This window comes from Bombina bombina, chromosome 5, assembly GCF_027579735.1.
Source record: "Bombina bombina isolate aBomBom1 chromosome 5, aBomBom1.pri, whole genome shotgun sequence".
Taxonomy (NCBI): Eukaryota; Metazoa; Chordata; class Amphibia; order Anura; family Bombinatoridae; genus Bombina; species Bombina bombina.
Window position 1 is genome coordinate 106,702,402 of NC_069503.1, and position 72,089 is coordinate 106,774,490.

Consider the following 72,089-nt stretch of genomic DNA (forward strand, 5'->3'; position numbering starts at 1 on the left):
GCTCAGAGGATCAAACTAGAGCAGTGCTTACCAAGCAATCTGGCCACGAACTGAGGGAGCGAGCAGAGAATAGGAGCTGCTGCTAGGAGCGGTAATGTGAAGCTGGCGGATGACGTCACCGCATTCCCGTAGAACACTGCTGCGAGCTGACAGGCAGGGAGAGAGGAAGCAGGAACTGGAGTGCGGCAGAGGGGTAAAGCAGAGTCCTCTCAACTTTAAATATAGAACACAGGATAAACGATAAGTTGGCTTAAAGTGAACAAGTCAACAGGGATAGGAGGTACAATTGTTAGGTTTCTCAGGAGTTCAGAGGTTTGTGAACAGCGTTCACAAGATGGCATAGGTTCACAGAAGATCTAGGAAAGATTACTGCAATACTAAGCAATGAGATATCATGAGGAGGAGCCTTAAATAGGGAGAGGAGTGAGCCTGCTCTGGGTCTTAAAGGTACAGTGGTTATGTGATTCCTGACAGAATCCCCCCTTCAAGGAGCCACTCCGGGGCTCAAAGCTTCGGGCGATCTGGATGTCGCTGATGAAAAAGTGTAATTAAACGTGGAGCCGAAATGTTGCAAGCTGTTTCCCAGGAATCCTCATCGTGCGAGTATCCTTTCCAATGAATGAGGTATTCCAAGTGACCTCGTCTAATTCGTGAATCCAAAATAGTGCGTACCTCATACTCCACAGTAGGGTCTATAGTAACTGGTGGTTGCACTACCGAAGTAATGGGGTCTCTAACTTCTCTGTAGGGCTTGATAAGCGAGACGTGGAAAGTTGGATGAATTTTGAGGGTAGTTGGTAATTTGAGACGTATGGCATTAGCATTTATGGTACGTAATACTGGGTATGGACCGATGAATAGAGATGACATCTTTTTTGAAGGGGTATTGAGACGTAAATGTTTGGTGGAGAGCCAAACCAGGTCGCCTTCCTTATACTGAGGAGGAGGACGTCTACGGCGGTCATAATACCTTTTGTATACTTCTTTTGCGCTGTTTATAGCAGATTCGATAGTTTTGAAGTTAGCTGATATGTTGTCAGACAACTCAGAAATAGTGGGGGATGATGTGGTAGAGTTTTGAAATAAATGGAAGTTTGGGTGAAAGCCGTAATTTGCAAAAAATGGCGTGATACCAGTAGTGGAATGGATAGTATTGTTGTAACAAAACTCTGCATAGGGGAGGTAATCAGACCAAGAATTTTGGTTGTTGGAACAATATAATCTTAGGAATTGTTCTAACCATTGATTACATCTCTCGGTCTGTCCGTTGCATTGGGGGTGATAAGCAGTTGTCAGTTTCCTTTCAACTGAGAAGGTCTTGCAGAATTGGTGCCAAAGTTTACTAGAGAATTGGGTTCCTCTGCCTGATGAAACGGCCAGGAGGGCCGAGAAACGCGTAGCAATTTTAAACTTGTTTATATATGCCTGTCAACTCTGTGCAATAAAAGTTTTAAGTTTATTTTAACCAACTTGAGCCTGGAGATTGATTGTGAGCATACCACTACCAGACAGTTCATTTATCGGAGAGCCGCAGCAACTGAAGATTAGCCGGAGAGAGCAAGCTGGCCAGCTCTGATTGCCAGCACGTTTCCACAAGCACACTGGTGTGCTGTGTTAAAGTGTGAGTACCCTGTGTACAAATCCTCTGAAGTGTGTGCTTCCCTTATCTCTATCGATACACACATTGGTGCGCCTCTCTCTTTGTGTCTTCGTTTTTTAGATATCATGAGGAGGAGCCTTAAATAGGGAGAGGAGTGAGCCTGCTCTGGGTCTTAAAGGTACAGTGGTTATGTGATTCCTGACAACTATATTGTACATTATACAATATATAACAAACTCCAATCAACCAAATTGGAATAGCGTGCTGTCTAGTATTGACACAGTGTACCCCTGTCACTGTTAGAAATATTAGTTAAAGAGCAATCAATATTGCTTAAAAGGCGTTCTGCTATAATCAGTCTTTCTGATACATGAAAAAAATCACTTTAATACAGCTAAACCGTTCTTGAATAATAGCTGTATGCAGTTCTTATTGGTTTCTTTTGTAGAAAGCTTCTACAAAAAATATTTATTTTTTACATATGGGTATGGTATACAGTATATGTGTTTAAATACATATATATACTTCAAGCTCTATATTAGATAAGATAGTTATTTGCAGCTATATCCATATGGCTATCACTTGTAGTATATCACATCACGTGTATTTCGAGCACTACATACACTATTGTTCTTTATATAGTGTCTGTCTGATTATGATAATTTATAACCACATAGTATGTATTTTTATACAACATTCTATATGCGTACACTTATCACTGAATCTTAACACCACTACACATCCCATCACTCTACATCCCTTAGTATGATGTACATTATCACATATAGGTACTTTGAGGATCTATGTTTCATATTTTTACCACATATAGGTTAGTACTACACAGCGGTATCCCTCATTATCATATGATGGGTGTATCCTTCCCTACACTTTTATATTATACTTCCCTTGACACCATGATACTTTAGTATCACTTTTATAGGTTATTCCCACTTAGTAGTAGTCCATTAATTATTTATATTATTAATGCTTTTTACAAATACTCTCATCCTAACAGCATGCCATTTGGTTCCTACTAATTTTATTGTTTAGTGCGGTTAGTGTATATTGCACTATTCTTTTATTACATCAATACACTTGTTAGCTTTATTCTTTTAATTTGTTTACTGTTATTGCTAATGCTGGCTAGAACACATGTTCCAGTATCATTGTTGTTTACATATATCATTGGACCAATCAGATGTTATCTATCAACCGTGCCCTTCTCCATTCTGGTCATCCTATTGGCTGATTTTACAAAATATTTTCACCCTTTTCATATACACTCATATTTTAGTAGCTAGCCATTTGGTTCCTATTAATTTTATTTGTTTGGATAGTTAATGTATATCCCACCTTGTATTATTACAATAATATACTTGTTTAATTTATTGATCCATTGGTTTACCGCTATTGCTAACACATGTTCCGGTATTCACCTGATGAAACGGTCGGTGTAAGACCGAGAAATGTCGTATTTGTGTTTTAACATGGTTTTAATAAAAGTCTTATTATATATCTGAGACATTCCACGGACTATATTTGATTTTAAAGCCTGAGTACCAAATCAAACCTAAGTTTGTTGAAATCACTTGGTAACGGCTACCGTATTGGTGTGTTCTCATCCTGAAAGTATCCGCTTGTTATACCACACACTGGTTTGTGGAGGAAGATAACAGTACCATTAGAGGCATCCAGGATAACGATGATTAGTCTGCTGAGCGACTATAATAGCCCAGACTGTCGTTGTGGCACTTATCAAGTGCTTTAACTCTTGTGAGTACAATTGTTTGGAGTGGGGGAATGTGTATACACCATTGATGTTGCACTATTGTGGCGCCTTCTTTTCTTTCTATACATGTTCCGGTATCATTGTTGTTTACATATATTATTGGACCAATCAGATGTTATTTATTGACCGTGACCTTCTCTACTCCGGTCACCTTATTGGCTGATCATGCCAAATATTTTATTGGCGTTTAGGAGTGACTTTATCTCCCCCTTTGATATGCCACGCCCGTAGTCCAATTGGACATTAGCCTCCAGCTGTCTTTAACCGACTGACATTAGAAGCTAGCTAGGACTAGACCCTTCAGGGGTGTTCCTATAGCCTGTGCACGTAGCATTAGTGAAATCACAGAGCCCTGTAAGTCTAACATACAAAGAAAACACAAAAGCATAGCTGAAATTACCAAGCACCATAAATCTTTATATTTTAGATATTATATCACTTTGGTTTTAGACTTACAACAACATTGGTGATGTTCAATGAACATAAAAATTGACACGCACATTCAGTATTGGTAACCAACCTGATGGAGATGTTAATATTTACATATATCACCATACTAACAACTTATGGCATATATCATATATCCTACTATTAAGGACCTGCATATAAGACAATGTATACATCCTTGTAAACTTATCCTTATTTAGGAGAATTAAAAGTGACAATGGGGTGTGTTTGAGAAGATGGGTTTCTATTGGTCACTATTGTCAATGGGAAGGGGAGGGGTTATTGGAATGTTTGGTAGCTTAGCTCTATTTAAAGGACATTGTGAGAATTTAGGATATATGCCTGAGTAAAATGGGTTCTCCCGAGAAACGCGTCGCATTTGTTACTCTCACTGTGGAGATTTCATACACCTAGCAGGAGTTGTTTTAACTTTTGGTATTGTTTTATACCTTTTAATAAATCTATTTTTAAAGTATCTTTCCTGGAAGATGGTGTGTTTGATACTCCCACAAGCTACCTAAGGGCTATATTGCCCTACTCTCCTTAACCATTTACAGCTGCTGAGCTGTGGTTCCAGTGTTCCTGCACCTGTGTATCCTGGTAGTTACAAGATTCTGCCTGAGTCCAGCCAGCTGGTTTGCTGTTAAAAACCAGCCTGCTCCTACTGGCACAAGAGAGTGCCTTTACACTTGTGAGTACCCTGCATCTCCTTATAACCAAATATCCATTGTTAATATTGATCTACACATGTGGCGCCTCTCTCTCTATTGTTATTTTGTTGCAGTACCCTTAAATTATTCCTTCTTGCCCAGTCCTCCAATTCCTCAATTTTATTCTGCAGTACAGTGATCTTACTCTCATGATTTTTTTACTGTTTGTTGCTGAGAATTAGTTCTATCTTCCAAATTGGATATTCTATCCTCTACTTCTACCATTCTTGCTGCAAACTGTTTGACTTCTGTAGAAAGCCGGGAAAAACATAATTTATGTAAGAACTTACCTGATAAATTCATTTCTTTCATATTGGCAAGAGTCCATGAGCTAGTGACATATGGGATATACAATCCTACCAGGAGGGGCAAAGTTTCCCAAACCTCAAAATGCCTATAAATACACCCCTCACCACACCCACAATTCAGTTTAACGAATAGCCAAGCAGTGGGGTGATAAAGAAAGGAGTAGAAAGCATCAACAAAGGAAATTTGGAAATAATTGTGCTTTATACAAAAAATCATAACCACCATAAAAAGGGTGGGCCTCATGGACTCTTGCCAATATGAAAGAAATGAATTTATCAGGTAAGTTCTTACATAAATTATGTTTTATTTCATGTAATTGGCAAGAGTCCATGAGCTAGTGACATATGGGATATCAATACCCAAGATGTGGAGTCTTCCACTCATGAGTCACTAGAGAGGGAGGGAATAAAATAAAAACAGCCATATTCCGCTGAGAAAATAATCCACAACCCAAAAATAAGTTTATTTTCACTTTTGAATGAAAAAAATTTAAATAAAAAAGCAGAAGAATCAAACTGAAACAGCTGCCTGAAGAACTTTTCTACCAAAAACTGCTTCTGAAGAAGCAAATACATCAAAATGGTAGAATTTAGTAAATGTATGCAAAGAGGAACAAGTGGCTGCTTTGCAAATCTGATCAACTGAAGCTTCATTCTCAAAAGCCCATGAAGTAGAGACTGATCTAGTAGAATGAGCTATAATTCTCTGAGGCAGGGTTTGACCCGACTCCAAATAAGCTTGATGAATCAAAAGTTTCAACCAAGAAGCCAAGGAAATAGCAGAAGCTTTCTGACCTTTCCTAGGACCAGAAAATAAAACAAATAGACTAGAAGTCTTCCTGAAATTTTTAGTAGCTTCCACATAATATTTCAAAGCTCTTACCACATCCAAAGAATGTAAGGATCTCTCCAAAGAATTCTTAGGATTAGGACATAAAGAAGGGACAATTTCTCTACTAATGTTGTTAGAATTCACAACCTTAGGTAAAAATTGAAAAGAAGTCCGCAAAACTGCCTTATCCTGATGAAAAATCAGAAAAGGAGACTCACAAGAAAGAGCAGATAGCTCAGAATCTCTTCTAGCAGAAGAGATAGCCAAAAGGAACAACACTTTCCAAGAAAGTAGTTTAATGTCCAAAGAATGCATAGTTTCAAATGGAGGAGCCTGTAAAGCCCTCAGAACCAAATTAAGACTCCAAGGAGGAGAAATTGACTTAATGACAGGCTTAATACGAACTAAAGCCTGTACAAAACAGTGTATATCAGGAAGTATAGCAATTTTTCTGTGAAATAAAACAGAAAGAGCGGAGATTTGTCCTTTCAAGGAACTTGCAGACAAACCCTTATCCAAACCATCCTGAAGAAACTGCAAAATTCTAGGAATTCTAAAAGAATGCCAGGAGAATTTATGAGAAGAACACCATGAAATGTAAGTCTTCCAAACTCTATAATAAATCTTTCTAGAGACAGATTTACGAGCTTGTAACATAGTATTAATTACTGAATCAGAGAAACCTCTATGACTTAGAACTAAGCGTTCAATTTCCATACCTTCAAATTTAATGATTTGAGATCCTGATGGAAAAATGGACCTTGAGATAGTAGGTCCGGCCGTAACGGAAGTGGCCAAGGCGGGCAACTGGACATCCGAACCAGATCCGCATACCAAAACCTGTGTGGCCATGCTGGAGCCACCAGCAACACAAAAGACTGTTCCATGATGATTTTGGAAATCACTCTTGGAAGGAGAACTAGAGGTGGGAAGATGTAAGCCGGTTGATAACACCAAGGAAGTGTCAGCGCATCCACTGCTTCCGCCTGAACATCCCTGGACCTGGACAGGTATCTGGGAAGTTTCTTGTTTAGGTGAGAGGCCATGAGATCTATCTCCGGAAGCCCCCACATCTGAACAATCTGAGAAAACACATCTGGATGGAGAAACCACTCCCCTGGATGTAAAGTCTGGCGGCTGAGATAATCCGCCTCCCAATTGTTTACACCTGGGATATGCACCGCAGAGATTAGACAGGAGCTGGATTCCGCCCAAGCAAGTATCCGAGATACTTCTTTCATAGCTTGGGGAGTGTTAGTCCCACCCTGATGATTGACATAAGCTACAGTTGTGATATTGTCTGTCTGAAAACAAATGAACAGTTCTCTCTTTAGTAGAGGCCAGAATTGAAGAGCCCTGAGAATTGCACGAGTTCTAAAATATTTATTGGTAATCTCGCCTCTTGAGATTTCCAAACCCCTTGTGCTGTCAGAGACCCCCAAACAGCTCCCCAACCTGAAAGACTCGCATCTGTTGTGATCACAGTCCAGGTTGGGCGAACAAAAGAAGCCCCTTGAACCAAACGATGGTGATCTATCCACCATGTCAGAGAGTGTTGTACATTGGGATTCAAGGATATTAATTGTGATATCTTTGTATAATCCCTGCATCATTGATTCAGCATACAAAGCTGTAGAGGTCTCATGTGAAAACGAGCAAAGGGGATTACGTCCGATGCTGCAGTCATGAGACCTAAAACTTCCATGCACATAGCCACAGAAGGGAATGACTGAGACTGAAGGTGCCGGCAGGCTGCAACCAATTTTAAACGTCTTTTGTCTGTTAGATACAGAGTCATGGACACTGAATCTATCTGGAAGCCTAAAAAGGTGACCCTTGTCTGAGGAATCAAGAAACTTTTTGGTAAATTGATCCTCCAACCATGTTTCCGAAGAAACAACACTAGTTGATTTGTGTGAGATTCTGCCGTATGTAAAGACTGAGCTAGTACCAAGATATCGTCCAAATAAGGAAACACCGCAATACCCTGTTCTCTGATTACAGATAGTAGGGCACCCAGAACTTTTGAAAAGATTCTTGGAGCTGTTGCTAGGCCAAATGGAAGAGCAACAAATTGGCAATGCTTGTCTAGAAAAGAGAATCTCAGAAACTGATAGTGTTCTGGATGAATCGGAATATGAAGGTATGCATCCTGCAAGTCTATTGTGGACATATAATGTCCTTGCTGAACAAAAGGCAGAATAGTCCTTATAGTCACCATCTTGAAAGTTGGTACTCTTACATAACGATTCAAAATTTTCAGATCCAGAACTGGTCTGAACAAATTTTCTTTCTTTGGTACAATGAATAGGTTTGAATAAAACCCCAAACCTTGTTCCTGAAGAGGAACTGGCATGATTACCCCTGAAGACTCCAGGCCTGAAACACACTTCAGAAAAGCCTGAGCTTTTACTGGATTTACAGGAATGTGTGAGAGAAAAAATCTTCTCACAGGAGGTCTTACTTTGAATCCTATTCGATACCCTTGAGAGACAATGCTCTGAATCCAATGATTTTGGACAGATTTTATCCAAAAATCCTTGAAAAACCTTAATCTGCCCCCTACCAGCTGAGCTGGAATGAGGGCCGCACCTTCATGCGGACTTAGGGGCAGACTTTGGTTTCCTAAATGGCTTGGATTTATTCCAATTTGAGGAAGGTTTCCAACTGGAAGCAGATTCCTTGGGAGGAGGATTGAGTTTTTGTTCTTTATTCTGACGAAAGGAACGAAAACGGTTAGAAGCCTTAGATTTACCCTTAGGTTTTTTATCCTGAGGCAAAAAAACTCCTTTTCCTCCAGTGATAGTTGAAATAATAGAATCCAACTGAGAACCAAATAAATTATTACCTTGGAAAGAAAGAGATAGTAATCTAGATTTAGATGTCATATCAGCATTCCAAGATTTAAGCCACAAAGCTCTTCTAGCTAATACAGCTAAAGACATGGATCTAACATCAATTTTGATAATACCAAAAATGGCATCACAAATAAAATGATTAACATGTTGCAGTAAGCGAACAATGCTAGATATGTCAGAATCCAATTCATGTTGCGCTAAATTTTCCATCCAGAAAGTTGATGCAGCCGCAACATCACCCAAAGAAATAGCAGGTCTGAGAAGATGACCTGAATATAAATAGGCCTTCCTTAGATAAGATTCAAGCTTCCTATCTAAAGGATCCTTAAAGGAAGTGCTATCTTCCATAGGAATAGTGGTACGTTTAGCAAGAGTAGAAATAGCCCCATCAACTTTGGGGATCTTTTCCCAAAACTCTATAGATTTTGCTGGTAAAGGATACAATCTCTTAAACCTTGAAGAATGAATAAAGGAAGTACCTGGCTTATTCCATTCCCTAGAAATCATATCAGAAATAGCCTCAGGAATGGGAAAAACACCTGGGGAAACTACAGGAGGTTTAAAAACAGCATTTAAACGTTTATTAGACTGAGCGTCAATAGGACTGGTTACCTCAACATCCAAAGTAATTAACACTTCTTTTAATAAAGAACGCATATACTCTATTTTAAATAAATAAGTAGATTTGTCAGTGTCAATATCTGAGGAAGGATCTTCTGTTTCAGATAGATCCTCAGCAGAAGAGGATGAATTATTATGTTGTTGGTCATTTGAAATTTCATCAGCTAAATGAGAAGTTTTAAAAGACCTTTTACGTTTATTAGAAGGTGGAAATGCAGACAAAGCCTTCATAATAGATTCAGAAACAAATTCTTTAAAATTTACAGGTATATCATGCACATTAGAAGTTGAAGGAACTGCAACTGGCAATGTACTATTACTGATAGAAACACTATCTGCATGTAAAAGTTTATCATGACAACTATTACAAATGACATTCGGTGGAATAATTTCTACAATTTTACAACAAATGCACTTAGCTTTGGTAGAACCGATGTCAGGCAGCAATGTTCCAGCAGAAACTTCAGAGACAGGATCGGATTGGGACATCTTGCTCAGTGTAAAAGAAAAAACAACATATAAAGCAAAATTATCTATTTCCTTAAATGACAGTTTCAGGAATGGGAAAAAATGCAAAAGCATAGGCCTCTTGATAGAGAAGAAAGCAGGAGGCAAACCTGAATGGGGTATTGAAATAATGAAAAAAATTTGGCGCCAAGTATGACGCACAACGTAACGTAAACTTTTTTGGCGCCAAAAATGACCGGAAATGACACACTTGCGTCACTAATGACGCCGCCGTGTGAAAGGTCTCAGCGTCACGTATGACGCCGGAAATGACGAAGTTGCGTCATAAACGTATTTTTTCGCGCCAAAAATGACGCAATAAAGTCTTGCATTTGACGCACCCGTGGGCCTAACACCCGCAATTGCAAAAAGTAGTCAAATTGAAAAAAAGACTAAACCCCAGGTAAGAAATAAATTTCTTAAAGTGTTTACATTCCCAAATATGAAACTGACAGTCTGCAGAAGGAAATACATGAACCTGACTCATGGCAAATATAAGTACAATACATATATATAGAACTTTATATAATTGCATAAAGTGCCAAACCATAGCTGAGAGTGTCTTAAGTAATAAAAAACATACTTACCCAAAGACACCCATCCACACATAGCAGATAGCCAAACCAGTACTAAAACAGTTATTAGTAGAGGTAATGGTAAATTGAGAGTATATCGTTGATCTAAAAAAGGAGGTAGGAGATGAATCTCTACGACCGATAACAGAGAACCTATGAAATAGACCCCCGTTAGGGAAATCATCGTATTCAAATAAGTGATACTCCCTTCACGTCCCTCTGACATTCGCTGTACTCTGAGAGGAATCGGGCTTCAACAATGCTGAGAAGCGCATATCAACGTAGAAATCTTAGCACAAACTTACTTCACCACCTCCATAGGAGGCAAAGTTTGTAAAACTGAATTGTGGGTGTGGTGAGGGGTGTATTTATAGGCATTTTGAGGTTTGGGAAACTTTGCCCCTCCTGGTAAGATTGTATATCCCATATGTCACTAGCTCATGGACTCTTGCCAATTACATGAAAGAAACAACTGTTGCACTATCATGTCAGTTATCTGTATTGCTAATAATTGTGAGTCTGTTGATGCCATTGTATGTTCACTGTCAATAATATTGTCTAAGGAAGATTCTGCATTGATTTTACTCTTTTTCTCTTTCTGTTTGGGGGCCATCCACAGTGATTTAGTTTTCATGCTATATGTGAATTTCTCCATATAAAATAAATCTACTCAGTAAGAGCTAAATAAAACAAAAAACAAACAAAAAAAACCACACCCAATCGGATTGTGTATGTGCTTTATCGTGTGCACAACTCAACTATTAACAAACCCTGTTAAGACAATCAACAGGGATCAAAACGTGACCTTTTTAATTACTTAGTGAATCAGGTTCCACTTTTGGGATCCTGTGCCTGCAAACTTATGAGTGAACCCACGCAATTTGTGTTTGTTCAAGTGTTGAGTATATTCAACTAGAAATTTGCACTATCCTCCAACCTTTCTGGATCGGCACACTTATAGATATTATTGTAATTAGCCGCTATGACTTGCCTATTCTATACCCTGAGCCACGGGCTGATGATATGACATACTCTTACACTTGTAGTGTTATATTCCCTTTAGTGCCCCCTTTCTCAATATAGGTGGATATCTCAGCTGTGCCAAATATGGAGATGTTATCTACCTGATTCAATCCACATGTTGTCACGCTCAGCCCTTGGGAAGCTCTGGCAGTCCTCTCTGTGTGCTTGATTGACAGGTAGTCTGAGCCACCCCTTCCTGATGATGTCACGACCAGGCTTTTTATTCCGGGCTTCCTGTTTCTTCAGTGCCCGTTTGTTTGTTACTCTTTGTGGCTCCTGTGAGTACTTTGCTGTGGAATCTCTCTAACTGCCAAACTCTGCAAAGACTGACTATCCTGGTTAATCCTCTAACTTCCTGATAACCTGTTGACGAACATTGCAAGTACTATTTATTCTGTGAATCTCTCAATCTGCATGTTTACCTGTTGCCAAAACTCTGCAAATACTGTTAATTCAGTGTAAACCTTCAAACTGCTTGATATCCTGTTGCCAAACATTGCAAAGACTGTCTATTCTGTGAAACTCTCAAACTGCATGTTTACCTGGTGCCAAAACTCTGCAAATGCTGTTAATTCAGTATAAACCTTCAAACTGCTTGATATCCTGTTGCCAAACATTGCAAAGACTGTCTATTCTGTGAAACTCCCAAACTGCATGACAACCTGTTGCCAATCCCTGCAAGTACTGATTAATCTGTATTAACCCTCTAACTACCTGTTATCTAACTCTGCATGTATTGACTATTCAGTATAAACCTACAAACTGCCTGATAACATGTTGCCAAACTCCTCAAGGACTGACTACACAGTATTAACCCTCAAACTGCCTGATAACAAGTTACCTACTCCTGCATTATTAACTGTTTCTTGTTTACCCTTCCTCTGTCTGAGTATAAGTGACCATCCCTGCTCTCCTGATTCTGTGGAAGACTTTTCCTGAAACCAGTTCCTTACTCAGAAGTCTATTTGGCTGATATCTTGAATTACTTTGGACTCAGGCTAACCCTGCTCCATATTGTGAGTACATTGTTTTTTAGAGGTTGTCGTGGGGTCACGTCCTGGATTAAACTCAGAGTGCAAGGGTGTTGTTTAAGTTCGCCCTAGCATTTGGGTCTTCTTCTGGACATTTCCTAACCTGACACATGTGAACTATTTACATCCTAAATCCCCCCCACAAACCCTTTTGCTGTTTTCTGCAACATGACATGTTTATACCAAACAACCTGCACCTTAATACATAAGTTCTTATAGCAAAAGCAATGCAGAGTTAAGGTTCTATACAGATATTTTATAAGCAAACACAATGTATAGTGCTAGCTCCAGGTTATAAAAACTCTTATGGAATCACAGGATATCAGTTAGGCTGAAATTACAGTCCTCTTCCAGAAAAGAGTGTGCTGTAGATAGACAGCTTGTATTTGTTAACCCTTCTTAATGACAACTTCTTGCCCACCAGGTCAGCTTTTAGGAGCCAGAGTTACCAGGGGGAATAGTTCAGGGGAAAGAGCTATGCCACTGAAATGCAGACCAGTCTTCTCCTATTTCATAGAGACCCAAAAGTCCCAAGATATCCAGACTCCTCAGTCTCTATTGAATCGTAAGCAACTCTTAGCCCCTACTCAAATGGCCGACTTAGGTTCCTACCTGGGGCAAAAGTAACTGCTTCGTGTAATCACTCTATCCCCTTCTTCTTTCTGTATCCTCTTTTTCCTTCCTTGCTTCCTCCCTCTGCCATTTGACTTATTGTGTAGCTATGGAGCTTGCTCTTTGATTTCACATGGCCCACTAGCCACTCTGTGTACTTAAATGGGCCTGCACCTTATATTGTTGCCACTACCACCAGCTACTTATCTTTTCTGTAGCTTTTTACCCTTATTCCACACAAAGTGCTCCAAACAAGTTAGGGAGAGTTCTACTATAGATTCCCACTGAGTTAAAAACACTCGTCTATGCCCAAGTAGATAACACCTTCTAACAGTCTGGGGGGTTACGTTTGCCACAATTAAACTTCCATTGCAGATAAAGCAGCTAGAGATATATTTATAAAGAAACATTTATACTTAGCTTGGAATGCCCCTTTATAAAGCTTCTGTCTTCTCCTGTTTACTAGCCTTGATGCGGCCTTTGACAAAATGTCTACTGATAGGACTGCTCCAGTCGGCACTATAAGAGTTCCAGGTGTGTGATACACACTTCATTCCTACCGACTGCAGGGATTCTGGGAGCCACTACGCTTACTATGGCAAGTGGTGCTTTGCTCTCCTTGCTGGCAAACCGCCCGTCACTTTGACCCTGACGAATTGGTCCTGCGACTTTCCAGTCAGCTGTCCGGCATGTTCGCCCGCTCTCATTGGGCTTCCTCCTGGCTTGGCTGTATATGGCTCAGCCTATGGATCAATCAGCATGATAAGGGATGGTGCGCTCTCCAACACCTTTGAGCGCCAAGCTTGCAATCCCTGCCAAGCTCCTCCCTTTCCGGATCTCCTAATTCTCTGAGCTACACATTATATAATATTAACACTAGCACATAACAGCTACACAATATATATTATTGACACTAGCACATAACAGCTACACAATATATTATTAACACTGGCACATAACAGCTACACAATATATTATTAACACCAGCACATGACAGTTACACAATATATATTATTAACACTAGCACATAACAGCTACACAATATATATTATTAACACCAGCACATGACAGTTACACAATATATATTATTAACACTAGCACATAACAGCTACACAATATATTATTAACACTGGCACATAACAGCTACACAATATATTATTAACACCAGCACATGACAGTTACACAATATATATTATTAACACTAGCACATAACAGCTACACAATATATATTATTAACACCAGCACATGACAGTTACACAATATATATTATTAACACTGGCACATAACAGCTACACAATATATTATTAACACCAGCACATGACAGTTACACAATATATATTATTAACACTAGCACATAACAGCTACACAATATATATTATTGACACTAGCACATAACAGCTACACAATATATATTATTAACACTAGCACATAACAGTTACACAATATATATTATTAAATCTAGCACATAACAGCTATACAATACATATTATTAACATTAGCACATAACAGCTACACAATATATATTATTAACACTAGCACATAACAGCTACACAATATATTATTAACACCGGCACATAACAACTACACAATATATTATTAACACCAGCACATGACAGTTACACAATATATATTATTAACACTAGCACATAACAGCTACACAATATATATTAACACTAGCACATAACAGTTACACAATATATATTATTAAATCTAGCACATAACAGCTATACAATACATATTATTAACATTAGCACATAACAGCTACACAATATATTATTAACACTGGCACATAACAACTACACAATATATTATTAACACTGACACATAACAGCTACACAATATATTATTAACACTGGCACATAACAGCTACACAATATATTATTAACACTAGCACATAACAGCTACACAATATATTATTAACACTAGCACCTAACAGCTAGACAATATATTATTAACACTAGCACATAACAGCTACACAATATAGATGATTGATTTTATGATTTTTATTGAAGGTCGATACATATTAATATAAGACAGAACATCTATTATCAATTGATACATAGTTAAACCTTAAAAAAAAAAAAAAACGTAAAAGAGATAACAGACAAAAACATAGCCTTCAAGGTTTAAATACATTATATCATATTATACAAGCATTTTCATGACACTCAAAAAATAGAAATAAAAAGAGACAAAATAATAAGCAAACAAAATTTAGAAAAATCATAACTTGTCTCAAAATTAATTATGCTGGCTAAGCAAGTTATACACATTATTTTCTAAAAAAATAGTTAAGAATTACCTTTTCTCAACCTTAACCACTTCTTAGCCCTTGTTAAATCAATAGTTCGGCCTTCATTTTATCTGAGAACTTGGAACCACCATAGATTCATTTATCAACTTCCTAACTTAAGAGGGTTGGGGAGGTAGGACCATGCAAAATCAAAATAATTAACAAACAATAAAACAGAGAAAAAAATGAGAAAAAAAAAAAGAAAGAAAAAAAAGCAAGAAAAAACTTAATCTTGTTTGTCTTGTATCAAATTTTCTAAGGGTATTAACAGTTGAGTCTGAATGTTGGGATTTTTATATAGTCTAATAAAGTCTATCCATTTTGTTATAAATTTAATTTGCTGTGTTTCTGAATTATTTATGTTATCAAACTGTTCTATTATATATTGAGATTGCAAGAGAAAGGTTAAATTATTTATAGTGGGCGCTCTCTTCTTCTTCCAATTTTTAAGAATAAGATATCTCCCACCCAGTATTGTTATATTAATAAAATCTCTATTAATAGATTTATCACGTGTATCTAATAGAAAGATTATATGTTGGAGCTCTATTATAAAGTTTGTAGATGTCACTTTATATAGCCAAAATTGTATAATTTTTGGGCAACTCCAAAACATATGGACCAGGTCAGCTTCAAGAGAACAGCAACGAGGACATAGATTTGAGACTTGGAAGGCCCATTTATTTATTCTAGCTGGTGTGATATATATTCTATATAAGAGTTTTACTTGCATTTCTCGCCAATTTGCATAAAGTGTAGCCTCATCTAACGCAGTTATACTATATTTCACTTTATCTTCAACCAAGTTTGGGATATCTAATTGTCATTTTGAACATATCTCTGCAATATTTGCTTCCCCTGTTTTAAGGAGAACCAAACTGTACCAATACTTAATGGAACGTTTGCCTGCATTGAAGAGTGCCAAACCCATTTTTATTCCTGGATGTATCAAAAAAAGCTTTACTACCTTTGACAATTTCTAAGTACCAATGTCTGACTTGAAGATATGCGTAAAATTCAGAACAATATAGATTATTAACACTAGCACATAATATCTACACAATATATATTATTAATACTGGCACACAACAGCTACACAATATATAGTATTTACACTAGCACATAACAGCTACACAATATATATTATTAACACTAGCACATACCATTTACACAATATATATTGATATATCAAGGAAAACTACAAGTGTAACTGTGTAGACGGAGCGCTCAATGGCAGTAAACGCTGAAAAGGTCAAGGAGGTGGGGACTCCAGTCCTCCATCGCAACACATAGGCTCAATGGAGAGTGGGTGTGTGGAGGTAATCAGCTGCGCTGTATGCAGCCTAGGCAAGTCTGCAAGCTACGCCGGAAAGGAATTCACAAAAATCCAAGGAAGGCGCACAACAAAATACAGCGTCTTAGCAATCCCATAGTAAAAATACAAAAAGTTTATTTGGCAAAGTTTAAAACACAAGGGGCTTATAATGTCATGTAACCCACAAAATAAAATCATCCAGTGTCTGTCAGAATGCTCCACAGACGCGTTTCGTGAGCATGCTCACTTGTTCACTGCATAACAGGTATTCTGACACACCTCCATTTATCAGGAGAGTTTAAAGAGACAGACTATACATTTTGCTTACTACACCAGATGAAGGCTTTCAAAAGTTACACTATTCTGTTACAGTTGAACAATATTTACAACATATCATATGGGAGACCATATGTTACAACAATTATTTAGCAACTTTATATATATATATATATATATATATATATATATATATTTATGTAAGTCAATCCATTACCAAACTTATACTAATACAATAAAGAATCAAATTCTAACTATTACAATGTTATATGCACATCAATTAAACATAGTTTATGAGATCCTTAAAGGTTACACAGAACAAAACTATGAAGATCCAGAAAAATATCAATAAAGATATCAATAGAACTCTAAAGTTTGTCTTTAATTAGACAAAAAATGCTAAATACTGGTCTGGATTACAATTATTTTTATTTGCATGAAAAAACATTGTATATCATTATATAGTAAACAGCAGCATTACATGATATATGCACACAATGGTATAAATATACCTAACACTTGTGCTCTTGATACAAAGGGATTTATCAGACATATAATGTCCCCTTTATATATACAGTATGTGCTATTATCAGTTCTTGTGGCTTCTAACTAACATGAAAACATCTAACAGACATAATATCAAGTTACAGAACATGACACACATATTACATACCCAGTGTACGTGTAGGTTATAGTAGCCATTTAAATTAACTGATTATGATCACATGACACACATATTACATACCCAGTATACATGTAGGTTATAGTAGCCATTTAAATTAAACTGATTATGATCACATGACACACATATTACATACCCAGTATACATGTAGGTTATAGTAGCCATTTAAATTAAACTGATTATGATCACATGACACACATATTACATACCCAGTATACATGTAGGTTATAGTAGCCATTTAAATTAAACTGATTATGATCACAAATGTAAACAATCAAATGATAGGAACAGCACTTGTTAAGCAGAGTGCACGGAGGAGACTTACCAAGGGGCATATTTATCAAGCTCCATACGGAGCTGGATGCCCCGTGTTTCCGGCGAGCCTTCAGGCTCACCAGAAACACAAGTTATGAAGCAGTGGTCTAAAGACCGCTGCTCCATAACCTGTGTGCCTGCTCTGAGGCCGCGGACAGAAATCAACCCGATCAAATATGATCGGGTTGATTGACACCCCCTGCTAGCGGCCAATTGGCTGTGAATCTGCAGGGGGCGGTATTGCACCAGCAGTTCACCAATACTGCTGGTGCAATGATAAATGCTGACAGCGTATGCTGTCGACATTTATTGATGTGTGGCAGACAGGATACGCTAAATTGTATCATGTCCGCTCGCACAATCATAAATATGCCCCCAAGTCTCAAATCATATGTAAAGCAACAAGTCCTCCAGCACTTCCAATAATAAAAGACCTTTATTAATATTTTAACATGGGTCAACAAATAACTGCAACGTTTCGGGCCTAGCTCAGCCCTTCCTCATGCATCAGGAAGGGCTAAGTTAGGCCCAAAAAATTACAGTTATTTGTTGACCCATGTTAAAATATTAATAAAGGTCTTTTATTATTGGAAGTGCTGGTGGACTTGTTGCTTTACATATGATCATAAATGTAGCAGTTACTGATATAGGCCTTGATTATAAATGGAGTGCAAATCCACATGCTGCAATGGGAGTCTCGTTCTCATGCCCTGAGACACAGCACGAGAACAAGCAATGGCAGCAAATTTTAATATATATATATGTTTTTGTGTTAATATGTGTATATACTTAGAACAAATAATATACATGTATATAAGCATATTAACACAAAAACATATATATATTAAAATTTATATATATGTTTTTGTGTTAATATGTGTATATACTTAGAACAAATAATATACATGTATATAAGCATATTAATATAATTACAGGGAACACACAGTTCCCATTCCCATAGACCACAATGGAAAGACACTTTTCAGTGCCATTTTTTTTTTTAATACCTAACAGCCGCCGACTTTAGCTCCCAAGAACTGCTAAGTGAAGTTTTTTTTTTCTTTCCCTTTAAAGAAACCTAACACTTAAATTAAGGGACATTTTGTGGACATTTATAAAATTAACCAGAGACCTGATCTCTTGTTTATTTTATAAGCGCTAATTGCTACCACAAGCTCACGGTAGAAAAAATCAGCCACTTGTAATGGCTGATTACTTATTGCGCCCCCCACAAATGGGCAAATTTGTCCGTTTATGGGTGCGCGATAAATTAGCGCTCCACTTGTAATCTAGCCCATAGAGTCTCATTAAATAAAATCAATTTCCTATCAGTAATTCATCTGGTATATAAAATGTACAATACTAAGCATCTGTTGCTATAAGAAAAGATTTATCCACATGATGTGCACATTAAATATATCTCCCAGATGTCAATCATTTGAGACTGATGTTCTTGTTTATTTAAGTTTCTATAGCTCTATTCATATAAAGACTCCTTTATTCTGTAAATATAATTATTTTCTCTCCTATGTAAATCAAACATACAACTCCTAACACTGGCATATTAATAAACAACACTAGGGGTGCTTTGGGGGTGAATGGTTGTGTAAACTGGTTAGTATGAGGACATATTTGTATATTCCTGTGAAGGTTTTTATATTCTATCACATTTATATGAGAGAAACTGAGGTGCACATATATAGAGGAACAAAGGACAGCGGGAGAGCACTTCTAATATGGAGATTTTGCAAATGGGATTTAAAAAGTATTATTTACAATACCATTCTTTTTTACTCTTCTATTTAGAGAGTTTGTCCTCTTAAGAATAATTTTAAAATGTTTCCACACAGTGCATGTAAAGTTTATTTTATGTGTAAATATTTGGTGTTTTTGTGATACATTACTGGCATGGGATACCTTTTTCAATTTTCTATACATGTGAAAGGTTTTTCTCCTGTGTGAATCCTTCCATGATGTTTCAGAGTACTCTTTAGTGTGAAACATTTTCCACACTCTGTACATGTGAAAGGTTTTTCTCCTGTGTGAATCCTTTCATGAGTTTTCAGGTGACTTATTTGTGTAAAACATTTTCCACACTCTGTACATGTGACAGGCTTTTCTCCTGTGTGAATCATTTCATGAGTTTTTAGACTACTCTTTTCTGTAAAACATTTCCCACACTCTGTACACGTGAAAGGCTTTTCCCCCGTGTGACTCCTTTCATGATCTTTCAGATTATCTTTTCGTGTAAACCTTTTTCCACACTCTGTACATGTGAAAGGTTTTTCTCCTGTGTGAATTCTTTCATGTGTTTTCAGATTAGTCTTGTTTTTAAATCCTTTTCCACACTCAGTACATGTGAAAGGTTTTTCTTCTGTGTGACTCCTTTCATGAGATTTCAGATGACTCTTGTTTGTAAAACCTTTTCCACACTCTGTACATGTGAAGGGTTTTTCTCCTGTGTGAATTCTTTTATGACTTTTCAAATGACTCTTTAGTGTAAAACATTTGCCACACTCTGTACATATGAAACAGTTTTCTCCTGTATGACTCCTTTCATGAATTTTCAGATTACTCTTTTGTGTAAAACTGTTTCCACACTCATTACATGTGAAAGGTTTCTCCCCTGTATGGGTCGTTTTGTGATACTTAAGGCCGCCTTTAGATGTGAAACATCTCCCACATTCTGTACACGTGTGAGGTTTCACAACTGTGTGAACTGTGTGCTGTTCAAGGAGATGCAAATTACATATGACGCTTTTCTCACATTCTGTGCATTTGAAAGTTTTTTTATTTGTATGAATCATTTGGCTAGACTTAAGACATTTCCCTTCCTTAAAATGTTTTGAAAACTCAGTAAATGTGTGTGGTTTATCCTCTGGGATAATCATTTCACTAGATAAGGCATAAATGTTGTCCTCTTGTTTGATGACTAAATTACTTTCTGTATATAATGATTGCTGCCCAGTTCCTACCAATTTACCATCTCCTTTAAATATCTGCTGTGATTTTCCCAATGTTTGTGAATAGTCATTAGTGTCTAAGACTTTTAGAGTCTGCAATATAAGACTGGTGCTTCCTGTAGTGAAACTATTCAAGTGTTTGTCTGCATAAAAAGGAAAGGAATAAAGAAAATAAAGAAAGTTTATTCTTTATAATGGAATCCATATTAATACAAGTATTACATTATTTATTTATACTTTATAAAATGGCTTCTGTTTTGTGTTCATTTTTAAATTGATTTACCTGTAAAACACAAATTAAAACAACAAAAGACAAATAAAGTAAATGTTTCTACATTATAACAAACTAAACCACTAATTACTGAATAAAACAAATTATAGGGCACCATTAAAGGTGGATAATGTTCTCAACCAGTGAACAAGTACATCTGTATTCTGGGCAAGAGAGGTGGCATCCACAATCCTCATTTAACATTACACAAGCAAATGCATATACAGCCCTGCCCAGCTCATGCTCAACCAGTGGGGTGAGAATATGATGTCTTAATCATTATAGACTAATAATTAGTGTGTGGTGTTTTGAAAGGCTAAGGAGCAGTGATCTTATGATACTTTTTAGCTTTCGGCTGGGGTTGTTTGATTCATATAATCAGCCAAAAACATAAATTATGCTTACCAGATAAATTTCCTTCTGTATAAGGAGAGTCCACAGCTTCATTCCTTACTGTTGGGAAATACTGAACCTGGCCACCAGGAGGAGGCAAAGACACCTCAACCAAAGGCTTAAATACCTCTCCCACTTCCCCCAGACATTCTGCCGAGGGAACAAGGAACAGTAGGAGAAATATCAGGTTATAAAACATGCCAGAAGAAAAATATAATTTAGGGGGCCGTCCATCGAAGAAATATGGGCGGGAGCTGTGGAATCTCCTTACAGAAGGAAATTGAATTATCTGGTAAGCATAATTTATATTTTCCTTCTTAATATAAGGGGAGTCCACGGCTTCATTCCTTACTGTTGGGAAACTTATACCCAAGCTCTAAAGGACACTGAATGATAACGGGAGGGACAAAAAGAGAGGCAGACCTTAATCTGAGGGCACCACAGCCTGCATAAACTTGTAAAATTTAGAAAAAATATGTAAGGAGGACCAGGTAGCCGCCTTACGAATCTGATCCATAGAGGCCTTGTTCTTAAAGGCCCAAGAGGAAACCACTGCTCTAGTAGAATAAGCCATAATTCTCTGAGGAGGTTTAGGTCCCGCTGTCTCATAAGCTAAGCGGATAATACTCCTTAACCAAAAAGATAAGGAAGTCGAAGAGACCTTCTAACTCTTACACTTCTTCCCAGAATAGGCAACAAACAAGGAAGAAGTTAGTCTAAAATCCTTAGTAGCCTGAAGATAAAATGTCAAGGCGCGAACCACGTTCAATTTATGAAGCAACGTTTCTTCAAAGAAGGATTAGGACACAAGGAAGGAACCACAATCTCTTGATTGATGTTGCGGTCTAACACGGCCTTAGGGAGAAACCCTAACTTAGTACGTAGGACAGCCTTATCAGAATGGAACACCAGATAAGCAGGCTCACATTGCAAGGCAGCAAACTTAGATACTCTGCACATAGAAGCAATAGCCAGTAGAAAATGAACCTTCCAGGACAACAACTTAATGTCAATTTCATTCATAGGCTCAAACGGAGCCTGTTGCAAAACTTTAAGAACCAGATTCAGACTCCAAGGGGGAGACGAAGATCTGAACACAGGACTGATCCTAATCAGAGCCTTAACAAAAGACTGAACATCTGGAAGCTCCGAGAGCCTCTTGTGCAGTAAAACAGACAAGGCCAAAATCTGTCCCTTCAGGGAACTGTCCAAAAGACCCTTCTCCAGTCCATTCTGGAGAAACAATAGAATCCTGGCAACCTTAATTTTATGCCAGGGAAATCCATGTTCTTCACACCAGAATAAGTAGGTTCTCCACACCTTATGATAGATGCAACGAGTAACCGGCTTACGAGCTTGAATGAGAGTATCAATAACTCTCTGAGAAAATCCTCTCTTGGCAAGGACTAAGCATTCAATCTCCACGCTGTCAGCCTCAGAGAATCTAGATTTTGATGAGCAAAAGGACCTTGTTCCAGCAGATCCCTGCAAAAAGATAACCTCCATGGAGGAGAAGAGGACATCCTCACTAGATCCATGAACCATATCCTTTGCAGCCACAATGGAGCAATAAGTATTACTGACGCCTGATCTTGCTTGATGCGGGTCACTACCTGAGGAAGGAGTGGTAATGGCAAAAAAGGTAGATTAGACTGAACCTCCAAGGCACTGCTAATGCATCTATTAGCTCTGCCTGAGGATCTATCTCCGGCATCCCCCACATACTGCATATCTCTGCAAACACTTCGGGATGGAGAGACCATTCCCCTGGATGAAAGGATTGTCTGCTGAGAAAAACTGCTTCCCAGTTGTCCACACCCGGAATGTGGATTGCTGACAGTGAACAGTTGTGGGCTTCCGCCCACTCCAGAATCCGAGATACTTCTCTCATTGCTAAGGAGCTTCTCATTCCCCCCTGATGGTTGATGTAAGCCACCAAGGTTATATTGTCTGATTTTAAATCTGATAAACTAGGACAAACCCAGAAGAGGTCAAGCCTTCAGAGCATTGTAGATTGCTTGAAGTTCCAGAATGTTCATCTGGAGGGAGCGTTCCTCCTGAGACCACAGGTCCTGTGCCTTCATGGCACCCCAAACAGCTCCCCATCCTGATAGACTCATGTAGTCACACTCTACCAGGATGGCCTTAGAAAGGATGTCCTTCGGGACAGATGATCTGAACAGAGCCATCAAGAGAGTGATTCTCTTAAGTGGCTGTCCAGGGAAATCTGTTGACAGATCCAAATAATTGCAGTTCCACTGCCTCAGCATGCACAGCTGTAAAGGTCTGAGACGGAACCTGGCAAAGGGAATTATATATATGCTGGACACCATGACACCAATTACCTCCATACACTGAGCCAGAGATGGCCTTAAGGAGGTCCAGAGGGCAAGACATGCCGAAGCTAGCTTGCAATGTCTCTGGTCTGTTAGAAATACTGTCATGGATATCGAGTCTATTAAAGTACCCAGGAATTCTACCCTGGTGCTTGGAATAAGAGAAAGCTTTTCTAAATTTATCTTCCATCAATGAGATCGAAGAAGATGGTCTTCCACTAGAAGAAAGGATGGTGCTTAAACCAGAATGTCAACCAAGTAGGGAGCTACTGCTATACCCTGGGTTCTGGCGATGGCCAAGAGAGCCCCTAGAACCTTTGTGAAGATTTGTGGAGCAATAGCTAGATCAAATGGAAGTGCAATGAACTATAAGTGCTGATCCAGGAACGCAAACATTAGGAACTGGAAGTGTTCCCTCTGGATTGGAACGTGAAGGTAGGCATCCTTCAGATCTATCGTGGTCATGAACTGTCCTTCCTGAACTAGAGGAAGGATGGACCTTATTGTCTCCATCTTCAACAAGGGGACATTTAGAAACTTGTTTAAGCACTTTAGGTCCAGAATCGGGCGGGAAGTTCCCTCTTTCTTTGGGACCATGAACAGGTTTGAATAGTATCCCAAACCTCTTTCTGTGATAGGAACTGGGACAATGACCCCTAAGGAGGCCAGATCCCGAATGCACCCCAGAAAGGCTCCCCTCTTTTCTGGTCTGGAAGATGGGCTTGAGAGGAGAAATGTGCCCTTGGGTGTATGAGGTTTGAAACATATCTTGTATCCCTGAGCTATGACCTCCAGGACCCATGGATCCTGTACCTCCCTGAACCAAGCATCTGAAAATAGTGATAGTCTGCCCCTACACGATCCAGTTCTAGATCGGGGGCTGACCTTTCATGCCGACTTGGTCTCAGCTGGCTTCTTGTTCTGCTTGGATTTATTCCAGGATTGGGCCGGCTTCCAAGTGCTCTTGGTTTGCTCGGGCTTAGAGGAGGACTGCTGGCACTTTTCAGAACGATAGGAACAAAAATTAGATCCTTGTCCTTTAGATTTGTTCTTTTTATCCTGCAGTAGGAAGGCACCCTTGCCCCCTGTAACCGTAGAGATAATAGAGTCCAGGCCTGGACCAAATAAAATATTTCCCTTAAAGGGAAGGGAAAGTAGTCTAGTCTTAGAAGTCATGTCCGCAGACTAGGACTTCAACCAGAGCGCCCCTGGCGGGTCTGAATTGACAAACCAGAAATCTTAGCATTCAGGCAAATAATTTGCATGTTTGCATCACAGATAAAAGAATTAGCAATTCTCAAGGCTTTAATTCTTTCTTGGATAACATCGAGGGGACCCTCCACCTCGATCAAATCTGCTAAGGAGTCTCACCAGTAGGCCGCAGCTCCATAAACCGAGGCAACAGCCACTGCCGGTTGAAACAGGTAACCCGTATGCTGAAACATTTTTCTGAGAATATCTTCTTATCTATCAGCTCTCTGAATGACAAGCTATTCTCAAGTGGGGTAGTAGTACGTTTGACTAGCATGAAGATAGGGCCATCCACCTTAGGGACAGAACCCCACAACTCCAGATAAGAGTCCGGGACCAGGAATAATTCATTCTTAATAATGTTTGCCATTTTTACAGGTACAGGAAAAGTTAGCGGTGCTACCCTGTCCTCATACACTCTGTCTAATTTAGGGATCAATGGTTCATCAGGCAACTTGGCCTCTGGAACCTCTAATGTTGACAGAACCTCCTTTAGAAGAAAGTGTAAGTGTTTTTAAATCTAAAGGCTGGCTCCTCTGCAGCCGGAGGCCTAGAGGTAGCAGACTTTGATCCAGAAAGTTACCCTCTGAAGTGTGACCCATCCTTGGATATTTGAAAAACAGACAAATCTAATAGCTCTCCGGCCCAGGGGTCATCCAGTGATTTATGTTTAACCTTTCACTTGCGCTTTGCAGGGTGAGGTAAAGCACTAAGAGCCTCAGACACCGCAGTCTTTAACTGCGTGGTAAAGTCTGATGGTAAAAGGCTCCCTCCAGATGGAGGATCAGGTGTGCTATGGGAAGCTGCATGTGATGAGGGAGATGACTGAATGGTATGCACCTCAAGGGACGGCGAGTCCTCAGAGGTGGACAGTTTAGTAGTACTAAAGGGGTTAACCTTCTTAGACATAATAATCTTGTTGAAGCATATGGAATATAGTTGAGAGGCTGGGCAAACCAAGGCCTCCTCACAATATAGACAGGTATTACTGTTAGGGATAGAGGGAGTACCCTCGAGCATATTAGAATCCTCTATAGCTTGCGTAATAACAGTAGGACACAAAATAAATTATCTTTTATTTCACACAAAATGGCGCCTTTATACTCCCAATGACTGGGGCACCCACCACCTCCTAGACCCAGGCAACAGAGAAACAAACGTCTTCTCCGACAGCTAGCTCGCTCTGGGAAGGGAAAACTAAAGTGTGACCACACCCAGTCACGTGGTGTGCAAGACAGGACCGCCCCTGCTATGAGAAAAAGTGCATCAAGCTACAAGCTGTGCAGCGTTCAAAGTGAAAGTAAAAACCTGTGTGTTCCTTTACAGCATAACAACAGTCTATGAGCCCAATAAATCTCCACATAAAGCAGTATAAATCAATGTATCACATTTGATTAGTCTCCACTGGGCAACAACCTCCCTCAGGAGGCATTAACCCAAAATTCTATTAAGATAAAAGGAGCCACACTGTGGCCCTGTCTTATAGCGATTTCAACATTTGTAAAAATTGAAATGATCTTACCAGAATCCATGCTGTGGAACAGACACACAGCCTCTCAAGTGTGACAGTCTTGTAGCATCACTCCTGACATGGAATTGAGTGAAGAAAAAGCAGACAATGAAACTTGTCAACACTGGTTTCTTAAGATGTTAGCAGGTAGTCTGGATGGGTTCACGGGAAGACTCTTCCTGCATCTCCAGACTCTAACTTTAATCAATGCCCTCAATGAGAGGCTGACAAGACTACTTAAAACTCCAGTCCCATATTGAAGGGCATATATCCCTCCTGAGGAAGAACTCTGAAATCTTCTGACACTTCTCTGCCATCCTCCTGTGATGAAAGGCAAAGAATAACTGGGGGCTAGGGGAAGTCGGAGAGGTATTTAAGCCTTTGGCTGGGTTGTCTTTGCCTCCTCCTGGTGGCCAGGTTCAGTATTTCCCAACAGTATGGAATGAAGTCGTGGACTCTTCTTATATTAAGAAGGAAAACTTTATTAGTTTTAATAATACTCACTGTTAAATTAAGCACATAAATCAGTGGTGGTTCTGGGGTGGGGAATACTCACTGGGGGAGTTGTGGGTGTTCCACATATGGGAACAAGGTAGGCTTAAGTGTAGTTATGGTAGTTCCATGAGCTAGGTCAGGGCAAGGGAAGGTAGAGTTGCAGGTGTTGACACAAATGTTCTTAATAGATGCAGATATAAATGTAATAGTTCATATTTGTTTAATGAGTGATCTATTTTACCAGTAATTAAAGTCAGCATAATATCTATTTTACTCACCTAACACATATGAGTTCATGCTGATAACAGGCTCCAATGTCTGTGCTTAGGAAGAAGGTTCCCTTATTCACTGCAGTTACATCAATACCTGATATCTCTCAGTGCTCTGGCAGTGTCTGTAAAAAGTATATTAAAGGGACAGTAAACACCAGAATTGTTGTTGTTTAAAAAGGTAGATAATCCCTTTATTACCCATTCCCCAATTTTGCATAACCAACATAGTTATAATAATATACTTTTTACCTCTGTGATTACCTTGTATCTATGGCTCTGCAAACTGCCCCCTTATTTCAGTTCTTTTGACAGACTTGCATTTTTAGCCAATCAGTGCTTGCTCTTAGGAGCTTTACGTGCCTGAGCTCAATGTTATCTATAAAAAACACATGAACTAACGCCCTCTAGTGGTGAAAAACTGTCAAAATGCATTCAGATTAGAGCTGGTCTTCAAGGTCTAAGAAATTAGCATATATACCTCCTAGATTTAGCTTTCAACTAAGAATACCAAGAGAACAAAGCAAAACTGGTAATAAAAGTACATTGGAAAATTGTTTCAAATTACATGCCCTATTTAAATCATGAAAGTTTTTTTTTACTTGACTGTCCCTTTAAATTGTTTAGATAGTGGACATATGACCCCAACTGCACGAAAAACCCCTTAGTGAAGAATAATATAATTAGACACTTAAAAGAGTATTGGCAACTTAATATAGACTCCACAACTAATCCAATTATGCCATGGGCAGCACACAAGACAGTATTGAGAGGGATCCTTATTAAGGAAAAAACTCAATATAAAAAACAAAGGGACTCCGACATAAAACAGATCGAGACAGAAATTAAATCGTTAGAAACACTACACAGACAGAATCAATCAAAAACTACTTTGAAGCTGCTCACCAACAAAAGGCAGGATCTACACTCGCTACTAAATGAACACTCTTTAAGAGCGGCACACAAGTTCAAAACAAACTACTTTATTTTTTCTAACAAACCAGATAGATACCTAGCGAAGAAAATTAGGGACAACTATCAAGCCCTTGCCATAGCACAGATACAAAAGTCCAATGGACAGATGACCTCCCACCCTCAGGAGATTGTTGATATATTTGCACAGTTTTATAGTGAACTGTATGACGGTACAAAGACACAGCACAGCCCCTCAACGCAAAAGATATTTGATTCCTTCTTGGTAAAAGCGAATTTGCCACAGATAACTGAGGAAGATAGGGAGGCCCTAAATACCAAAATAACACATATGGAGGTGTTGACGGCTATCAAAGAACTTAAGCCAGGTAAAGCTCCAGGACCCGATGGGTTTCCAGGAGAATACTATAAAGCATTCAAAGAACTATTAGTGCCCCACTTGGTAGTGTTGGCAAACCATATTATGGAGGGAGGGACGATACCTAAGGATCTCCTGAGGGCTAGAATAGTGGTCATACCAAAACAGGGGAAAGATCCCACAAAATGTACTAGCTATAGGCCGATCTCTCTTATCAACCAGGACCTCAAAATTATAACGAAAATTATGGCCAATAGATTAAAACATATTTTACCCTCTATTATACACGCAGATCAGGTCGGGTTCATTAAAAGATAGGGAAGCCCCAGACAACATTCGCAAAATGGTTTCGGTAATAGATTATCTACGAGACAAAGGAGTGCCTTCTCTGGTCCTTTCACTGGACGCGGAGAAGGCATTCGATAGGGTGGATTGGAAATATATGTTAGCGATTCTTACAGAAATGGGATTTAATGGGGGATTTTTACAGGCTATTAAGGGATTATATTCAACACCTACAGCACAAGTCAGGGCAATAGGACACCAATCTAAAGAAATATGTATACTTAACGGTACGAGACAGGGATGCCCGCTCTCACCTTTAATCTTTGCACTATGCATTGAACCGTTGGCAGCATATATTCGGAATTGTCCTGATATATCAGGAGTGGAGATAGGGAAGATAAATCATAAAATAGCTCTATTTGCGGACGACGTGCTGCTTACGGTTACAAACCCGTTAGTATCCCTACCCTTCCTCTACCAAGCTTTAGATCTGTTTTCGCAAATATCGGGCTATAAAATCAATGCTGATAAATGCGAAGCATTGCCTTTATCTATCCCAAAACATACGATTAAATTGATCGAAGCCAATTTTGATTTTCAATGGGCACCAGAAGGGTTGAAGTACCTGGGGATTAAGCTAACTACACACTCCTCGAAATTATATATGGCAAATTACACTCCCTTGTTTAAGGCAATCCGATCTGAGTTAGGGAAATGGAGAAAGATGGGCTTTTCCTGGTATGGTAGAATGTCTGCGGTGAAGATGACAATCTTGCCCAGAATTCTATATTTATTCCGTGTACTCCCTATTAAAATCAATACTTCAGACCTAGACGACCTTCAGAAGGATATATGTAGATTTTTGAGAGATAATAAGAAATCGAGGATATCCCGACATATCTTACAAAGACATAGACAATTGGGAGGAATAGGCGTCCCTAACTTACACAACTATTATACAGCAGCCCGGTTGGCTCAGACTGCGATACTGGGGAGACGACAGACTGATATACTTTGGCCTGCTTTGGAAGCAGAAATGCTGAGGCAAGAGACACCGGATGGTATTCTCTGGAATAAGAATCTGAAAGACTCAGACGCCCTCTACCAAAATAAAATCACGATGCTCACTAGAAAACAGTGGATAGCTGCTAACCGGGAGGGAGGGATAGTTCCTACACACACACACAAGCAATGGCACTAAAATATATAGTGAATGAAGACTCCAAATATAGAATTAGGAAATGGGAAAACAAGGGGTTATACAGGGTGGCAGACTTGCAGTCCCAAGGCAAAGTACTGACTTATACCCAACTTCAAGAAAAAATAAAACCCACTCATCTGCAGTGGTTTCTGTATCTCCAGACAATGTCAGCCATACGGAATTACTTAGAGACAGCCATGACGCAAAGACAACAGTCCACCTTGGAATGGCTATGTACTTCTCCTAACAGGCCCAAAAAAGCAATCTCTAAATTATACATCTCCATACAACAGACCAAGAGCCAGACTAAATCCTCAGTAATGATACAATGGGAAAGAGATCTAGGCAAAGAGGTTGAGATAGACGACTGGGTTGAAATGTTTTCTCAGGCTAGTAAGGGACTTATTAGCGCAGATCTTAGAGAGAATATTTTGAAGACATCCTTCAGATGGTATTTGACGCCAATGAAAACCGCTCATATGATTAAGGGGAGCGGTAATCATTGCTATAGAGGATGTCAAGTGGTGGGCTCCTATATCCACATGTGGTGGGAATGCACTAAGGTAAGCGACATATGGCAGAGATTGTCCAACCTATTGAGTAAGGTGCTAAATGAACAGATAACTCTCACCCCAGCCCAAGCACTACTACACGAGAACATAGCTAGATACAATACACACATAAACGTGTTTATTAGGATTCTCTGTACCACAACGAGAATAACCATTGCCAAATACTGGAAGACGGAAGTACCGTCATGGACGGAGGTCCTATCCAGAATCCAGATGACATTCTCATTGTACGAGTCAGCAGCAAGAGAGTTAGATATAGAGCCTTGGTTCCAAAAAGTCTGGTTCTACTGGATAATGGAAAATAATAAAGAATGACACTTTATAATAGGGAGAGGAGACTCAGATAAGAAGGAGATGAAAAGGTATATTCTATATAGAGGCAACAAATATAGGAAATGGGTTGAAGATAGATGATGAAGGCGACTCAGACGGAGGCTCCCCCTGATGAGTTAATAATCTTTAGATGCTGTAAAGATAAAATGTGTAGTGCCTGAACATAACTCTATGAAAAAAACATATATACTGTTGATTTGTTGGTTTAATATGTTTGCATTTAAAGTTGTTGATAGTTTGTGTTGAAGATGTAAAGGAAAAGACCCCCCAAAAAATTACCCGATCCCTCACTAAGAATGCTAGTCTGAATAAGATTGCAAAGGAGAAATAAAGGGGGGAGGACTTACTACTGAAAATATCTCCACACTTCAGCATGATGACCTCTAGTTCAAGACTCAGAGACCTCAGAGAAAAGAAGAAAAATACGTACATCTGCCAAACTCTTTATGAGAGCAAATAAAGAGTGCAATACATGAACTCTAAATAAGGAGAATACCCTAGAGTCGGGGATGCTTTTGTTAAGTAAATGTAATGTTATGTTACCTGATGTATTTCATTGGTGAAATGTACATATATGTTCTAAGAAAGGTGGAAATGATGTGGAGTTAATTAATAAAAATTATTTCAACTAAATTGTTTAGATAGATAATAAAAAATAATGGGTCTGATTAACTGTACGTACGTTATAATTAAAGGCACACATAACAATTTGTGTGATACAGTTTAGCTGATTAGGTTATTACATATGTGCTATTGATTCAGCACAAGCATTTAGTGCAGTTAGCTCTGTGGGTGTTACAGTTGCACCTTAAATATTAATTTTTCCATAACTTTACAATAAAAGCTCAAGGAGTAGACCATTTTTTATACCAAACTTACAAATATAATCATTTTTTCCCCATTATTTATATCAAAGAGCAGCACTAACACAAATATTAAATATGAGTTGTTTAAATGTAATTTAAATCTAATACTACAGTATTGATATTGTACTTTCTATAGATCCTCACGGTCAGACATGTTGTATTTACTAAAAATAAAATGTGCATTAAAACCCACACACAAATAGTGATAATAATACAGACCAATATGCAGGAATATATCCAAAGTGAAAAGAGTATTTAATAGATACAGTACCACAAATACAAATAGTGCAAATGATGTTCTTGAAAAGAAAGAGAAAGAAAACCTTCATAGAATTATACTGTGTAAATCTTCACTCCCCAAATGGAAGGCAGACCCAGAATACTCACATTAGTTAGAGCTTTAACAGCTCAAGGTAATCAGTTCTATTGTGCAGACCCCAGCAGACTGGATACAGACACAGACAAATGCTTAAAGGACAGTCAACACCAGAATTTTTGTTGTTTAAAAAACATAATTTATGTAAGAACTTACCTGATATATTCATGTCTTTCATATTGGCAAGAGTCCATGAGCTAGTGACGTATGGGATATACAATCCAACCAGGAGGGGCAAAGTCTTCCAAACCTCAAAATGCCTATAAATACACCCCTCACCACACCCACAATTCAGTTTAATGAACAGCCAAGTAGTGGGGTGATAGAAAAAAGAGTAAAAAAGCATACAAAAAGAGGAACTGGAAATATAATTGTGCTTTTATACAAAAAATCATAACCACCATAAAAAGGGTGGGTCTTATGGACTCTTGCCAATATGAAAGAAATGAATTTATCAGGTAAGTTCTTAGATAAATTATGTTTTCTTTCATGTAATTGGCAAGAGTCCCTGAGCTAGTGACATATGGGATAGAAATACCCAAGATGTGGAAGTCCACAGAAGAGTCACTAGAAAGGGAGGGGGGAAAAAACAGCCATTTTCCGCTGAAAATATTAAATCCACAAAAAATAAGGTTTTTTTATAAATTGAAAGAAAAAATAAATAAAACATAAGCAGAAGAATCAAACTGAAACAGCTGCCTGAAGAACTTTTCTACTAAAAACTGCTTCAAAAGAAGCAAATACATCAAAATGGTAAAATTTAGTAAAGGTATGCAAAGAAGACCAAGTTGCTGCTTTGCAAATCTGATCAACCAAAGCTTCATTCTTAAAAGCCCAAGAAGTGGCGACTGATCTAGTAGAATGAGCTGTGATCCTCTGAGGCGGGGACTGTCCCGCCTCCAAATAAGCCTTATGAATCAAAAGCTTTTTCTTTTTTTTAAATATCTTTATTAAGCATAGCCAAGCATAACAACAACAAAAAAGACATAAATCAGCATAATCAATGTCAGGCAGAACAGTCATATAGTTAGAACATATAAATCTGGCAACAGACACCTTATACAGCTTACACAGTTTCCTGACATACAAGCCCATATTAATTTATCTGATAAATACTAAGAAATTTTGGCAAATTTTCCTCATATCTAAATAAAATAACCGAACAGGGGAAAGGGAAGAGAAAAAATAAATACAAATAATAAAGAAAGCCTAGTAACGTCCTCACAGTATCCGTAGGAGATCAAAACCGTAACCCTTGCTGACGGGTCTTGGACTGTATTAATCAATTTCCCCACTGTTTCTTATCCATGTGTCTGGAAATATCTGATGTAGGACCATTTCAGCAAAGCTCACAGAAGCTACAAATGGAGCCAAGATCTGGCCTTGTAAACAACAAGGGTATGACTTAATAATGGGAGCCCATCCTACCAAGAATTTTTTTTTTTTAATCTTTATTAATATCCAAAAAGAAAAACAATAATCAACATATACAGTAAATTTCCCCAAGATAACAAAGAAAGACTCTAGATCAATAGCATTTTTTCCAAGTTGATTTTTTCCCCTCCCCCTATCCCCCTATCCTGCATTGTCTACTTTTACATCAATTAATTATCACCAATAATTTTTTTATTCTTTTTTCAGACACCTAATGGAGATGGAAAGATTCAAACATAATCTGAGCTTGAATATCCCTAAAGACTTGTGACAAATTGGGAGAACTCTTCAAAATCCATTTTTTAAGAATATTATATCTCACTATTAATATAATTGTATTTAAAATCTGTGTTCTTGCACAATCCCTAGGGTTAGGGCTTAGCAAGATTATATCTTCCAGGGAGAAATAAATAGTATTCTCATAGACTCTGTTAAACCAGAATTGAACCTTCTGCCACAATTGACATATTTTAGGACAAGACCATAACATATGCAGAAGATCCGCCCCAGTATATGAGCAATGCTCACACATAAAGACTTTATTTGGATAAAATTTACACAGCTTTGCTGGTGATATATAATAATTGTTTAATAATTTAAGATGAGACTCTTTCCAGCTGACTGGCACTGGGTATTTGGCCACTAACGCGAGACTATTAGATATCTTCTCTCGATCTATTGTTGGAATATATGGTAGCCAGAATTTAATCAATTTGTCCTCCTCTAATATGCCTTGCTTGGTGAGCATAATATCATAAATTAAAGAAATCGATGCATCCCCAGCTATATTTTTTTGGATAAAGATCTTAACCTATAGCCACTAGCTGTCCGCCACTTTTGAGAACCAATAAAATGTCGAATTTTTAAATATGCATACCGATTCGTCCTTGGGAGAGAAAACTGTTCAAGAATTATTTCCCATGGAGGTACCTGGAATTCATGGTTTAATAATTGGTGGATGTATTGGAGACCTTTAAGCTGCCATTCTTAAAAGCATTTTTGATCTAATCCTGGTAGAAATAAAGGGTTCCCCCTGATAGGCAAAAATTCAGAAAAGGATGGATCAATACTAAGTAATTTACAGAACTTATGCCATACCACAATTATATTCTTGAAAGAAAGAAGAGTAGATACTCTCCATGGCAAGCTATGTGGAGAACAATGTAAAAGAGCTTTCAACGACCAAGGAGTAATCATAAATGATTCAGCATCGTAAGAGGTGACCAGATTAGTCTGAGAAATCCAAAATCACTAGCAAATTTAATCAGCGAGGCCAAATTGTATAGTCTGATGCTGGAAAGAGCTAACCCAGCATCTGTATATTTTTGAGATAGTCTATTAAGTGATAAACAGGCTTTTTGGATTTCCAAATGAATTTGGAAAACCATGATGCCAATTTCTTTAAATCTTTATTTAATATAATGAGCGGGAGGTTTTGAAGGGGATATAAGACTCTTAGAAAAATTATAGTTTTGATCAAATTAATAGAGGCTGTAAGAGACAAGGGAAAGGCAGCCCATAACTCAAGATCCTCTTGGATTTCTGAAAGAGCAACCCAAAATTCGCCTGATACCAATGTTTCGGATTTTTATGAATCTCTAGCCCAAGGTATTTAATAGCATTAACTTTGTGAAATATTGTATTAGTTTGTTCTAAAGATCGATTCCCAATCCACATAAGTTCACTCTTCTCCATATTGATTTTATATTTTGCAAACTAAAATCGTTTATCGCATCAATTACGTTAGGGATTGTATCAGCAGTTTTATTAAAAAAGAATAAAATATCATCTGCACACAGCAACATTTTTAGATTTTGACAACCGAGTGGAATCCCTGGGAGAACCTCCCGCAACTTAATTGCCAGTGGTTCAAGAACAATATTAAAAAGAATTGGAGAGAGGGGACAGCCCTGTCTTGTTCCTCTCTGCAGAGTTATCTTGGGAGAGACCATACCATTAGCAAGAAGAAACGAGACCGGGTTCTGATAAATTTTTTGTACAAAATGAAAAAAATTATTTGAGAAACCAAATTCGGTCAAAGTTGAAAAAAGATGTGTCCAAGAGATGCTATCAAAGGCTTTGACCGCATCTAGAGTAAGAACAGCTATATCTTTAAGGTCATCCCTCTCTCTAAATTGCTCCAAATTCCAGATATAGTCAACTAATGTAATTAATTTCCATATATTTTTAGAGGAGCTCCGCGATGTCATGAAGCCCACCTGATCGGGGTGAATAAGTTTATCTAAGCATGAAACTAATCTACGGGCTATAATAGAAACTAAGATTTTATAGTCCGCATTGAGAACTGAGATAGGCCTATAAGAGGCCGGATCCTCCGGATTCTTACCTTTTTTTAAGATCAAAGAGATATTAGCCACTGTAAACATAGACAAAATTACATTAGCTGATATACAATAATTATTATATAGTCTCTCTAGTATTGGTATTATTTAATCGTCCAAACTTTTATAAAATTCAGATGGTAACCCATCCAGGTCCGCTGCTTTATTAAGTTTAGACCGCTCTATAGCTTTACTAATTTCTTCTACTGTGATAGGAGCATTAAGAACATCTAGCTCCTCTTTCTGGATCTTATGAACAGTAATCTGCGACCAAAACTTCTCCCGATTACCTCTATTGAACTCACCTTTCGTATATAATTGCTGATAATATTAAAAAAAAATCCCGATATTTCCTCCGTCTGGAGTGAATACCCTTAGATTGAATTACCGGAATAAAATTCTTCTTTTTCCTAACTTTGACCAATCTGGCAAGATTTTTAGCAGAACTACCGTGGAAACTCCTAAAAAGTAAATTAATTTTCGACTCCTCTTCTTGAAGTTTTTGTAATAAAAAAGCATCTCTTTCCTTCCTATGGTTCATATATATATATTCCAGTTAAGAATTGAACGGTCACTACAATATTTTTTAAAGGCATTTCAAACTTGATTCATCAACTGTAAATCCCGGGCCCAGTTTATCTTATTTCAAACATCCAAATAAACCTTAATATCCCCCCGGAGGACTGCTTTAGCGCCTCCCAGAAAATTTCTATTTTACGCAGATATGCAGTATTAAACATACAATAATCATTCCATTTCTATCTTATCCAAGACCTATATCTGGGATTATTGTATAGAAATCGAGGATAGAAAGATCTAGGTACTTTTGGGTTACACCTATCCTGAAAAGAAAAAGCTATAGAGATAATCGAGTGGTCCGAGATCAAGATCTCCCCAATTCCTACCTCCAATTTACAGGTTGAAAGAGACTCAGAAATTAAAAATAGATCTATCCGTGAAAATGTTCTATGGACTTTGGATTCACATGTAAAACTTTGTATATCAGGATTTAGCCTACGCCAAATATCATTAACCTGTAGTTTCTGACAGAGTCTAATAAAATACTTTGAGCTTCTCTTATTCTCTGGAATATTTTTGCAAGATAATCTAACCAATTCCGGACATAGCGTCATATTAAAATCCCCCCCCAATTATCAAATTCTCTTTTATATAGGGAAACAATTTGATCTTAATCTTCTCCCAGAATTCCTGGTTGAATTTATTTGGCCCATAAATATTACAAAGAATACATTTGGTATTATTTATAAGAATGTGCAGTATCCTAAATCTAGCATCTGGATCCGTCTACACCTGTAGAATCTTGTAATCTAGTGATTTATTTATCAGAATAGCTATGCTGCATTTCCTACTTCTGGTAGGGGATGCAATTACCTCTCCCACCCATTTAATATTAGGTTTGCTCACTTCCTGTTCTTTAAGATGGGTCTCCTGTAAAAAGGAGATATCAGATTTAGTTCTGGCTAGTAATTTTACAATCATTTTACGTTTTGAGGGTGAGGAGATCCCTCCAACATTCCACGATGTTATTTTAAGCTCCATAAACTAAAACTTGTCAATTAACCCACGGGTCCTGGGGGGAAAAATAATACAAAAAAAAAAAAAGAGCCAACAAGGGGGAAGTGGAGAGGAGAAAAAAAAAAGAAAGGAGGGATACACCCCTATCTCATAACATAAGGAACACAAATCCTTTAGCATATATTGCAGCTTAAGCAACAACCGGTATAGCTTCAATAATAAAAAAAATAGAAACCCACTGGAAAACCAGATATAGCAATTTATATTGCAATCTTCTGAAAAACTTTCTTGGGAATAAGAAAACAAAAAATATCTAATTTATCCTTAAGAAATTCTTTCACCTCTCCCACCTCTGAGAAGACCAAACGTGTGCTCAGCTATTATTTTGGCTGGATAAACCATCCGAGCATTTATTCCTTTGTTTATAATTTGGGTACAGTAGGGTGCCATTGTCCTTCTTCTTAGTGCGGTTTCAGCTGAAAAATCCTGAAAAAGCAAGATTTTACTATTACCAAATATGAGAGAATCCTTTTGCTTTTTAAACAATTTCATTATTTCGATTTTATCCTGGAAGTTTAATACTTTACAAATACACATTTTACTCCTACCCATGCCTTCCGCCAAGGATTTCCTAGGGCCAATTCTATGTGCTCTTTCAATCACGATTGGTAACATTGACTGTTGGACACCCAGCCTCTGCTGTAATAATAGAGAAGTGAACTTTAATAGATCATCAAATTCGACAGACTCAGGGAGGCCCACAATTCTAATGTTATTGTGTCTTGCACGATCCTCAAGGTCGTACAACCGCACTTGTAAATTGTTAATTTTGGAATCTTGTTGAGCAATAATATTCCCTTGGGCACTAACTTGATCTTCCAAGTCAGAAATCCTGTTCTCTGCCTCTTGCATTCTATTCGAAAACTGCCTAACATCTGCTGACAGAGACAGAGATTTCCGAAGAAATTGTACCCAACTCCTTTTTAATCATGTCAAATTGGGGAGATAATAATTCAGATAATTGTACAATCAGGGACTGGGTGTCTACTACATTAGCCATTGCCTCAGGCGTGGTGTCTAGGCTAGAATCGGGCAATTTAGCTTTTTTGTCTTTAGCTTTGCTCAGCATTCTCGGTGAAGATTTCCCCTGTGTAACAAATGTATCCATTAACGTGGAGTGAAAAGTGAATATATAAACAACCCCCCCCTATATTTGTTCTGTGTTCTTTATGGGAGTATGAACATGAACATCTACATAAAATGGTGTATAAATAAATGTACATATATGTCCATATGCACAATCCAGTGCTGCTAGGGACTCTGGCAAAGATACGTGCCAGTCCACCTACCCTTCGTGTTGTGTGTATAAAAATAAGTGCTACAAAAAAAATAAAAAAAATAATGAAACCTCTTCCTAATGAAGAGAAAAAAATAGAGTGATCTATCTTAAGGTTAATCAAAAGTGATTTAGACCTCTGTAACGAGTACTTTTTTATGCCGGGTATTATATCAGAATAGTCTCTGGAGTGTACACCCCCCTTGATAATTATTATGCTCATCTGTGACAATTATTTCTTCAGTGTGAGAAAGGTCCCTGTAATATAACCTAACAGCTTGCACCTAAGTGAAGTTCCTCTAACAATCTACAAAACATAGAAAAGATAGATACAGTTTTATCTGATCTTCACCCACAGTAAGGGAACAAGTATAATATAGATCTATAGGTCTATCTAGTAGTTAAGTAATTAGTCCCCTTACTATCTAGGAGACAAATATAAAATACAGACAGTTTTAACTGAACTTCAGCAGTGATCTACTAAAACACAGAATGTAGTTAATTTCACCTCTAAGAATTAGCTGATCTATCTAATGTTAATCAGCAATTATTTTAGGCCTAAGTAGACAATAATCAAAATAAGTATTATACTGTTCACCCAAAAATTCCCTAAACCTAACAATAATACATTGCATTTGAATTATTTGACATGCAGAAAAAAGAATTATTGTAACTCTTATTGTAACAAAATGAAAATATTAACAATTAACATAAAGTTCTGACATAATGTATCTACGTACAGTTCAGAGTGCCATCCAGCAAAGGAAGCAGAATCACTATTTTTGTGCAGTAGAGCAGACTTTCATACTGACTTTAATTGAACTTAAAAATGTCCTTGTAAGACCTTTACCCATCTATGGCAATTCTCTTAGACATCTTCCATGCATAAAAAGGAACATCACAACCGCAAATAATGCACCAGATAGCAACCGTCAAGCCCCACTTAAGAAACAACCGGGGCTTGTAGTAAACTACTATCGGACTCCTGCTCGACCACCACTCAGTAATTTACTGAAAAACCTCAGGGGCTTTATCTGGTCTGTAGAATAGCCAGTTAAGATCTCCTTTTAAATGGCCTGATGTTAGCGGGACTACGGCACAGATAACCCTACCACATCTGAGCCCACCGATGACACAGTCCCCCGATAATACTTCTTTAATCCTACCATTGTGGAGACACTTTAACACTCTGAGCGCCGTTTTACAAAGGATCACTTCATGAGAAGCAAAAAAGACACAACGGTAGGGACAGCAGTGGGCTCCGTATCCCAATGAAGCTTTTAGAGGGCTCCAGCTCCAGCCAGACCTGCCCTCCTGCACTATGTATACTAATGTAGCAGCCGGGGTAAGTGGCTGCGAGATGAAAGATGAAGGATCAGCGACCTCTCACTTCGCCGCTGTGCAATTGCTCTGTACCGCTCCTCCCTCACTGGCGGATCTCTCTCAGGGTATTATAACTGATGTATTTAAGCCGGCAGCTTCTGTATATGGCTGCAATATAATACAGTTATGTCATATTTCCCGTATACAACTCACCCCTTCCACCGGTTGAACCTTTTTAGCACTAGGATCCTGTAGGGGATTTGGATGTTAGAGCTGGAGAGCAAGCCTTACGGCAGGAAGCCACGCAGTCGGACACCTGATTATGTGGAAGCTCACTAAGCACACCCATGGTCCTTTAGTGCAACAGCATGTGGCTTACACCAAATCAGCACCACGACCCGTCAGCGGGCAATCATGGGTTCCACAAAGGGGCCCCAGCTCAAGGACCTTTCCGACGGCACTCCTGCATGCCTCGATGGATCAAATGCCAGAGTCTGGATTGAACTGAAGAGTAGCTGGCTAGCCGTTCAGACTAGCTCTCCGCAGTCGACCACCACCGATACTCTCCTGTATCCATTCTTATAGGTAGCTTACAGGGAAAATTTTAAATGCACTGCCAAACAGTCGCAAGCCGAAATGGCTTTTCAGGACTTCAAACTCTCAGATGGGCCATAGCCACGCAGAGCGCCACACTCAAAGCCCTCGGTAAGCTGTCCAAGGTAAGTGGCAAAGAGTGAGGAGCTGGTGAATTGGCATCCTCTCACTACACCGGTATGCAGGTAAACTGCAAAACTCCTCCCCCAACGGAAGTACATGAATCAAAAGCTTTAACCAAGATGCCAAAGAAATGGCAGAAGCTTTCTGACCTTTCCTAGAACCAGAAAAGACAACAAATAGACTAGAAGTCTTCCTGAAATCTTTAGTAGCTTCAACATAATATTTCAAAGCTCTTACAACATCCAAAGAATGTAAGAATCTCTCAAGCGAATTCTTAGGATTAGGACACAAAGGAACAACAATTTCCCTATTAATGTTGTTAGAATTCACAACATTAGGAAGACATTTAAACAAAGTCCTCAAAACAGCCTTTTCCTGATGAAAAATCAGAAAAGGAGACTCACAAGAGAGAGCAGACAATTTGTAAACTCTTCTAGCTGAAGAGATAGCCATAAGAAACAACACTTTCCACCAAAAATAGTTTAATATGCAAAGAATGCATAGGCTCAAAAGGAGGAGCCTGCAAAGTCTTCAGACCCTAATTAAGACTGCAAGGAGGAGAGATTCATTTAATAACAGGCTTGATACAAATCAAAGCCTGAACAAAACAGTGAATTCAGGAAGCTCAGCAATCTTTCTATGAAATAAAAAAGAAAGAGCAAAGATTTGACCATTCAAAGTACTTGCGGACAAACCTTTATCCAAACCATCCTAAAGAAGCTGTAAAATTCTAGGAATTCTAAAAGAATGCCAGGAGAATTTATGAGAAGAACACCATGAAATATAGGTCTTACAAACTCGATAATAAATCTTCCTTGAAACAGACTTATGAGTATTATGAGCATAGTATTAATCACTGAGTCATAGAAACCTCTATGACCAAGCGTTCAATTTCCATACCTTCAAATTTAACGATTTCAGATCCTGATGGAAAAACGGCCCTTGAGACAGAAGTGGCCAAGGCTGGCAACTGGACATCCGGACAAGATCCGCATACCAAAACCTATGAGGCCACGCTGGTGCTACCAGAAACACAAACAATTGTTCCACGATGATCTTGGAGATCACTCTTGGAAGAAGAACTAGAGGTGGAAAGATATAAGCAGGTTGGTAAAACCACAGAACTGCCAAAGCATCCACCATCTCCACCTGAGGATTCCTAGACCTGGATAGGTACCTGGGAAGTTTCTTGTTTAGATGAGAAGCCATCAGATCTATTTCTGGAAGACCCCACATCTGTACAATCTGACAAAATACATCTGGATGGAGAGACCACTCCCCCAGATGTAAGGTCTGACGGCTGAGATAATCCATTTCCCAATTGTCTATACCTGGGATATGCACCGCAGAAATTAGACAAGAGCTGGATTCCGCCCAATAAAGTATACGAGATACTTCTTTCATAGCTAGTGGACTGTGAGTCCCACCCTGATGATTGACATATGCCACAGTTGTGATATTGTCCTTCTGAAAACAAATGACAGAGGCCAAACCTGAAGAGCCCTGAAAATAGCACAAAGTTCTAAAATATTGATTGGTAACCTCACCTCTTGAGGTTTCCAAACCCCTTGTGCTGTCAGAGATCCCCAGACAGCTCCCCAACCTGAAAGACTTGCATCTGTTGTGATCACAGTCCAGGTAAGACGAACAAAGGAGGCCCCTTGAACTCTACGATGATGGTCTAACCACCAAGTCAGAGAGAGTTGAGTGTTGGGATTTAAGTATATCATTTGTGATATCCGAGTATAATCCCTGCACCATTGATTCAGCATACAAAGCTGTAGAGGTCTCATATGAAAACGAGCAAAGGGGATCCCGTCTGATGCTTCAGTCATGAGACCTAAAACTTCCATGCACATAGCCACTGAAGGGAATGATTGAGACTGAAGGTTTCGACAAGCTGAAACCAATTTCATTTGTCACTTTTCTGTTAAAGACAGAGTCATGGACACTGAATCTATCTGGAAACCTAAAAAGGTGACCCTTGTCTGAGGAATCAAGAAACTCTTTGGTAAATTGATCCTCCAACCATGTCTTTGAAGAAACAACACTAGTTGATTTGTGTGAGATTCGGCTAAATGTAAAGACTGAGCTAGTACCAAGATATTATCCAAATAAGGAAACACCGCAATACCCTGTTCTGTGATTACAGATAGAAGGGCACCGAGAACCTTTGAAAAGATCATTGGAGCTGTCGCTAGGCCAAATGGAAGAGCAACAAATTGGTAATGCTTGTCTAGAAAAGAGAATCTCAGAAACGGATAGTGGTCTGGATGAATCGGAATGTGAAGATATGCATCCTGTAAGTCTATCCTGGAGATATAATGACCTTGCTGAACAAAAGGCAGAATAGTCCTTATTGTCAGATATGCTGTTCCATTAAATCTTGTATGCTAACCTTGCATCACACACTATAAAAACTTGTCATGCCCCCATTTCCAGTGCCTAGTTTCTAAACTGTGGACGTTCCATAGGCGGCATCCAGATCGTCCTCGATTTACAGCTGGTGGGCAGCTGTCTTGAGGAGACAGGTATGTCAGGTATGCTGTTCCTTTAAATCTTGTATGCTAACCTTGCATCACATGCTATAAAAACTTGTCATGCCCCCTTTTCCGGTGCCTAGTTTCTAAACTGTGGACGTCTAGAGACCTCGCTCTCCAGTGTTTCCTGTCGTGAACTAAGTGTCTGTGCCTTCTCCTATCCCTTGGGGATTTGCCAACTGTCAAGAAACAGTTATTTTCTGAGTAGCCTCTGCTACAATCACCTGCTGTTATCATTGCAGCTTCCTTGTCTGTGAACAGCTACATCGTCTGTCAACTGAGCCTGATACAGGCAGACCACTCACTCAATTCCGCCACTGGTTACGGCACTTACCTTAAACCGCTCTTACAGGATTACCAGTTTGCCTGACTTCCTGCAACAAATCCCGGACTGCTGATTCAAGTATCAGTCAGACTACTCTGACACGTAACCGCTTTTGGTTACAGGACTTCCAAGTCACCTGCTATACCGGTATCTTACCAGTGCTGCCTGCTCGTAGTGAGGATCTCCACTGTATTTCTCTTAACCCCCTGTTGGAGATCATAGCCGTAACCATTTCTTTGTCCTCCATTGCTTTCCTGTTGGACATTTACACTTATGACATCATAAGAAACACGGCTCTATTTCATACTAACTTTCAATGCCATAGTTCTGGATACTTAGTTGCCATACATATTAAGTATCTCTCAGCTACATTTGGCATAGATTAAAGGGCTAACTGCAGTTGTGATCCACAAGTAATACTGCATAGTTTATACCTATGGTTTAGAACATAATACTAGGCCACAAAATATAACATGGATCCAGCAGAATTACCGCAAATTGTATATGCCCTCTCACAAAGGGTCGATCAATTATCCCAAAGATTCAGAGAGCTGCAAGTACAAAATGATAGCCTCTGCAGCATTATAAAAGACACAATGTCAATAAAGTTAACTTCTGCAGATACCAATCTGGAACCACAAGTCTGCATGTCTGATAAATTCTCAGGAGACAGGTCCCAGTTCAGGCAATTAAAAAATGCATGCAATCTATTATTCTCATTAAAAATGAAAACCTATTGCACTGAACGCATAAAGGTGCTCACAGTGATTTCATACCTCAGAGGTTAAAAGACCAGAGGGTAAAAGACCAGTGGAGGAATACCTCCCAGAGTTTAAACAATATTCTAGGGACACAGAATGGAGTGATATAGCACAGGAACCAGTACCGCATAGGGTTATCAGACCCTGTAAAAGATGAACTTGCCGTATTGATGTCCCTAAAACCCTAGAAGGATTAATTGCTCTTGGCATACAGACTGACAGATGGCTAAGGGAAAGGAAATTAGAGAGACAAACTGCAGAATCATCAACCAAAGTGCCTTCAGATTACCCAAGAACAACTACATCTCAGGTGTCAGAACCTATGGACATAGGTTTCACAAAAGGACCACTCCAACCAGAAGAAAGGAATCGCTGCAGAATAAAGAACCTTTGCATGTATTGTGCCTCAAGCTTGCATACAGTAAAAGACTGCCCTAACCTACAGAGGCAGAAGAAGTGTAAGTCCCACACAACGTATACCTGTTTAACCACCAACATTAAGAATGTTGCTTACTGTTCTCTGTCTCTCTCTTTACAGTGGGATCACCACCAACATCACAGTAAATCTATCATCGATTCAGGAGCTCATTTCTAATGTTTCCTTGTGAGGATCTATTATGTAGAGCAGTGAAAATATTTAAATTGTAACTTAGTAACAAGTTAAGTATAATTTGAAGAGATGTAGCAAAAACTAGGATTCCTAATAACATTGCTGAGTTCTGTTAATCCTAATTTTGCAGATAATATACAAAGCTTTTAATAAGGATAATCCTTAATGTCCTTATCTGTTTTAGAACTCTGTTTTAGCATATGCCAGAAATTGACAGAGGGGAATTTAGGTTATAATTAAACTGTATGAGCCTGCAATGCATTGTAACTAAATCACAGTGGAAAATAATGAGAAAGTACTCCCAGGTACAAACAGTTGCAATATAAGCAGTTCTTTTTAAAAGTCAAATAATGTTGTTTAACATCCAGTGATCACAATGTATGTGCACATAAAAACAGTAACAATATTTTACCTGGAGTGTTTAAGTAGTAACGCCTGGCACAGGGATTTAAGTAGATCCAAGTTTGCTTGTCAGCTACAAGGTAATGGTGTCTGTATGCAGAGAGATGATCCACACACAGCAGCGGAGTTGCTTCAACACTGAGAAACACATCTGTATGTGCTGCAGGTTCAGGAGGTGTGTCAGTCTGCACATGTGTGATTGGGGGAAAAGCAGACTGGAATATAGCACAGAAAGAAAGCAAACTTACGAATCAACTTTGACAGAATCTCCTCTGAAAATTAAATAAGAGAGATTAATTAGAAGTAGAATATCCAAGAATCTTCCTTTTGTAGAATATCTGCAGACAAAAAGGCTTGAAATATGGAGAAACAGACACTTGTTACTTCAGGTTAAAGCTCCTGCATGAACAAATTTCCAAACAATGTGAGGAGGTTCCTCCTAATATTTAAAGGCAAAGAGAGTTAAATTAGCCAACACATCCTTAAAGAGACAGTATATGACACTCATGCATGTTTCATTGATTCTGTTCTTGTGCACGATAATAAAATTCCTATTGTTTTGAAGCCTAAACCAGTCTCTATCAGAGTTATTGATGGATCCCTGTTCAATACAGGACCCATTACCCATCAGACCATACCCCTTAAGGTAACAACTTTAGCTGCTTATGTAGAATATATATATCTTTCAATGTAATCTCTTCTCCTTTATTTCCGATAGTACTAGGTCTCAAGAGGCTTCAGACTCACCAACCTACTATTCTATGGGATCAGCTGGAAGTAAAATTCCTCTCAGAATACATGTTTTCCACATCCCAGTATCTTCCAGGTGTCAGACATTTCTTTACCTTCATACTATGAAGACTTCCAAGACGTTTTTAGTAAAAAGGAAGCCGAAAGCTTACCTCCCCATCAAGATTATGATAATACCAGGATCTACCATACGGTCATATATATCCTCTCTCAACCGGAATTGTAGAATCTGAAAACTCATATATCGGATAATTTACGAAAAGTATTCATACGCCCATCAACTTCCCCAGCTGGTGCAGGTATTTTTTTTTCTTAAGAACAAGGACAACACCCTTAGACCTATCATAGACTACAGGGAAGTCAACAAGAGAACAATAAAAAAACGATACTCCCTTCCATTAATTCCGAAACTTATCGAACGACTCCGCCAAGCTCGCATTTTCACTAAATTGGATCTGAGAGGCGCCTACAATTTAATACGTATTAGACAAGGGGACGAATGGCTCACAGCTCTCAGGACTCGTTATGGGTTGTACAAGTATACTGTGATGCCATTCGGACTCTGTAACACACCCGCAACCTTCCAATATCTCATCAGCAAAATTTTCAGAGACCTACTCGATATCTGTGTTGTAGTCTATCTGGACGACATCCTTGTTTATTCTGAAAACAGAGAAGATCATAAAAAACACTTCAGATGGGTTCTAACATGTCTAAGACACCATCATTTATACGCCAAGCCAGAGAAATGTCTCTTCCACATCACAGAAATAAACTTCCTAGGATACTGCATTAGTCCAAAAGGTATTGAGATGGACAATGCTAAGGTCGAGACCATCAAAAATTGCCCAGCACCGATATCAAAAAAGGAGTTGCAGCGATTCTTGGGTTTTGCAAACTATTACCGGAAATTCATTAAGGATTACTCATCTATTAATAGTGTAGTATGCAAAGCGCCTAAGCAAAGGTCGAGGTGACTAAGGTCCCTGAACTCAACGGAGTGACTCTCTGATGGGGTCTAGCTAAAGATATTTAATGCAATAAAAGTCACAATGAAATTACAAATAAAATCACATTAAAAATCAAACATTCAAAACAAATAATGGACATAGGTAATATACAATTTTGCAATTATGGATCCATAATCTCTAAGTGCAAAGGGTAATACAGTGATGATGCAATGTATTAAACTTGAGGATGCAAATGAGGTAATGGTGGTGGTAGCAGAGTCCAACACTATCATCCAGATGAAAAAAGAAAGGGTAAGTGTCCAAGTGAATCAATCAGAACTTTGAAAAATCAAAAAAATCAATAAATATATATAGTCCAGTATGTGTACACAGTGACAAAAATATATATACAGTGAAAAAAGTATATATATTGATTCAAAAATAATTAAAAAACAAAATAATTCAAAAACGTTGATGAAAAAATGTGATGACAAATAAGCAAAATATGAAAAAAAATCTTAAAAGTCTAAAAAGTGTGGCAGACCAAAAAGGAAGGAGTGTTGAAAGAGTGGCAAATTGATAGAAGTGGTCCTCCAATAAGATCCTAGTGATATTATAAATCCTCCTATACAATTCTGGTTATCCTATAGAAATAAAAATAATAGTGTAGATTGTACCAACAAAGTGGATGTAATAGAAAATGTGCTTACCAGCTTGTGTTGACGCATTTCAGCCAATATAAAAAAAAAGGCCTTATATAGGCCAAAACACGTTGAAACAAGCTGGCAAGCACATTTTCTATTACATCCACTTTGTTGGTACAATCTACACTATTATTTTATTTCTATAGGGTAACCAGAATCGTATAGGATGATTTATAATATTACTAGGATCTTATTGGAGGACCACTTCTATCAATTTGCCACTCTTTCAACACTCCTTCCTTTTTGGTCTGCCACACTTTTTAGACTTTTAAGATTTTTTTCATATTTTGCTTATTTGTCATCACATTTTTTCATCAACGTTTTGAATTTTTATATTTTTTTATTTTTGAATCAATATATATATATATATACTTTTTTCACTGTATGTATTTTTGTCACTGTGTACACATACTGGACTACATATATTTATTGATAGTTATTGATTTTTCAAAGTTCTGATTGATTCACTTGGACACTTACCCTTTCTTTTTTCATCTGGATTATAATGTTGGACTCTGCTACCATCACCATTACCTCATTTGCATCCTCAAGTATAATACATTGCATCATCACTGTATTACCCTTTGCACTTAGAGATTATGGATCCATAATTGCAAAATTGTATATTACCTATGTCCATTATTTGTTTTGAATATTTGATTTTTAATGTGATTTTATTTGTAATTTCATTGTGACTTTTATTGTATTAAATATTTTTAGCTAGACCCCATCAGAGAGTCACTCCATTGAGTTCAGGGACCTTAGTCACCTCGGCCTTTGCTTAGGCGCTTTGCACACTACACTAACATTATATTCCTCTTCCCGCCGGCTAGGAAGCCTTTGTACAAAGCCAGAGGTCACATCCAGGGCGCTTAGTCTACTCCCATTCAATTACTCATCTATTGCCAGACCTTTGACTTCTCTTACTAGTGTTAATATTCCTTTGCAATGGAATTCACAAGCACAAATGATCAAGGAAAAATCTGTGAAGCACCAATTCTACAATTTCTGGATCCAGAATCTCAATATATTCTAGAGGTCAATGCATCCGACTACGCTTTGGGATCCATTCTTTCACAACATAAAACTCCTGATAATCCTATTCATCCTGTCGCCTACTTTTCCAAGGTGATGACCCCTGTTGAATACAATTACCCAATCGGTGAGAAGGAACTTTTAGTGATAAAGGCTTCCCTGGAACACTGGCGACATTTACTCGAAGGTACTAAAATTCCTATCCTGATCTACACAGATCATAAAAATCTAGAATACCTTTAAAACAATAAAACGTTGTCTGCTTGGCAACTGAGATGTAGCCTATTCTTTTCCCAATTTTTATTTCACATCACTTACCGTCCTGGAACAGCAAAGCCGATGCCCTCTCAAGGAAGGATAAAAAACCAATAACATTAAACTGACCTACAACAATCATTCCAGTGGACCAAATCATTGCACTAATACCAAGTTTCTATGAGCTTGCAAAAAACAAAGTCAAGAGGATGATACAGAAATTCCAAGAGATGAAGTTAACCTTGAATCAAATGGTCTTTTCTACCATAACAATAAGCTCTACATACCATCTAACCTACTACCATCCATACTCGGGAATCACCATGACTCCCCTATGGTGGATACATTGGTATCAACAAAACTATAAATGTAATCAAAAGGTCTTACTTGTGGCCATCCATACAACGAACTGTTAAAGATGACATCCTCTCTTGCCCAGTCTGTACTGTTTCTAAGACAGAGAAAAAAATGCCCATTTGGTTTACTAATGCCCCTACAAATTCAAGATAGACCATGGCAGACCATTAGAATGGATTACTTAGTAGATTTACACATTTCAAACAAACATAACACCATTCTAGTTGTTGTAGACCTAACAAAGATGGCCCACTTCATACCCTACCACAAGCTACCCTCTTCATCAGAGACTGCTCAACTGTTCCTCTGCAACATAATTAAGCTCCATGGCATGTGTCAAATCTATTGCGCCTTTAAGAATTTCTAGTATTCATGTTTGCACCACCCTATATTAACTCCTCCTCTCCAGCTTCTCATTGTTTGGTATTTTGTTTCATAGCAGACAAGTATTCCTAGCCCTATCCATTTTGAATTCTACTTTGCTAAAGTTATTTAAGCTGACCTTTTTTCCTATTTGAAATTCTACTTGTACTGTGTTACAGAAGTTATTCAATTATCTTTGCCTAGTTTGTCACTGTTTTATTAAGGAAGTGTTTTTCTTCAGAATCCTGCATTTCCAGCTTGCCTGTGATTCAGCACCTGTGGATTCAACTCTCAGCCCTCAGAGCTGGCTCTGCTGCATCCCTCTGGCTATAAGTTTGCAAGTATACTTACCAGCATTTATACCTACTTACCTATTATGGCGATTGTTGATTTTGACTTGTACATATTTTATTCTGTGTTCTCAGTTTATTTTACGGAGCTCCAACTTTGAGATTCGTGACCTCATTGTCTGCTCACAGGAAACCACTGCCTCTCTCCACGCTGCTTATTTGTAAACAAACAGTCGGCTTGTAACAAGATCCTGACTCTCATCAGTCTCCACTTAGTAAGTTGCCTAGTCTAAATGAATTACGATATGCTATGGTAACTTACTTTGTTGCATGTTACTCTGAGTATTGAAAGTATCCTTAAAGCAACAGTAACATATAATTTATATAGTTGCAGTTTTACAACACTAAATCCAGCAGTCTATGATGAGATTCTGTATTCTTAGGTTTACATATTGTATGAGAATCATATTTGAGACTGCATGGTTAGACATACTATTACAGCATGCCTCAGACAATTATTTCGGATAGAGGAACAAAATATACCTCTCATTTCTGGAAACAGTTATGCAAAACCATGCAAGTTGAACATCGTTACAGCACTTCTTTTCATCCCCAGACCAACGGCCAAACGGAGAGAGTAAATCAATGGTTAGAATAGTATCTCAGATGCTACTGTTCATACCAGCAAAATCAGTGGTCCCTAAGCTTACCCATGGCGGAATATGCATATAATAATTCAGAAAATTCCACAACACATAAATAACCATTTTTTGCAAACTACGGTTATCACCTCACCTTCCAACTTAACCCGCATACGGATACTACCTGCCCACAAGTGGATGACACCATGAATTCTCTGTTGGATCTCTTCCAACACCTCAGGCAAAACATATCAGATGCTCAAATGAGCCAAAAACGTTACTACGATTCTAAAAGATGGCCATCACCACCATACAAAGTAGGAGATAAGGTTTGGCTATCTACTAAAAATATAAAACTCAGAACACCCAGTAAGAAACTTAGTGTATCATTCATTTTGCCGTTTAAGATCTCAAGAGTAATAAATGAAAATGTAGTCACCCTGGAACTACCATCCACCTATCGAATACATCCCACTTTCATGTCTCTCTCCTCAAACTTTACCAACATACCTGGCAAACAACGGATACAGTACTTCCCAATGATCTTTTGGACTATGAAGTTGAATCAATCCTGGACTCACAAATCCATAAAAGGAGTACTCCAATATCTAATACTATTGAAAGGATACGACCCAGAGGAGAATAACTGGGAACCATCTATAAATGTACAGGCTCCACGACTGGAATCCCTGTTCCACAGGCGGCATCCAGATCATCCTCACTTTACAGCTGGTGGACAGCTGTCTTGAGGAGACAGGTATATCAGGTAAGCTGTTCTTTTAAATCTTGTATGCTAACATTGCATCACACTCTATAAAAACTTGTCATGCCCCTTTTCTAGTGCCTAGTTTCTAAACTGTGGCCGACTAGAGACCTCGCTCTCCAGTGTTTCCTGTCATGAACTAAGCGTCTGTGCCTTCTCCTATCCCTTGGGAATTTGCCAACTGCCAAGACAGTTATTTTCCGAGTACCCACCGCTACAATCACCTGCTGTTATCATTGCAGCCTCCTTGTCTGTGAACTGCTACATTTTCTGTTATCTGAGCCTGATTCAGGCAGACCATTCACTCAATTCTGCCACTGGTTATGGCACTTACCTTAAACTGCTCTTACAGGATTACCAGTTTGCATGACATCCTGTAACAAATCCAGGACTGCTGATTCAAGTATCAGTCAGACTTCTCTGACACATAAACACTGTTGATTACGGGACTTTCAAGTCACCTGCTCTTCCGGTATCTTACCAGTGCTGCCTGCTTGTAGTGAGGATCTCCACTGTATTTCTCTTAACCCCCTGTTGGAGATCATAGCCGTAACTGTTTCTTTGTCCTCCATTGCTTTCCTGTTGGGCACTCCCACTTATGACATCATAAGAAACATGGCTCTATTTAATACTAACTTTCAATGCCATAGTTTTGGATACTTAGTTGCCATACATATTAAGTATCTCTCAGCTACATTTGGCATACATTCTCAATTATTAATTAAAGCGCTAACTGCATTTGTGATCCACAAATACTGCATAGTTTATACCTACGGTTTATAACACTTATAGTTACCATCTTGAAAGTTGGGACTTACAAAACGATACAAAAACAGAACTGGCCTGAATTAATTTTCTTTCTTTGGAATGAATAGATTTGAATAAAACCCCAGACCTTGTTCCTGAAATGGAACTGGTATGATTACCCCTGAAAGCTCTAGATCTGAAACAAACTTCAGAAAAGCCTGAGCCTTCACCATATTTGCTGGAATGTGAGAGAGAAAAAAAAATCTTCTCACAGGAGGTCTTACTCTGAATCCTATTCGATACCCTTGAGAGACAATACTCTGAATCTACTTATTTTGAACAGAATCTGCCCAAATGTCTTGGAATCATTTCAATCTGCCCCCCACCAAGCTGAACTGTATTGAGGGCTGAAACTTAATGCAGACTTGGGGGCTGGCTTTGGTTTCTTAAAAGGCTTGGATTTATTCCAACATGAAGAAGGTTTCCAGTTGGAACCAGAGCTTTAGGGGAAGGATTGGTTTTCTGTTCCTTATTCTGTCGAAAAGAACAAAAATGATTAGAAGCTTTAGATTTACCCTTAGATCTATTATCCTGAGGCAAAAAAACTCCCTTCCCCCAGTGACAGTTGAAATAATTTAATCCAACTGAGAACCAAATAAATTGTTACCTTGGAAAGAAAAAAAGAGGTAGTAATCTAGACTTAGATACCATGTCAATATTCCAAGATTTGAGCCATACAGCTCTTCTAGCTAAAATAGCTAAAGTCACAGATTTAACATCAATTTTGATTATATAAAACATAGCATCACAGATAAAATGATTAGCATGTTGAAGCAAATGAAAAATGCTAGACAAACAAGGATTTGTTGCATTAGGCTATCCAACCAAAAGGTTGATGCAGCCGCAATATCAGTCATAGAAATGGCAGGCCTGAGAATATAGCCAGAAAATAAGTAAGCTTTCCTTAGATAAGATTCAAGATTCCTATCTAAAGGATCCTTAAAAGAAGTACTATCTTCTATAGGAATAGTAGTACGTTTAGCAAGAGTAGAAATAGCCCCATCAACTTTGGGGACTTTTTCCCAAAACTCTAATCTATCCACTGGCAAAGGGTACAAACTTTTAAACCTAGAAGAAGGAATGAAAGAAGTACCAGGCTTAATCCATTCCTTAGCAAGCATATCAGAAATAGCATCAGGAACTGGAAAAACCTCAGGCGTAATCACAGGAGGTTTATAAACAGAATTTAAATGTTTACTAGTTTTGATATCAAGAGGACTAGACTCCTCAATATCAAAAGTAACCAACACTTCTTTTAACAAGGAATAAATATACTCAATCTTGAAAAGATAAGTAGTTTTGTCAGTGTCAATGTCTGAGGTAGGATCTTCTGAATCAGAGAGATCCTCATCAGAGGAGTATATTTCAGTATGTTGTCGGTCATTAGAAATTTCATCAACTTTATGAGAAGTTTTAAAAGACCTTTTACGTTTATTAGGAGGAGGAATAGCAGACAAAGCCTTCTGTATTGCATCAGCAGTATAATTTTTCATATCAACAGCGATATCATGTACATTAGATGTTGAAGGAACAACAGATACTATACTAGTACTGATGGAAATGTTTTCTGCTTGCAAAATCTTATGACAACTGTTACATATAATCTCAGCTAACTTACAACAGATACACTTAGCTTCAGTAGAACTGTGATCAGGCAGCAGGGTTCCAATTAAAGCAACATTTTTAAATTTCCTTATATGGCAGTTTCAGGAATGGGAAAAAAATGCAAACAGCATAGCCCTCTGAGCATATAGAAGGCAAGAGGCATATAGGTAGTGGGGTGAAAATAAACTATTTTTTTTGGCGCCAAGTATGACGCACAACGCAAAATGAAGTTGACATTTTTTTGGCCCAAAACAACATCCGGAAATGAAGCAACTCGCATCATAACAGATACAACCTCATGCAAGGAAACCTAGCGTCCACTAAGATGCCAGAAATGATGAACTTGCATCATCAAAGACGTATCTTTGTACCAAAAAACTTCTTGTGCCAAGAATGACGCAATAAATAACAGCATTTTGCGACCTCGCAAGCCTAAATTTTGCCTGCAAAATCTAAAGAAAAACAGTCAATTTGAAAAAAGGACTATACCCCAGGTAGGAAAAATAATTTCCTAAAACATGCTTCCCAAACTGAAAGTGACAGTCTCCAAAAAGGAAATATACATAGACCTGACTCATGGCAAATATAAGTTAAATACATACATTTAAAACTTTATATTAATATATAAAGCACCAAACCATAGCTGCGAGTGTCTTAAATCATGAAAACATACTTACCGAAAGACACCCATACACATATAGCAGATAGCTAAACCAGTACTGAAACAGTTATCAGCAGAGGTAATGGTATTCAAGAGTATATCGTCAATCTGAAAAGGGAGGTGAATCCCTACGACCGATAACCTTTCAAAAGATTTCCCATGAGGAAAACCATAAAATCAATAGGTGATACTCCCTTCACATCTCTCTGACAAACACTGTACTCTGAGAGGAAGTGGGCTTCAAAATGCTGAGAAGCACTTATTATAGAAGAAAAATCAAGCACAAACTTACTTCACCACCTCCATAAGGAGACAAAGTTTGTAAAACTGAATTGTGGGTGTGGTGAGGGGTGTATTTATAGGCATTTTGAGGTTTGGGAAACTTTGCCCCTCCTGGTAGGATGTTATATATCATACGTCACTAGCTCATGGACTCTTGCGAATTACATGACAGAAAGATAGATAATCCCTTTAATTACCAATTCCCCAGTTTTGCATAACCAACACTGTTATATTTATAAACTTTTTACCTCTGTAATTACCTTGTATCTAAGCCTCTGCAAACTGCCCCCTTGTTTCAGTTCTTTTGACAGACTTGCATTTTAGCCATTCAGTGCTCACTCCAGGGTAACTTCACGTGCATGAGCTCAATGTTATCTATATGAAACACATGAACTAATGCCCTCTAGTGGTCAAAATGCATTCAGATTAGAGGCAGTCTTCAAGGTCTAAGAAATTAGCATATGAACCTCTTAGGTTTACCTTTCAACATAGAATACCAATAGAACAAAGCAAAATTGGTGATAAAAGTAAATTGGAAAGTTGTTTAAAATTATATTCCCTATTTAAATTATGAAAGTTTTTTTGGACTTTACTGTCCCTTTAAAGCAAATGTACAATTTATTAACAACAAAAGCCAAACTTTTTGTAGATCACTAAGGGTAACAGGTACAACCATACACAGATACTATGCATGTGGTAGTCTGTTGTTACAGACCATATGAAGCTACACACTGTATCTGTAGTCTTAGGTACCCCTCCTTGTGACCAATTTGTAGAATGCTTAAAAGACTCCACATTTTGTATTTGCCATTTGCTCTAAGCCCAGTCCTTTAACTTCTCTTAGTCAGTAGTGAGTTGTCTTAAATCAAAAGGAAGCCTTTTTGTCTACATAGATTGATAACATAATAAGATATGATCTCTCAGCAAGCTCGGCTCATTGAAAATGTTCATATAGTATATAATAACAAAATTAACAGATGCAAACTAAAAATACAATGTAATGAAACTTACTATGAATTTCTAAAGAGCAGTAGCTTTATTACTGACATTTTGTTTTGCACCTGTATCATGTGACGGCGATCAGCCAATAACAGATTCATATCTGTATATAATATAAACTCTTACACATGCTAAGTAGGAGCTGATGCCTTTTATAAACATTGTGTAAAATTTGATAATGGAAATAAATTTGAAACAGCTTTTTTATATAAAAATAAACCTAAAGGTGAAATCTCCCATACATTTTATACACTGTTATAAAAGTCATTAGAAACACATTACAAGGAACAGCAAAGTCACAATTAAACTTTCATGATTTAAATTTAATCAACTATATATTTACTTCTATTATTGAATCTGATTTGTTCCATTGGAGACCTTTGTGGCAAAGCATACAATGTACTATAGTGCGCTCACTGCTGATTAGAGGCTGCACATACAAACCTTTTGACATTGGCTCACCTGATATGGTCAGCTAGCTCCCAGTAGTGCATTGCTGCTTCAATAAAGGATACCAAAAGAATTAAGCAAATTTAATAATAGAAGTAAATTGGAAAGTGTATATGTTCTAACTAAACAATGAAAAAAATGGGTTTCTTGTCCCTTTACGTGGAAACCAAATTTACAGAATAGTGTCCCTTCAAGTCTGTGATCATGTGACATAAACAGCATGAGCTGAAGGTGCAGAATACACTTACTAAGGTCTTTACTAACAACAAGAATCAGCCACAGATCAGTGGGATAAATGTTCTGATGATAAACAGGTGCAGCTAATAGAAATAAGAAATGTATTATAAAATAACCTCATTAGAAATAAAATAATATGCAGATCACAAGATATTTATGATTAGATCACTATATGTAATGAGACTGATGCTACTTAAATATAAGTGATATGTATTACTGAAGAAAATTGACTGTGACGTGCCCTGTGAAGCTGTTAAAGATTTATGTCAGGTTTTGCATATTACCGTTTAGCAGAAGCTCTGTAAGTATGAAGTCTCTCTGGTTCCTCCTGTGATATCACTGAGTGTTACACAGATATTTATACTAATGTGGGAGTGTCACCTTTCTCTGTGTGACTCACATGAGTACAACTTGTCAGTTGGGAGACAATGAGAGGGTCACACCTGGACTTTTGTTCTCATACAGATGTCTATTGTCCCCTCTGGTGTCACATGAATACATAGTCCCTGCCTCACCCTCAGGGTCTGATTATCATATGGATAAGTAAGGAGGAAACAAACTTTATGTAAATGTCAGAGATTTTTCAGGATACTGCATTATATTAAGATGTTATTGCTGGAAATTGTTATATTAACAGAACTTAGTTGAAGATGTATAATATTAACATGTTGTTAGATACATATGAGATACAAAGCTGAGCATTTAAATACTAATATTTTGACCCTTTTATCATTTGTTCACCAACTGTATTATCTAATCTTTTTTTAATCTTTTGTGCATAAATTATATTTTTTTCTATTTTATTCTACACATATAAATTGCTGTACTTTGCAACAAACTGTGAGATTTTGTAAGTTTTCATTGTATTTTTATATGAAATATTAATTTCCATACATATACATATAATATATACTTATATACATGTACACAAAGTTAAACCATATTGCTCTGACATTTTTTTTAAATCTAAATCCACACTTTGTATAAGCCTACAATCTAAGATTTCACACTCATTTCTAAACAGATTTATGTTTGTTATAATTTGCATCATTTAGCTTTTGTTTTTAAAAGAAAATAATAAAAAATCTAAAGTGGAGCCGTATTCTGCGTTTTTGCTATAGTAAAATCACTGCTAGAATTTTTATTTCAGCGCTGAGATTGCACTGGTGTTACAAGTTCAAAGTAAACCGTTTTTTCTCTAGCAGTAACAATCTGGAGAGAGAAAGAGAGAGAACGTTTAAACATTTGACACAATCCTAAATTATTACTAATCGGCACTGAGGTACACAGCAGGCAGCATGGGGTTAAGCATTGTACTGAGGCACACAGAGGAATGCAGGAGATTGTATTACCAGTGCACTGCTTGTGGATTGTAGCCCAAACAATTACAGTTCTGCCAGTGTGCAAACGGCTCCTACATATTGCATATATTTACTCTTATCTAGCTCCCTGTCTGGCCGTGACTTTATTGGAAAAGCAGCTCGATGTGCAGTACTCAGGAGGAGGAGATGACAACTGGTAGTATTGACACCACGCTGCAGCCCGCTCTGTTTGTTTACACAGTAGTCATAATCTTGCCGTGTCAGGTGAATTTTATGACACTTGCTTGTAGAGCCATATAGTTACTTGTAATGGATCCTCCGGTCAGTGAGTGTGTGAAAGGCTCATACAGATATTTACCCTTATCTGGCTCCCTGTGTAACCGTGACTCTATTTAAAAAAGCAGCTCGTTGTGCAGGACTCATTGAGCTGCTTTTTTAAATAAGACAGGGAGCCAGATAAGGGTAAATATCTGTATGATCTGAATGAGGGGTTTCCAAAAGTCTAGGCTTAATCAGCACAACCGTTAGTAATAAAAAACTCAAGAAACATAAGTGTCAAAAAATAAAAATATCCTTTAATAAATCACACAATTCACAAACATACCACATTCATGCATGGGATCCCAGTAATAAAAAGTCAATAGACTGAGAGCAAACTTCTGGTGCACCAGGGTGAACTGGATATGTATATATTAACCAGTGGTATTAGATATTTGTAATCCACAAAAGAGATAGTTCCATATCTTTAAAGTCCCCAAAGTGCTGCTCTGCTGAACTAGCCAAACCAAACCCTCGACGCTCGTTTCACTCCTTCACATAATGCAGCGTGAAGAAGCTCCACGCTGCATTATATGAAGGAGTGAATCGAGCGCCCAGACTCGTCGGTGCTTTGCAGCCTTTCTTTTTTGTTTCTGCAGCATTGGATCCCGACTAGCCCCGACCTGCCCTGTAAGACCACGCTCCATGTAAGCATTGAAGATTCTGCCGTTGGCACTACAAACACAGGTAGTACTATTTACCAAATGTGGTCAAAAAGGAAATGACAGTTGATGTACCTGTGAATAACATACACGGCTTGAAAAAGTATGCTTTGAAAGGTGATTCGATCACTGTTTTTGAGTCGAGGGTTTGGTCTGGCTAGTTCAGCAGAGCGGCACTTTGGGGACTTTAAAGATATGGAACTATCTCTTTTGTGGATTACAAATATCTAATACCACTGGTTAATATATACATATCCAGTTCACCCTGGTGCACCAGAAGTTTGCTCTCAGTCTATTGACTTTTTATTACTGGGATCCCATGCATGAATGTGGTATGTTTGTGAATTGTGTGATTTATTAAAGGATATTTTTATTTTTTGACACTTATGTTTCTTGAGTTTTTTATTACTAACGGTTGTGCTGATTAAGCCTAGACTTTTGGAAACCCCTCATTTGGGGAATCCACTTTCTTGCTATGTTTGTGAAAATATTATTTTCTAGGCAGCACCTGTTTCTTTTACAATAAGTATTTGAGTGCAGCTATTCTGTTTTGTTTTGTTTAAAATATCTGTATGAGCCTTGGTTAGACAGGGAGTCAGATAACGGTAAATATCATTATGAGCCTTGGTTAGACAGGGAGTCAGATAAGGGTAAATATCTGTATGAGTCTTGGTTAGACAGGGAGTCAGATAAGGGTAAATATCTGTATGAGTCTTGGTTAGACAGGGAGTCAGATAAGGGTAAATATCATTATGAGTCTTGGTTAGACAGGGAGTCAGATAAGGGTAAATATCTGTATGAGTCTTGGTTAGACAGGGAGTCAGATAAGGGTAAATATCTGTATGAGCCTTGGTTAGACAGGGAGTCAGATAAGGGTAAATATCTGTATGAGTCTTGGTTAGACAGGGAGTCAGATAAGGGTAAATATCTGTATGAGCCTTGGTTAGACAGGGAGTCAGATAAGGGTAAATATCTGTATGAGTCTTGGTTAGACAGGGAGTCAGATAAGGGTAAATATCTGTATGAGTCTTGGTTAGACAGGGAGTCAGATAAGGGCAAATATCTGTATGAGTCTTGGTTAGACAGGGAGTCAGATAAGGGTAAATATCTGTATGAGTCTTGGTTAGACAGGGAGTCAGATAAGGGCAAATATCTGTATGAGTCTTGGTTAGACAGGGAGTCAGATAAGGGTAAATATCTGTATGAGTCTTGGTTAGACAGGGAGTCAGATAAGGGTAAATATCTGTATGAGTCTTGGTTAGACAGGGAGTCAGATAAGGGTAAATATCTGTATGAGTCTTGGTTAGACAGGGAGTCAGATAAGGGTAAATATCTGTATGAGTCTTGGTTAGACAGGGAGTCAGATAAGGGTAAATATCTGTATGAGTCTTGGTTAGACAGGGAGTCAGATAAGGGTAAATATCTGTATGAGTCTTGGTTAGACAGGGAGTCAGATAAGGGTAAATATCTGTATGAGTCTTGGTTAGACAGGGAGTCAGATAAGGGTAAATATCTGTATGAGTCTTGGTTAGACAGGGAGTCAGATAAGGGTAAATATCTGTATGAGTCTTGGTTAGACAGGGAGTCAGATAAGGGTAAATATCTGTATGAGTCTTGGTTAGACAGGGAGTCAGATAAGGGTAAATATCTGTATGAGTCTTGGTTAGACAGGGAGTCAGATAAGGGTAAATATCTGTATGAGTCTTGGTTAGACAGGGAGTCAGATAAGGGTAAATATCTGTATGAGTCTTGGTTAGACAGGGAGTCAGATAAGGGTAAATATCTGTATGAGTCTTGGTTAGACAGGGAGTCAGATAAGGGCAAATATCTGTATGAGTCTTGGTTAGACAGGGAGTCAGATAAGGGTAAATATCTGTATGAGTCTTGGTTAGACAGGGAGTCAGATAAGGGCAAATATCTGTATGAGTCTTGGTTAGACAGGGAGTCAGATAAGGGTAAATATCTGTATGAGTCTTGGTTAGACAGGGAGTCAGATAAGGGTAAATATCTGTATGAGTCTTGGTTAGACAGGGAGTCAGATAAGGGTAAATATCTGTATGAGTCTTGGTTAGACAGGGAGTCAGATAAGGGTAAATATCTGTATGAGTCTTGGTTAGACAGGGAGTCAGATAAGGGTAAATATCTGTATGAGCCTTGGTTAGACAGGGAGTCAGATAAGGGTAAATATCTGTATGAGCCTTGGTTAGACAGGGAGCCAGATAAGGGTAAATATCATTATGAGCCTTGGTTACACAGGGAGCCAGATAAGGGTAAATATCTGTATGAGTCTTTCACACACTCACTGACAGGAGGATCCATTACAAGTAACTATACGGCTCTACAGGCAAGTGTCATCAAATTCACTTGACACGGCAAATTCCCTCTCTCACTGTGCTTTAAGTTAGTGAACGCCCACAGACAGTGCCGCACCCCCTCTACCCGTGAGGCATTCTGGGACCTGTAGTTCAAGCGAACTATAATCAAGTGATTATGGTCTGGAACTAACCCTGTCCAACCACAGAATTTAGTTGCGGTTTGTAACTGCTTATAGCTGTCAGTGAGGCATGGGGGAGGACAATTTGGGGGATCAAAATCTGGCTGCCAGGGGTTGATTTCTTGGTGCCTAGGGGTTAATTTAATATCACATAGAGCATGCAATTTTCGGTGCATCCCTAATATATAGGAATATTTATTTACAAATACATTGAATATATTCTGCTATGTACAGAACATTGGAATGTGAAATATTTACAGAAAAAAAAACATGGTTAAAGGGACAGTCAACACCAAAAGTTTTATTGTTTTAAAAGATAGATAATCCCTTTATTCCCCAGTTTTGCATAACCAACATAGTTATATTAATATACTTTTGTTATTACCTTGTATAAAAGCCTCTGCAGACAGCCCCCTGATCACATGACTTTTAGTTATTATCTATTGACTTGCATTTTAGCCAATTAGTGCAGTCTCTGCCACAAGCCACGGGCGTGATTACAATGTTATCTATATGGCTCACATGAATTAGCACTTCCCTGTTGTGAAAAACAAAAATCATGTGATAAGAGGCAGTATATAATGGCTTAGAAACAGGCAGACATTTAGAGGTTTCAATGGTATAAAGTATGTAAATATAACAATGTTATAAAGTATGTTAGTATACCAATGGTATAAAGTATGTAAATATAACAATGTTATAAAGTATGTAAATATAACAATGTTATAAAGTATGTTAGTATACCAATGTTATAAAGTATGTTAGTATACCAATGTTATAAAGTATGTTAGTATACCAATGTTATAAAGTATGTAAATATAACAATGTTATAAAGTATGTTAGTATACCAATGGTATAAAGTATGTTAGTATACCAATGGTATAAAAGTATGTTAGTATACCAATGGTATAAAGTATGTTAGTATACCAATGGTATAAAGTATGTTAGTATACCAATGGTATACAGTATGTTAGTATACCAATGGTATACAGTATGTTAGTATACCAATGGTATAAAGTATGTTAGTATACCAATGGTATAAAGTATGTTAGTATACCAATGGTATAAAGTGTGTTAGTATAACAATGTTATAAAGTATGTAAATATAACAATGTTATAAAGTATGTAAATATAACAATGTTATAAAGTATGTTAGTATAACAATGTTATAAAGTATGTAAATATAACAATGTTATAAAGTATGTAAATATAACAATGTTATAAAGTATGTTAGTATAACAATGGTATAAAGTATGTTAGTATAACAATGTTATAAAGTATGTTAGTATAACAATGGTATAAAGTATGTAAATATACCAATGGTATAAAGTATGTTAGTATAACAATGTTATAAAGTATGTTAGTATAACAATGTTATAAAGTATGTTAGTATAACAATGTTATAAAGTATGTTAGTATAACAATGGTATAAAGTATGTAAATATAACAATGTTATAAAGTATGTTAGTATAACAATGTTATAAAGTATGTTAGTATACCAATGGTATAAAGTATGTAAATATACCAATGGTATAAAGTATGTAAATATAACAATGTTATAAAGTATGTAAATATAACAATGTTATAAAGTATGTTAGTATAAAAATGTTATAAAGTATGTTAATATAACAATGTTGGTTGTGCAAAGCTGGTGGGATGGGTAGTAAAGGCATTATCTATATTTCTAAACAATAAGAATTTTAGTGTTGACTGTCCTTTTAAAGGGGCATGAAACCTATTTTTTTCCTTCATGATTTATAAAGAGTGTCATTTTAAACAACTTTCTAATGTACTTCTATTATTTAATCTTCTATTATTTAATTTGCTTCATTCTCTTGATATCCTTTGTTTAAAGCATATCTAGATAGGCTCAGTGGCTGCTTATTGGTCGCTGCATATAGATGCCTCGTGTGATTGGCTCACCCATGTGCATTGCTATTTCTTCAGAAAAAGATATCTAAAGAATGAAGCAAACTAGATAATATAAGTAAATTGGAATGTTGTTTAAAATTGTATTCTCTACCTGAATCATGAAAGAAGAATGTTGGGTTTAATATCCCTTTAAAACCTTTATTAAATATGAATATGGAATAAATATGTCTTTATGTTTTCATCTACTTAAGGCAAAATACTCTAATGTGCACACATTATATATATATATATATATATATATATATATATATATACATATACATACACACAAAAATACATAAACAGCCGCACAATTCAAGCTCTCAATGTTATAAAGTATGTAAATATAACAATGTTATAAAGTATGTTAGTATACCAATGTTATAAAGTATGTTAGTATACCAATGTTATAAAGTATGTAAATATAACAATGTTATAAAGTATGTTAGTATACCAATGGTATAAAGTATGTTAGTATACCAATGGTATAAAGTATGTTAGTATACCAATGGTATAAAGTATGTTAGTATACCAATGGTATAAAGTATGTTAGTATACCAATGGTATAAAGTATGTTAGTATACCAATGGTATACAGTATGTTAGTATACCAATGGTATACAGTATGTTAGTATACCAATGGTATAAAGTATGTTAGTATACCAATGGTATAAAGTATGTTAGTATACCAATGGTATAAAGTGTGTTAGTATAACAATGTTATAAAGTATGTAAATATAACAATGTTATAAAGTATGTAAATATAGCAATGTTATAAAGTATGTTAGTATAACAATGTTATAAAGTATGTAAATATAACAATGTTATAAAGTATGTAAATATAACAATGTTATAAAGTATGTTAGTATAACAATGGTATAAAGTATGTTAGTATAACAATGTTATAAAGTATGTTAGTATAACAATGGTATAAAGTATGTAAATATACCAATGGTATAAAGTATGTTAGTATAACAATGTTATAAAGTATGTTAGTATAACAATGTTATAAAGTATGTTAGTATAACAATGGTATAAAGTATGTAAATATAACAATGTTATAAAGTATGTTAGTATAACAATGTTATAAAGTATGTTAGTATACCAATGGTATAAAGTATGTAAATATACCAATGGTATAAAGTATGTAAATATAACAATGTTATAAAGTATGTAAATATAACAATGTTATAAAGTATGTAAATATAACAATGTTATAAAGTATGTTAGTATAAAAATGTTATAAAGTATGTTAATATAACAATGTTGGTTGTGCAAAGCTGGTGGGATGGGTAGTAAAGGCATTATCTATATTTCTAAACAATAAGAATTTTAGTGTTGACTGTCCTTTTAAAGGGGCATGAAACCTATTTTTTTCCTTCATGATTTATAAAGAGTGTCATTTTAAACAACTTTCTAATGTACTTCTATTATTTAATCTTCTATTATTTAATTTGCTTCATTCTCTTGATATCCTTTGTTTAAAGCATATCTAGATAGGCTCAGTGGCTGCTTATTGGTCGCTGCATATAGATGCCTCGTGTGATTGGCTCACCCATGTGCATTGCTATTTCTTCAGAAAAAGATATCTAAAGAATGAAGCAAACTAGATAATATAAGTAAATTGGAATGTTGTTTAAAATTGTATTCTCTACCTGAATCATGAAAGAAGAATGTTGGGTTTAATATCCCTTTAAAACCTTTATTAAATATGAATATGGAATAAATATGTCTATGTTTTCATCTACTTAAGGCAAAATACTCTAATGTGCACACATTATATATATATATATATATATATATATATATATATATATATATATATATACATATACATACACACAAAAATACATAAACAGCCGCACAATTCAAGCTCTCAATCCAAACAAACTTTTTTTTGTGCTTGCATTGTGTTGCTGTTTTATGGGTCCCAGGTTTTTGGAAAGGACCTTGACGTGGTACCTGGGCTTGTCCCATTTGGCCAGATGCGGTAACTAACCTTTCCATTTTTGCTTTAATCTTAGCTGAGAGCTTGCTAGTGAGTGGAGAGAGAAAAAGAGAGAGAGCGAGAAAAAAAGAGAAAAAAAAAGAGAGAAGAGAGAGAGAGAAGAAAGAGAGAAAAAAAAGAGAGAAAAAAAAGAGAGAAAAAAAAGAGAGAAAAAAAAGAGAGAAAAAAAAGAGAGAAAAAAAAGAGAGAAAAAAAAGAGAGAAAAAAAAGAGAGAAAAAAAAGAGAGAAACAAAGAGAGAAGAAAGAGAAAGAGAGAAAGAGAGAAAGAGAGAAAGAGAGAAAGAAAGAGAGAAAGAGAGAAAGAGAGAAAGAGAGAAAGAGAGAAAGAGAGAAAGAGAGAAAGAGAGAAAGAGAGAAAGAGAGAAAGAGAGAAAGAGAGAAAGAGAGAAAGAGAGAAAGAGAGAAAGAGAAAGAGAGAAAGAGAGAAAGAGAGAAAGAGAGAAAGAGAGAAAGAGAGAAAGAGAGAAAGAGAGAAAGAGAGAAAGAGAAAGAGAGAAAGAGAGAAAGAGAGAAAGAGAGAAAGAGAGAAAGAGAGAAAGAGAAAGAGAGAAAGAAAAATAATTTTTAATTGACAGTGTTAATATGAGTGTAAGTGTACTTTATAATGTATTTTTGAAGTGCTATCTGGAGATACACAAATTAGAATCCAAATGCATCAGGAAGGTTATAGCTACAAAATGTCCAAGTACAAAGAGAGCTGCACAGTGTGTATTAACCCCTTCACTAGCACAGAGAGCAGCACAGTGTATATTAACCCCTTCACTAGCACAGAGAGCAGCACAGTGTATATTAACCATTCACTAGCACAGAGAGCAGCACAGTGTGTATTAACCCTTCACTAGCACAGAGAACAGCACAGTGTGTATTAACCCTTCACTAGCACAGAGAACAGCACAGTGTGTATTAACCCTTCACTAGCACAGAGAACAGCACAGTGTGTATTAACCCTTCACTAGCACAGAGAGCAGCACAGTGTGTATTAACCCTTCACTAGCACAGAGAGCAGCACAGTGTGTATTAACCCTTCACTAGCACAGAGAGCAGCACAGTGTGTATTAACCCTTCACTAGCACAGAGAGCAGCACAGTGTGTATTAACCCTTCACTAGCACAGAGAGCAGCACAGTGTATATTAACCCTTCACTAGCACAGAGAGCAGCACAGTGTGTATTAACCCTTCACTAGCACAGAGAGCAGCACAGTGTGTATTAACCCTTCACTAGCACAGAGAGCAGCACATTGTGTATTAACCCTTCACTAGCACAGAGAGCAGCACAGTGTGTATTAACCCTTCACTAGCACAGAGAGCAGCACAGTGTGTATTAACCCTTCACTAGCACAGAGAGCAGCACAGTGTGTATTAACCCTTCACTAGCACAGAGAGCAGCACAGTGAGTATTAATCCATTTACTAGGAAAAAAGAGCAGCAACCTTTTCACTAGCACTAACATTTAAACACCAGTCACTATCTCATTGCCTGGTACAAGCAGGTGAATAACATGAACTAAAAGGACAACATTTATAAAAACTGATAATTTTTCAGCAGTCCAGAAATAAACACAAACTTATAATCACACAATACAGGCAGCCTGACTCACTCACCCAACTGCAGTTGTACAGGAAGTAAGAGGAAAAATAAGAATGATAGAAAACTACAGTTCCCAGAAAACACCCTAGAAGTCACATGTCAAGCAGCAGCCAATCAGGCAAACAGAAAATGTGTATTTTAAAGGGCCATTATACACTCAAAAAATATGTGCTATTTAACCTCTTAAGGACATATGACGGATTTTTTCCGAAAACCATTGAGCAAACTGAAAGCTGTGTCCTTAAAGGGTTAAATAAAGCTGAAAAGCAAGGCTTTTTCCTACACTCCCTAACTAGTGTGCTTATAGCCAGCCCCCATGCTGGAGCTGTCTGTGTAATCGATAATGCAGTTCAATTACAATCCCCTCACCTGCACTAGTCCATTTCTCCCTGACTCTTTACACTGGGCACGGATCTCACTCCCCCTCCTGTCCTCACCGTAGCATTCTGTAGACAGCTCTGTGAAATATGATCCTACAATCGTTTTGCAGAGCTGCATGTAAAGTATTTAGAATGCCGTAGTGAGGACAGAGGGGGAGTGGGATCTCTCCAGGAAGAGTTTGGTGAGATTGGCAAAGTATTCTGGAGGTGATTGGATGCAGGAAGACCTGTGAAGGGGAACGATTTTGTGTTTATATACACTGACTTGTCTTATGCTTACAGCTGGGATTGTGAGTTCAGTGAGTTTAGTGTGGATGCTTCTAACACATGCAGGGCACACCTTACTTGCCGTTATAAAAACATCCTATCACATAAAAGGCAGGTTCAAAAAGCATTCCCCTTCACAGGTCTTCCTGCATCCAATCACCTCCAGAATACTTTGGCAATCTCACCAAACTCCTCCTGGAGAGATCCCATTCCCCCTCTGTCCTCACTATGGCATTCTAAATACTTTACAAGTAGCTCTGCAAAATGATTGTAGGATCATATTTCACAAAGTTGTCTACAGAATGCTATGGTGAGGACAGAAGAGAGGGAGTGAGATCCGTGCCCAGTGTAAAGAGTCAGGGAGAAAGGGACTAGTGCAGGTGAGGGGATTGTAATTGAACTGCATTATCGATTACACAGACAGCTCCAGCATGGGGGCTGGCTGTAAGCACACTAGTTAGGGAGTGTAGGAAAAAGCCTTGCTTTGTAGGTTCTACGAACGTATTCAGAGGGCTAAAAACTTTAAAATAATTTTTAGTGGCTTTAGCAGAAAAATTGATAATAGATGTTAATTGCAAACTTTATCTTCTTGGAATGCTTTATTTAAATAGCCCATATTTTTGGGGAGTGTATAATGGCCCTTTAAAGGGACATTATACACTCCAAAAAATACGGGCTAATTAAATAAAGCATAAAAAGAAAATAAAGTTTTTAATTAACATATATTATCAATTTTGCTGCTTAAGGTCCTAAAAATGTTAAAGTTTGAAGTCCTCTGACTTCATGGGAATACGTTCATAATACCCAGTAGCTACAGAACAAGGCTTTTTTTCCTCAGTCCCTAAATAGTGTTTAGGCAGCCCTCCTGCTGGAGTGGTCTGTGTAATGTTTTGTGCAGATCTATGTTCAAAGGCAGAAACAATGCAGATATACACAGAAACTGCAGAATTCCCCCTCCCGGTTACCACAGATCTCCTCCAGTCTCTGCACAACCTAATGAAATGCTGTGGTAACCGGGAGGGGGGAGGAAAGTGGAATTCCTGCAGCTTAGAAGGGAAAATATGCTGCTGAGTTTAGCAGCTATCTGTGTATTTCACACAGTCGGTTCTAATGCTGCAGGAATTCCACTTCCCTCCCCCCTCCCGGTTACCATGGCATTTCATTAGGTTGTGCAGAGACTGGAGGAGATCTGTGGTAACTGGGAGGGGGAAAGGTAAGTGGAATTCAGCGCTGTGGAATCTGTTGGCGCTCTACAAATACCTGATGATAATAATAATAATTCTGCAGCTTCTGTGTATATCTGCATGGTCATTTCTGCCTTTGAACATAGTACTGCACAAAATACATTGCACAGACCACTCCAGCAGGAGGGCTGTCTAAACACTATTTAGGGAGTGTGGAAAAAAGCCTTGTCCTGTAGCTACTGGGTATTACGAATGTATTCTCATGAAGTCAGAGGACTTCAAACTTTAACATCCTTTTAGGACCTTAAGCAGCAAAATTGATAATATATAAACAAAACTGACAGATAGGCTGAGTAAGCCTTATCTGAGAAAGACTACATATATAGCACTCTGGGGAATTCTCAGTGGAATCTGATTCGGGTGACAGAGAAAATCATGCAAGAATGTGCAACGGACAAAGACAAACTGTCTGGTTAAACTAGTCTAAATTAAAAATTAACTTTTATTAGAGGCAAATTAAAATTGGACAGCCAGGAAATTCTTAATAAAAAACCTATAATTGTGGGTGTAGCGGATATGTAATACCTTCAATAAATTGAATATATGGTATAGGAGCTAACAGCATACACTCTCATTAAATGTACCTCCGTTATAGGAGACTCAAGTGAAGTGAGTTAGTGTAATGTTGCTGGTGAATTGGTACTTGTATTCACCTATATGTACTAACCATAATAATAGGGACTTTATGTAGAATCCCTTTGAAATTGATATTGTAGGTGAATACAAGTATGTAGGTATGCAGGTAGGTGAATAAAATTGATAATATATGTTAATTAAAAACATTATTTTCTTTTAATGCTTTATTTAATTAGCCCATATTTTTTTAGTGTATAATGTCACTTTAAGGGGTTAAAGGGACAGTAAACCCAATTTTTTTTTTCATGATTCAGATAGAGCATGCAATTTTAAGCAACTTTCTAATTTACTCCTATTATCAATTTTTCTTCATTCTCTTGCTATCTTTATTTGAAAAAGAAGGAATCTAAGCTAAGGAGCCAGACAATTTTTGGTTTAGAACTCTGGACAGCACTTGTTTATTGGTGATTGAATGTATCCACCAATCAGCAAGAACAAGGTTGTGAACCAAAAATGGGCTGTCTTCTAAACTTACATTCTTGCTTTTCAAATAAAGATACCAAGAGAATGAAGAAAATTAATAGGAGTAAATTAGAAAGTTGCTTAAAATTGCATGCTCTATCTGAAGCATGAAAGCAATTTTTTGGGTTCAGTGTCCCTTTAAATGCTGATAATAGATCAATTTTAACAAATTTACAAAAATTCCCTTCCAGACCAAACTTTTCTAAAGATGTAAATAGATGATCCCAAGACACTGAATCAATTGCTTTTTCAGCATTTAAAGAAATAACAGTGAGATCTGATTAAATTATTTGTCTCTTTCTGTGTCGTAAACAAATAGTCTTCTAAAATGAACATAACTTTCTTTATATTTAGCATAGAATGTTATGGGTGTTATGTTTAGCTTATATGCAACTCTATGATTTATTTCTATTGCACTTGTTTCCTGTTTGGCATTTCCTGTTCCTGTTAGTTCTCTGCTAAGATCATGGCTTCTGTACACTAATGCCTTGGACTGTCATTATTTACACCACATGAAACATGGTGTCAGAAGTATCTGAATCTGCGCTGTTTCTATACATCTGATGCTAAGAACTTGCCAGTCTTGCAGTGAGAGACTTTAGAGCTGAGTGTGCCTCCTGTAACAATTGCAGTCCTGTGCTGAAAGCTGAGCACTGGAAGCAAGAAAACCAGCACCATGGCAGCTGCTAACAGCATTCATCTGCCTGAGGCAATGAGGGTGAGTGGGGATTGCAACAGTAACTGGGACAACTTCAGAGCCGAGTTTGAGGATTACTCCCTAGCCACAGGGTTAAATGAGAAGCCTGCAGCAGTGCAAGCAGCTACACTGAGGAGGGTGATAGGCAGTGAATGCCACCATGTTTATAAGCATAATTTAAACCTCACAGAGGAGCGAAAGAGGGACATAAAAGCCATCCTAGATGCATTAGAAGCTTTTTTCAGACCTTCTAAAAATGTCATATATGAAAGATATATATTTGGCAGCTGCAAGCAAGAAGAAGGTGAAGCAATAGACAACTTTGTCACAAGGCTAAGAGAAAAAGCTGCAAGCTGTGAGTATGGCTCTGAGAGATGAACTTATTTGTGACAAAATAGTTCTAGGTATTAATAGTGAAATATTAATAGTGAAAGCACACGCCGCCGCCTATTGAGGGAACATGATTTAAACCTACAAGCAGCAATTGAGATATGTCGCACTGCAGAACTTACTGACAAACATATGAGAGCTATGGAGCAGGATAAACAGACTGACAGTATCAATGGAGCCTCCAAGCAACAGCTAAGCTTGGAGAACCACCAGTACAAGTTTCAGCACAAAAATCACCTACGCAGGTACTGTGGCAGTGTACATGTTCAAGAGAAAGAACAGTGCCCTGCTTATGGGAAAAGCTGTAGAGCATGTGGTAGACTCAATCATTTTGCTGGAGTATGTCTGTCAAGTAGAATGGAAGCAAGAAAGATGCACACAATTGAGCAAACGTCAGATTCTGAGGATGCACTTTTACATAGCACTGAGGTGGTTTACTCAAAAGAATGCATTGGTGCTGTAAAATCTAAGGGCCAAAAATGGTTTGTAAATCTCAGACTAAATAATATATGCCAACCCTGTCAGCTGGACTCAGGTGCAACATGTGATGTCATGAGTTTAAAAGACAAGATGAAACTGGCACCTAGGGTACCTCTTCAGCCAAGTAGCACTAAATTGAAGTTATATTCAGGGGAACTAATGGATTCATTGGGACTTTTCCAAACAGAATGCAGCATACGTGAACATATTCACAAACTTGAATTTGAGATTGTGGAGGCCAATCAGAAACCGCTATTGCCTGGTTCAACATGTGAGCGCCTGGGTCTGATGCAGTTCACCATTCCTGCTGAACTACACAATATTGATAATCAGCCTGCAAAATCCCTGACTAGGCCACTGACAAAACAGCAAAGTGTTTATAGTGATGTGTTTGATGGCCCAGTAGTATCTGTTCCAGGAGAGGTACATTTTGAACTTGATCCTAGCATTCCACCAATACAATGTGCCCCACGCAATGTGCCAGTAAACATTAAGCCACAGGTCAAAGCACAACTGGATAAGTATGAAGCTTAAGGACATCTTCAGTATC

At 37.7% G+C, this 72,089-nt stretch overlaps 1 protein-coding gene across 2 annotated transcripts; it reads right to left on the reverse strand.

The window, feature by feature from the left end:
- Positions 1–18,369: 18,369 nt before the first annotated feature.
- On the reverse strand, positions 18,370–45,730 carry LOC128660014 (gastrula zinc finger protein XlCGF52.1-like). Of its 2 annotated transcripts, none has more exons than XM_053713616.1 (3): positions 45,543–45,730; positions 27,292–27,407; positions 18,370–20,900 (listed from the first exon to the last, which is right to left on the reverse strand). In XM_053713616.1, the coding sequence occupies exons 2-3, from the start codon at positions 27,308–27,310 to the stop codon at positions 19,717–19,719; spliced, it is 1,203 nt and encodes a 400-aa protein (XP_053569591.1). In that variant the 5' UTR covers positions 27,311–27,407; positions 45,543–45,730; the 3' UTR covers positions 18,370–19,716. The 2 variants fall into 2 exon arrangements, with proteins under 2 accessions (XP_053569591.1, XP_053569592.1); XM_053713617.1 differs by lacking the exon at positions 45,543–45,730 and adding an exon at positions 37,860–38,018.
- Positions 45,731–72,089: the final 26,359 nt, after the last annotated feature.